Source organism: Clarias gariepinus, chromosome 7, assembly GCF_024256425.1.
Source record: "Clarias gariepinus isolate MV-2021 ecotype Netherlands chromosome 7, CGAR_prim_01v2, whole genome shotgun sequence".
Taxonomy (NCBI): domain Eukaryota; kingdom Metazoa; phylum Chordata; class Actinopteri; order Siluriformes; family Clariidae; genus Clarias; species Clarias gariepinus.
The window spans coordinates 23,483,683-23,547,500 of record NC_071106.1 but is presented as its reverse complement, the minus strand read 5'-3'; the positions used below and the strand labels follow the sequence as shown (position 1 = coordinate 23,547,500).

Here is a 63,818-nt window from a genome sequence, read left to right as displayed (position 1 = left end):
CGAATTACTTTTCTGGTATTTAAATTCGGCTTTGCAAAATGTACAGATTACTTTTGTTTTATCCACAGAACCATCCGGCAGAGTTTTATACTGAAACTTTCCGTCTAAAAGTCCTTCCTTGGTCTTATCCATACTTCTTTGCACGTTAAACACACGTCGGCCACAACAGGAAATAAAAAAAACTGCAACCGCGTTAATTGCGTTAATTTTTTTTAATGCGTTAAATATTTCAAATTAATCGCATGCGTTAACGCACTAATTTTGACAGCACTAATATATATATATATATATATATATATATATAATATAACTTAAGTAAACTTCAAGCATATTTTTCAATTATATTGTACGTAGTAAATATACCAATATCAAAGTACTTTTTGGAATACAAAATACTAATACGGTGTTTGACCCCCTTTCACCTTCAGAACTGCCTTAATTCTACATGGCATTGATTCAACAAGGTGCTAAAGCATTCTTTAGAAATGTTGGCCCATATTGATAGGATAGCATCTTGCAGTTGATGGAGATTTGTGGGATGCACATCTACAGCACAAAGCTCTCGTTCCACTACATCCCAAAGATGCTCTGTTGGGTTGAGATCTGGTGACTGTGGGGGCCATTTTAGTACAGTGAACTCATTGTGATGTTCAAGAAACCAATTTGAAATGATGATTTATAATTTAAAAGCGGGAAAAAGCACAAAAAATGAATAAGTGAATCACAGATTAAGGAAATGTAAACATACAAAAAAAGGGGGGGGTTACACACATGGCTACAATATACATAAAAACTAATCAAGTTGTCGATTCATTAACAAAGTCTATAGCAGCAGCCCAGGCATTAATTGTCCAAAGTGTAGCTTTATGAAATCTGGCTGTCGCACGTTCCAAAATTAAAATATTTAAAAAATAGGAATGCCATACAGCAGGCAAGTAAGTATCCACTTTAAACCAACTTTTCAAAATAGTCTTTTTCGCTGCGGTCAAAGCTGCCATTAATATTCTTTTTTTTGTTGCAAAGCAAGAGTAATATTAGAATCATCTACCAGCAATAGTAAACCCGGGCATAAAGGAACATTCACCTTAAAAAGTACGGAAAGAAAATTTATCACCTGGTGCCAAAAACTCAGGATAAATGGGCATACCCAAAACATATGCTTGTAATCCCCTATTGAGCTTGTATTGCATTTTTTTACACGTTTTTTCATCTGACAATTTCAGCAAATAAGCTCTGCATGGTGTTACATACACTCTATGAATAAAATTAAAGTGTATCAACTGATGGGCTAGACTTTTAGATAAAGTGGAAATATTATTCCAAATGGTCCCCTAGTCAAGATCAACACCAAAATCTCCAAACTCTCTGGACCAGACTAAAGGAGAACCGATGACAGGCTCTTTATGAGTGCTAAACAAATTATACAGATAAGAGACCAAACGCTGAGTTGGAGATTTCTATAGATGTTAGAGCGTATGGTGTTCCCTGGGATGCTCAGTTAGAAAACCACCCTCTGCTTTAAGTGCAGAACGCAACCTAAGATAGAAGAAATAGGAATTTCCGGGGATTAAAAAAGCGTGACAAAGATCCTGAAAAGAACGTAACCCGTCAGAGGTAAAAATGTCATTTAGAATGTGAACATTTTTAGCTGACAAGGAAGAGAAAACAAATGGTTTAGAGCCTGTCAAGAGGTAATTATTGTGCCATATAGGAGAGAATCTATAAAATTTACAATTATAGCCAAGCAATTTGCACGCCTGTTTCCAGACTTTAAGAGAGCAAGTTATGATGGGTCCAAAACGAAGCGTTAAGCTCCTGTGTGTGATGCCCACAAATGGTAAGTCTTGTAATCTATAAGGATAAACCAATTCTTGTTCAATAGCACGCCAAAATGCTTTAGTAGAATGTTCAAGCCACGCCTTCAAAGATCTTAATTGAAAAGAATTGAAAATTAGGAATAGCCAGACCACCAGAAAGTTTTGGGTATTGTAGTGTTAATAAGCGTATTTTAGGTCTTTTACCCTGCCATATAAAGTTTGTACATAATTTATCGATATCTTTAAAAAACGGTAGTGAAGGGGATAACAAAAAATTAACTCGAGGAAGAATATTCATTTTCAATATTGATATCCTACTACTGAGAGAGATCTGTAACGAAGACCACCTCTCCAAGTCCTTCTTAATTTTTTGTAAAATATCATTAAAGTTATGTTTACAGATTTTACTAAGAGAAGAAAAGATTTTAACACCCAAATAAGTAAAATTAGACGACTGAATCTGAATTGGAAAGGAGAGAGGAAGATCAGATATATTAAAGGTAGAATCCAGAGACATTAGAATGGATTTATTCCAGTTTATTTTATACCCTGAAAAAGAACCAAATCTCTCAAATAGAGTTAGGGCTTGAGGAACTGAATTCTTGATATCTGAAAGCAAAAGATTGATGTCATCAGCATAAAGTGAGATGTGATGTATGGAATTACCAATATGTATTGGAGAAATGAGGGAACTCTGTCTGACTGCTTGAGCCAAAGGTTCCAGTGATAAAGCAAATAAGATTGGCGATTGGGGGCAACCCTGCCAGGTGCCCCTCTGGAGAGAGAACTGTGAAGAAACTATATGGCCAGTAGAGACACCTGCTGTGGGGTTGGAATAAAGTGTTTGAATCATATAAATGAAAGACGGTCCAAACCCAAATCTCCTGATTACAGCCCACAGATAAGACCATTCCAGTCTATCAAAAGCCTTCATAGCATCCAAGCTAAAAACTGCACTAGAGTGTTTATTATTTCGACAGGCATCAATTATATGACGCCTGACATTGTCTGAGGCCAGTCGGCCTCTAATAAGGCCGGTCTGGTCCTCATGTATCAATTCAGCAACACAGGTGTTCAATCTGTTAGGAAGAACTTTTGTATATATCTTAATAGCAGAATTTAACAATGATAAGGGTCTGTAACTCCCACAATCCAATGGGTCCTTTCCAGATTTTAACAATAGTGAAATCAGTGCTGCCCTTTGATCTCTGTGACCAACGTCAAGCGAGTGCTAAATAGACTTAAGCAGTAAAGGACCAGCCAAATCCCAGATCTCTAAAAGGAACTCTGGAGGTATTCCATCTAACCCTGGCGATTTGTGTCTTGTCATAAAGGCAGCTGACAACTTTAACTCCTCCAAAGTGATTGGGGCATCCAATTGCTCTGCTTGTGCTGTTGAGAGTGATGAGAGATCTAAAGGGTCCATAAATGCATTCAAATCTGAGAGATCATCTGTTGTCTCTGTTTTATAAAGTTCAACAAAAAATTCTTTAAAGATGTTATTAACACAAGAAGGATGAGTGAAAACCTTGCCAGAAGTATCTCTAATAGCAGTCACTGTCGCAAGGCGCTTTGACTGTTTGGGTTTCAATGCAAGTAGTCGGCTTGGTCTCTGTGATTGCTCATAATATAACTGTCTTGTTCTAAATAATATGAACTCTGCTCTTGAACTGATGGCATCCTTATATTCTGCTTTTAAAGACTCAAATGTTTAAGCTGTAATCGTATCATAACACTGTTTCTGCATGAATTCCACTTGTATTGTTTTCTCAAGTAAGCTGATTTTCTGTCTCCGAATGGCCACTAATTTAGAAGAATATGAGATACAACTACCTCGAATTATGCATTTTGCTGCTTCCCACAGAGTATGAGGATTCACATCTGATGACATGTTTAACAGAATAAAGTCACTGAGATAATTCCTAATATGTTTTAAAAATTGTGCATCTTGAAGGAGGAAAACATTGAAGCGCCAACGTTTAAAATGAGATGATGAATGAGATTTATATATAGTGATTTTAACTGGACTATGATCAGAAATAAGCATAGGTAGGATATTAGTATCCAGAACAGAGTACAAAAGAGGAGCAGAAATCAATATGTAGCGAATTCTGGAAAATGTTTTATGTTGAGAAGAAAAAAAAAGTATAGTCCCTGACATTTGGATTCTTAACTCGCCAACTGTCCAAAATATTCAAATCCTTTATAAAGGTTTTTAGATAATTAGAAGCCATAAGTTGATTAGAAGTAGGCAGAGTAGTACTGGACCTGTCATAAGAATCAACTATTAAATTAAGGTCTGCTCCCAAAATTATTAGAATATTACTGTGGCAACCGTTATATCCCGAAAGGCGGGAATTTACAAAATTAATTTAATCCGACTACGCCACCCTGGTGGGGCGCCAGGGAAATACTCCCAATAAAGACACACAGGTAAGCTCCACCTATCAAAGGCAAGAATAATGAGTACTTGAGACGTGGGTAGCAGTACAAAAAGGATGGTTTATTCATTAAAAACAGACAACAAATATCTATTTGCTCCCAAGAGACACAGAAGCAATTAACAAATATTAATTTATAAAAAACACTCCTCAGGGAGGAAGAAAAAGGGAACAGAAACCTACAGGACAAAGCAGGCCGGCTGCAGCTCAGAAAATCATTTAAAAAAAAACCCAAATCCACATCAAATTAAGTGCCATGCACTCACTACAAGAAAGAATTATGTTGATACCCTTGCAATCGGTGAAGCACACACCACAAATGCATGCAGCCAGCTTCCTCCGTCCTGCACAGTGCCTGGCTCCTAATCACAACAATAAAGAAAGAGAAGAACACACACACACACACACACACACACAAAGCGAACACAATTGTGTAAAGTCCACACAATTCCCACTAAACAATAATCACATCATACATAAACAAAACAAAATAAACAATTTCACAGACTCAGTAGCATATGGAGGAGGGCACCAAGTCGTCTCCCAATCCTATATACGACCGAGACCGGTGCCTAAACGCACCAAATTAACATAACAGAAAAAAAGGACAACAACCACACAAACATTCGCGCCGTCACAACAGAATACACAAAGCAGACATGCAAAACAATCAGCCAAGAAAGACAATTCCATCCACACAAAACAAGAACAAAAACTAATCAAAAGTAAAAATAAGAAAACAAAAAGAAACTTAAACAGCATGCACACCGTAGCTACCAGCCCCACAGCCTACAAAGCAGCCGAGTCACAAGCAAACAATCTTCTTACACATAAGCAAAACAGCAATGGCGTCGCCGCTAGCATTATCAACTAGGAATAAGGCGAGGAGATTATAATAGTCCACCACACTCTCGGTTTAGACAACCGCCCGCGCGAAGCTGCATGAGTACTCACCGCCGATGCCGCAGCTCATCTACCGGCCGGCCTTCTCATCCCGCTAGCGCCGCTGATACTAAAAGCGCGCTCCGCAGAGAATAGCCCACACGTCCATGCCGTCACCTCCACTAGAATTAAACTTAACAGGGATCAGGAACAAAAAGGGACACGCCAGGTTGCAGAGGACCCAGACACCACAAACACAACACCACTAGTCAAAATAAGGGTCCTTAAATAGACTGCGTTCCCCGTATTAATCTGATAGCCACACCCCCCACCGAAGCACATTTCAAAACAAACATTTACCCTGCCACATTCTACCCCCTATTTTTTTATCGGCGTCCCGACGATGACTAAAGGACCCATACCCTTATATTACTCCGTATCCATGTCCCATGGCCTAAACCAAACAGAAATTTTATTTGAGACAGGGCTTGGTTTTAAAGCCGTCCTCATGCCTTTGGCTGCAGCACGGGGTAACCGGTGCAGATTTGAATGATGGCCTGCGGTAGTCCGCCCTGTTCTCCGCAGAGAAGTACTCGGACCACTTAACTGACTCACTGACAAATGCACAGGCCCCGGTAATACACTTACTGCAGAGTTAGGAGCCTCAGGGCCTCCAACAACTGTGGTCCCCACGTCAGCATTTGCAGGCCTACTAGGTGACCTAATAGTATCCCGGGAAACCTGTACCGGAGGAAATTCTGGCACCACCATAAACGAATTAATTTCTTCCTCTAAGGCTTCTGGTGTCGACACCTTGGTCTCCAAAGAGGGGAAACAGGGAGAGACTGAAACCGCACTATCCTTCCGGATCCGGGCCTTCAAGGCAGACCGATGGACACATCTAACCTTCCCCAGATCATCCACTGGTGCGATGGCATATACTGCCCCACCCTCCTTAGGGGCTCTAACCACCTGATACACCACAGGGCTCCACAGATCCTGAATTTTATGACGACCTCTAGCGCCATAATCACGCAATAAACCAACTGACCCTCCCCCAGTGGTGTATCATGGACATGAGCATCGTGTTGCGCTTTACGACGACCTGCTGCAGCTTCCAGTCTTCCCCGTGCCCCCTCAAATGCCACCCGAAGCCTAGCCTGGTGCTCCCTCATCCACTCATGCACACCACCAACTACACCCTCCTGGCCCCTACCCAGGAGGAAGTCCACAGGGAGTCTTGGTTCTTGCCCAAACATTAAAAAGAATGGGCACTCACCAGTCGTCTGATGAGGGGTAGTGTTATAGTAAAACAGCACTTGTGGAAGGCATGAGGCCCAGTCCCTTTTTCCAAAACCTGGGCCACTGTCTCTGCCCGTTGGTCTCGTGTAGGTACAGCCAAGGTATATTTTGTAAAAACATCCGTTATTACCAGCACGTTTTCCAATCCTGACCGGGTAGGTTCTAATACAGTGAAATCAAGGGCAAGTATTTCATTCGGCCTCGAGGCCAACAAATGACCCATAAAACTATTGGGAAGATGTCGCGTATCCTTTGAAGCCTGATACCTTTCGCACTCTCGACACCATTGTACCACATCGGCTGTCAGGCCTGGCCAAAAACAACGCTGTCGCACCAGCTCAGTGGTGCGTTCCACCCCCTGGTGCCCGTGCTCCTGGTGTAACTGTGTCAGTACCTCGTGACGCAATAGTGCTGGTAACACCACTTGCAACACCTCCTCTCCCCCATCAGAACGAAACACTCGGCAGTACAATACCCCGTCCTCCTCACACAGCCGACCCCATTGTCGCAAAAGAGTTACCACAGCCTTGGGTAGCTGTCAACGTTCCTCTGAATTAGGTGGGGCTCCTCGCCTCCAAAACCTTAACACTTCCCCTATAACAGGGTCCTCATCCTGTAATGACTGCATGTCCACAGCCAAACCAGGCAGCACCGTAACTGCTGCTTGAGAAGCCATCCCCACCTCACCAGCCTGCTGTACCGCAGTGGGAAGCGCTATACCAGGTAGTACCCCCGCCAAATCACCCTGACTAGAAGGACCCTGTCGCGAAAGGGCATCCGCATTCCGGTTGCTCCTCCCAGAACGATACCTTAGCTCAAAATCTAAAGAGGCCAACTGCGCCGCCCACCGCTGCTCTGTGGCCCCGAGCTTAGCCGTAGCCAGGTGGCTAAGGGGGTTATTATCAGTAAAGACGACACACCTCTGCCCCAGCAAATATTCTCTAAACTTCTCAGTCATGGCCCACTTGAGCGCCAAAAATTCCAACTTCATGGAACTATAGTTTGACATGTTGCGCTCAGTGGGCCGAAGACTGCGACTAGCATAGGCTATAGGCCGCACCTTCCCTCCCTGTTCCTGGGACAGAGCTGCTCCCAACCCTCCATGACTAGCGTCTACCTCCAAGATAAAGGGAAGGGAGAAATCAGCATACGCCAATACTGGGGCAGAAGTGAGCCTGCTCTTCAGTTCCTCAAAGTTCACCTGGCACTGCTCTGTCCAAGCCACCCCAAACCTCGACTCTGCTCGACCCCTGGACTTTCGACCCGCAAATTCAGCTACTAGACGATGTAGAGGAGCTGCCAACTTGGCAAAGCCTTCTACAAACCTCCGATAATAACTGGCAAACCCCAGAAACGACCGAAGCTCTGCCACCCCCGTAGGACGTTGCCATTGTTTCACCGCCTCTATCTTACTTGGGTCTGTCGACACCCCCTGGGCCGAAATTATGTGTCCCAAGTAACTTACCTCCTGTTGGAAAAACGCACACTTGGCTAGCTTTGCCTTTAGCCCCTCTCGCTCCAGTCGACTCAAAACCACCTCCAACCTATCCAGATGTTGTGCAACGGACGAAGAAAACACCACTATGTCATCCAAGTATAAAAGAAGGGACTGGCACTGCTGATCCCCAAACAACCTCTCCATCAGCCTCTGGAAGGTGCCTGGGGCATTGCAGAGCCCAAATGGCATACGATTCCATTCAAACAGACCGAAAAGTGTACAAAAGGCAGTCTTATGTCTATCCGCCTCGGTAACAGAAACCTGATTATAACCACTGGCGAGGTCCATGGTGGAGAACCACCGGGCCCCCGTCAGTGAATCCAAGGTTTCCTCTATCCGTGGCAAAGGAAAGGTGTCTTTTCGGGTTTTTGCATTCAGCTGGTGATAATCGACACACATGCGCATGGTCCCATCCTTCTTTTTGACCAACACAATAGGAGAGGCATATGGACTACAACTCTCTCTAATAATGTTATTTTCTAGTAGCTGGTTTATGTGCGTTTTCACCACATCATACTCTGATGGTGGTATCCGCCGATACCGTTGACGAACTGGGACCGAGTCCGTCAAGGGGATGTCATGAGAAATAAGCTGTGTACATCCCAAGTCACCTTCGTGCGCAGAGAAAACTGTATGAAATTTTAACAACAGGGATCTTACCTGGTTCTGTTCAGACTCTGACAACACAGACAGATCAAGACTCTTGATTTGTTCCACTACTGAAGGAAGAACAACAGAAGTCTGTAAATTTACGGACACAGCAACTGAACTACGTTCTGAAACACCACTAGGCAAGCTCACCATAAATGCCTGGTGCAGGGTGCCCAAAACGGAGTTCCGAAAAAGCATTATGTCAGTCTTACCTACGTTGACAACAGGTACATAAACTGTACCCCGAGTCACTCGTAGCAAGGCAGCAGATGCCAAAAGTCCGGCAGGCAGCCCTGTTTCTGGGGGTTCGAAAAGCACAGTTCCCCCAGCGAAGTGCTCAGAACAAGTAGCAGCCACCACTTTCATAGTGCCGCCTGGAATGCAACAGCCATGACGACCCCGCAATCGCACCTTTCCAATATGGCTTGCCTGAGGGGTGGCACCTACCTCATGACAATGTTGTAATGCTTGGACCACCAACTGGGAGGCCTCTGACACAGATAGCGCATCAAAAAGGGCAGCACCGGGCAACCCAAAGAGCTCCTGATAACACCGACTTAAAACATTCATCCCCAAGATCCCAGGGACTCGAGCACCAGTGCCCTTAGGGGGATCTCTAACAACCAATACGCCACACCCTGAAATTACCTGGCCACAAAGCTCCACGTCTAACTCAACATAACCAACGTACGGAATTAACGATCCATTGGCCGCCTGAAGCTGCAACCAATGACATGCCCGGAGACGATCCTGGCCCAATGGTACAAATAGTTCCACAAAACAACTTTCCGTAATCGTAGATACCATAGAGCCAGTATCGATCAAACAGGGTACTTGTACACCTCCCATACAAACGACAAGGTGTGGACATGATGCCATTAAATGTGGCAAAGAAGTTAACGTCATTGAGTCAGTGTCTTTCCCTACCGAACGGTGACTCAGCAGCTCGGTGGGACCTAGTTTTCCGACGGCTGAACAAAAGTTGGTCCAACCCTTGTCGAAGAAGGTGACTCACGGCGAGCTAAGGAGGGAGAACGAACACGTTCTGCATCACATTCACGGGCAACGTGACCTGGTTTTTGACACCGGTGACAAAGTAACACTTCGGCACAAGAGGGCCGGCGAGCCCGTTGAGGAAACCGCATATCTGCAACACTTCGAGTAAGCCGATCCAGCTGCTGCTGCTGCAATTGCAGCATCTCCCGCAACTCCCTCAGCTCTGAGTGAGAATGCCCTTGCACCCCGTACTGGATGCCATATGCCATTGGGACGGACTGACTTCTACCCCTCGCCCCTCTTGGCATCCCTTCTCGTTCCCACCTAATTGCTTCCCCCCGTACCTCCAATAATGTAACGGCGGGCTGACGACGGACTAACTGCTTCAATTCCCGGCAGAGGGCACTATCAGCAACATACTCTACAAACTGATCACGCAACACAATGTCGGAATTAGGAATAGCATTGGCCGACTGTTGTTTAACCCTCTCGAGGAGAGACATCAAGACCAGGGAAAACTCTAACAAAGATTCCCCATCTTGCTGTTTCCTGGAGAAAAAGGCTTCTTGGAGCGCTACATATGACTGGGAGCAACCATACAGCTCACGTAAAATCACGTAAAAACAATAATCTTGTCCGGATCTCCCCGTTCCCCACTGGGACGATGTCTAATCTCCTCCCGGGCTTCACCTTCCAAGTGGTCAAAGAGGAAAAATGCCTTATCAGCCTTAGACAAACAACGAACTCGCATACATGCTTCGGCCTCCTCCACCCACTCCTCAATGCCTATACCCGATTTACCACAAAATTTTGGACACCGCCGATCCCTAGGCACAAAAACGAATCGTTCCGGTGCCACTAAATCGACCTCCGCTGGCTGGGATGGGCCAGGTGTGGTTACAGCAGCAACAGGGACAGCATTGGAACCGGAAAACTCACGCTCACGGCGCAAACGGTCATTATCCGTCCTCAACTGGGCCACCAGTTCTCGCAACTCCTGCCTCTCATCCTCCATACTTGCCCACGAAATCTAAAGCACACTGCTGTTTTGCTTATGAAAAAAAACACAAAAAAAACAAATCACCAAATATAAATATACCCACCGACTCAAGAAAATTCCTTGCCTTACCAGGTGGATCCTGCCGATTACGCCAAAATGTGGCAACTGTTATATCCTGAAAGGCGGGAATTTACAAAATTAATTTAATCCGACTACGCCACCCTGGTGGGGCGCCAGGGAAATACTCCCAATAAAGACACACAGGTAAGCTCCACCTATCAAAGGCAAGAATAATGAGTACTTGAGACGTGGGTAGCAGTACAAAAAGGATGGTTTATTCATTAAAAACAGACAACAAATATCTATTTGCTCCCAAGAGACACAGAAGCAATTAACAAATATTAATTTATAAAAACACTCCTCAGGGAGGGAGAAAAAGGGAACAGAAACCTACAGGACAAAGCAGGCCGGCTGCAGCTCAGAAAATCATTCAAAACAACCCCAAATCCACATCAAATTAAGTGCCATGCACTCACTACAAGAAAGAATTATGTTGATACCCTTGCAATCGGTGAAGCACACACCACAAATGCATGCAGCCAGCTTCCTCCGTCCTGCACAGTGCCTGGCTCCTAATCACAACAATAAAGAAAGAGAAGAACACACACACACACACACACACACAAAGCGAACACAATTGTGTAAAGTCCACACAATTCCCACTAAACAATAATCACATCATACATAAACAAAACAAAATAAACAATTTCACAGACTCAGTAGCATATGGAGGAGGGCACCAAGTCGTCTCCCAATCCTATATACGACCGAGACCGGTGCCTAAACGCACCAAATTAACATAACAGAAAAAAAGGACAACAACCACACAAACATTCGCGCCGTCACAACAGAATACACAAAGCAGACATGCAAAACAATCAGCCAAGAAAGACAATTCCATCCACACAAAACAAGAACAAAAACTAATCAAAAGTAAAAATAAGAAAACAAAAAGAAACTTAAACAGCATGCACACCGTAGCTACCAGCCCCACGGCCTACAAAGCAGCCGAGTCACAAGCAAACAATCTTCTTACACATAAGCAAAACAGCAATGGCGTCGCCGCTAGCATTATCAACTAGGAATAAGGCGAGGAGATTATAATAGTCCACCACACTCTCGGTTTAGACAATCGCCCGCGCGAAGCTGCATGAGTACTCACCGCCGATGCCGCAGCTCAATCTACCGGCCGGCCTTCTCATCCCGCTAGCGCCGCTGATACTAAAAGTGCGCTCCGCCGAGAATAGCCCACACGTCCATGCCGTCACCTCCACTAGAATTAAACTTAACAGGGATCAGGAACGAAAAGGGACACGCCAGGTTGCAGAGGACCCAGACACCACAAACACAACACCACTAGTCAAAATAAGGGTCCTTAAATAGACTGCGTTCCCCGTATTAATCTGATAGCCACACCCCCCACCGAAGCACATTTCAAAACAAACATTTACCCTGCCACATTCCCCAAAGCTAAAATTCTACCTTTAACATCATCAAAGAAGGAGGAATCAAATGTGTTAGGAGCATAGACAGATACAAGACAGTATTTATGTGTATTTAAGGTGATCACAGCATAGCAAAAAGGCCATCAGAATCACTTCCCGATCCATCAACCTGCACATCCAACTTCCTGTCAGCTAATAGTAGTAAACCCTTTGTTTTAATAAGGGCACAAGAAAAAGAGAGTATTTTGTAATATTTATTTTGAAATCTATGTACATCTTGTTGCTTTAAATGAGTTTCTTGTATAAATGCAAAATGTATCTTTTCTCTATGTAACAAATCAAGGCACTTTACCCTCTTGACAGGCTCATTAAGCCCACGTGTATTCCAAGACATAAAATTATAATTATCCATCATGATGATCCAGCATCAAATATATAATGTACAACCATCATGAAAAATTTGAGGTGATACAATATACCCCGGAAACATGAACAAACCAAATGAGAACACAAGCAAACAATTGTGAAAGAAGAAAATAGCCATGTGGTGGAGCATAGATGCATATCCAAAAAGGGGGGGGGGGGGGGGGGGACAAATGTCATTGCCGCAAAGCAGCTTTACACAATCAAAAGAATTATTTAAGTTTGTATGAAATGTGAATGTGTATGAATCAAAATGGTCAGTTTGTCCCTGGTGAGCAAGCCGAGGGCGACCGTGGCAAGGAAAAACTCCCTGAGATGGTAATAGGAATAAAGCTTGAGAGAAACCAGACTCAACAATTCAATTTAATTCAATTCAATTTTATTTGTATAGCGCTTTTAGCAATTTTCATTGCCGCAAAGCAGCTTTACACAATCAAAAGAATTATTTAAGTTTGTATGAAATGTGAATTTGTATGAATCAAAATGGTCAGTTTGTCCCTGGTGAGCAAGGAAAAACTCCCTAAGATGGTAATAGGAAGAAACCTTGAGAGGAACCAGACTCAACAGGGAACCCTTCCTTATTTGGGTGAAACAGAAAGCAGTAAATAATCTGCATTTATACAGTGTGTAGGGTGGGAGGCAGTTCAGCTATAATAGCTGATGTTAACTGATGTTAATATGGAGTCCAGGTAGTTATTGAAGACCCAGGTAGACTTGTAAGAAATTCCAGTCCTGAACTATTGAACTGTCAAGTCCCCAGAGAAACAGTTGCCAACACCAGTTAAGGCCAGAAACATTTTCTAGGTAGAGAGAATCATCCCCAGACACCAGACGCATCCCAGAGAGACACCCACATCGGGAACGACATGTGTAGCTCAACAGAGAGAGAGAAAGAGTGAAAGGGGGAGAGAGGAGGAGAGAGGAAGGAGAAAGAGGGGGGGGAAGAGAAGAAGAGGAGAGATGGCAGTTATGCCAGGTATGGTCACAGTCACACAATGTATAATGTGAATGTATATTAACTGTAGAGTGCAAGCAGACTCTGGCAGAACTAACTATGACAGCATAACTAAAAGGGAGAGCCAGAAGGAAACACAAACATGAGGGCTTCCTGAAATGTAAAGCAAACAATCACCCCACCGTCAGCAAACCTGAGTGATCAATGAGAGTGAGGAAGACAGCATCCAAACATACCAGTTCACCATAATACTCTACGTCCATGAGTCCCCCAGATCTGCTCCTTTACCTATGGCAAATCTATTTATAAAAATGCTTGGCTAAATAAATATGTTTTTAGCCTGGACTTAAACACTGAGACTGTGTCTGAGTCCCGAACACTATTTGGAAGACTATTCCATAATTTTGGGGCTTTGTAAGAAAAAGCTCTGCCCCCAGCTGTATTTTTCATAATACGCGGTACTGACAAGCAGCCTGCATCCTTTGATTGAAGTAGGTGTGGCGGTTCGTAAGACACTAGCAGTTCACTCAGGTACTGCGGCGCGAGACCATTTAATGCTTTATATGTCAAGAGTAGTATTTTAAAATCAATGCGAAATTTCACAGGGAGCCAATGCAGTGAAGATAAGATAGGGGTGATGTGCTTATATCTTCTGGTTCTAGTGAGGACTCTCACTGCTGCATTTTGGACTAGCTGAAGGGAAAAAAGCAGTGGGCCTAAAACAGAACCCTGTGGAACACCAAACTCAACTTGAGAACATGAGGAATGGTCACCATCTAAATCTACAAACTGATAACGATCATTCAAATAGGATCTGAGCCATAAGAGGGCCGTTCCCTTAATTCCTACTACATTTTTTAATCTGTGAAGGAGAATACTATGATCAATAGTGTCAAAAGCTGCACTGAGGTCGAGTAACACAAGAATAGTGACACAACCCCGATCAGAGGCCACTAGGAGGTCATTTACTACTTTAACGAGTGCTGTCTCGGTGCTGTGATGAGGCCTAAATCCTGACTGATACAGTTCATGTATGCTATTCCTATGTAGATATGAACATAGCTGTTGTGATACTACCTTTTCAAAAAGGTTGCCCTTAATAGTTGCTAATTGTAATATTAGTTTGCTGTAAAAGGTTGGATCGTCATGGTTTGGTCCATAGATATTTACTAAAGTTATATATTCCCCATTTATCTTACACTCAACAATTATATATCTTCCAGAGTGGTCAGAATATTTGTTAATTAGGTTAAATTGATGCTTTTTCTGTATTACCACAGCTACACCCCTCCCGCTGGATGAAAATGAGTATGAGAGATGAGTAAAATACCTGACCCACCCACTCTCTCCTGAGTCTTTTATGTTCTTGATCAGTGAGATGTGTCTCCTGTATAAATGCTATATCAGTGTTAATCCTTTTCAAGTATGATAGTATTTTTCCACTCTTGATTGGATCATTTACACCCCTAACGTTCCATGATAAACAATTTAAAGAGTTAGTCATTTAATTTGGGCCCTGAGAAATGAGAGAGAGGATCCTAACTGCACACACAATAATTTACTGCTATTTTTACCCAGTGTAAAAGAAAAATTTGTTGCACAAAGGCAATACACAGTAGAAGACTTCGAATCCACCAATACGAGAGGGAAAGCAAAGGAGAGAGAGAGGGGAAAAAAACACAAACACACACATTCATACATAAATAGAAAGAAAAGAAAAAAAATCGAGAGAGAAAAAATATAAAGAAGGAAAAATACGTAACAAATAAAGATAAAAAAACCCTCTATGCTACTGAACTTGTAGCTATCGCTAACAAGCCATATATCAACCTGTAACACATCTTAATAACTTTGCCTTCAAAAGTGAGTGAGCAAACTGTAAGAACATATAAGTCACACAACAGTGTACACATTTAGGTACACAGTTTCAAAGAATAGTTAAGGTAACAAATAAAATGTCATTATTTAAATGAGTTTTAAGAGATCTATAGTGACTGAGTTTTCACTGCCTCAGTATCCTTACCAAAAGAGTCAATAAAGTCTTTCACCTCAGATGGTGTAGAGAAGATCTTGACTTTACCCTTGTGTGTAATCCGGAGTTTGGAGGGATACATGAATGAGTATTTCGTGCATTTTGGAGCTCCGCGCTAAAATCCGCAAAGAAATGGATGCGTTGATTGTTGAAGTAGATTTCCTTTCGCTCTCTCGCGAGTTGAAGGATTTTCTGTCTCTCTCTAAAGTTAAGGAGTTTCACCACAATCCCCCTCGGAGTCGCTCTGTTCGGCAAAATGTTTCCCGTTTTGTGCGCTCTCTCGATTGTAGGAGGAGAAGGGAAGTTTTCTGCGCCGAGGGTTTCAGGTATGATGCGCTCTAGAAACGAAACCATATCACCTCCTTCAGATTTTTCAGGTAGGTTAATGATACGGATATTAGATCTTCTGCTTTTGTTCTCAAGGTCTTGGACTTTGTCTTTTAAATAAGAAACATCTTTCTCCAAACGACTGATTGTTGAACGAGTGTCTTTAGGTCATCTTCTGTCGCGCTTACTCTGGTTTCAACCTCGACCATCTGTTCGGATAAAGTTGACATAGAAGTTTCAATGCGAGCCAACTTATTTTGTATGTCATTAGTCACCTTGTCGATTTGTTTACTAATTTCTTCTTTGCTGGCTTTAATTTCTTTCCACACCGTCTGTAGTGATATTTCACCTTCCACATCGTCGACCATGCTAGGTAACGTGTTGGGGTTGTTAGCCTCGAGACTGTTGACAGCAGGTCGAGATTTACTTCCCTTTCGGCGGAAATTGTATTCTGCCATAAACGATATTAACTTCACGCTTACTCAACCTACTCAATAGTCTATTAGGTTGGAAAATTAAATAAGGATTTGGATTAATAATATAGCTCGTTAGAGGACCTCACTGAAGCACGTCCTTCCTCATCGCCTGCATCACGTGACCCCCTTTTATGCACTTCTTGATTTCAACGTCACTTACTTCATATTTTTCGAGGTTAATGAGATTATCAGGCCACTCACTTTTAGAACAAAACAAAACATGGATATCTGGTCCTGCTTTTCTTCTATCAAGAATGATCTTACAGTTAATCCTCTCAGGGCAACATCAACAGGATTGCATGCGGAGCCTATGTATCTTCACTGTGAGGCTTGTGAGGCCTTGAGGATTTCTGTCACCCGGTTTGCTACAAATATTCGAAATCAAGAAGTCTCATTTTTAATATATTTGAGAACAGAAGCATGTTCGTCCAAAAGACAGAGTCTTGCAGCTCCAGATGCAACTCTCTATTCCACAACACATCCACACAACACACAAGGCTTGCCATGGTAGCGGCAATGAGCTCCATGTGAGGAATGATAATGGACTTCGCTGGGGCCACTCTTGATTTTCCCATAATAAAAGCACAGTGTGATTGTAAATGTGCATTATGTAACAACAAGTTTGTCACAGTTCTATATCCATCTTTGCTTGCATCTGAAAAATTATGCAACTGCACGGTAGTGACATCCCCAAAGTTCAGAGGTTTCAAACATCTTGCAAGTTCAAAGTTTTCCAGATGGTGTAGTTCTTGCAGCCAGATGATCCATTTTTGAGCCATAAATTCAGGGAAGACATCATCCCATTACAGATTTCTTTTACAGAGCTCTTGCAAGATTTTCTTAGCAAACAATACCACGGGACTTACAATTCCTAATGGATCATAGATGGAACTGATAATATTCCTCTTGTGGTCAGAGGTCTTTCCTTTATAACAATTCTTAAACTTGAAGGCAGCAGACTGAATACACCACTGCACCCCCAACACTCTCTCAATTGATTGAAAATCCCAATCCATGCTCAAGACTTTCATGGTCTTTGCTCTTTCATTTTCTGGTATTGCATCTAGCACTTGACATTTATTGCTCATCCATTTTGTGAGCTTTAGACCACCCTTGGCACATATGGAAACAAGCTCCTGATACAAAGCTTTTGCCTTTTCAGTAAAAGTAAGTAAAACAAGACAATCATCAATGTAGAAAGAATGTAAGATTGTATCACCTGTTTCTTTGCTGATCTGCTCTTTATGGTCTCCAGCACATTTTCTAAGAGCCAAATTTTTGCAACTAGGAGAAGTCGCTCCAAAGAGGTGTACTAACATCCTAAAGCCAACTGGATCTTGACTTAAGTCCCCTTCAGGCCACCAAAGAAACTGCAACAAATCAACATCATCAGCTGGCACCTTTACTTGATGAAACATTGATTTCACATCAGCCATAATTACAACTGGTTCCTTTCTGAACCTTGTCACTACGCCAACAAGTGAGCTTGTAAGGTCTGGTCCTTGCAAGAGTTTATCATTAAGTAATGTTCCTTAAAAATTCGCTCAACTATCAAATACCACACAGAATTTTTTTTTGTGTGGAATGGTAGACCGCGTGATTTGGAATATACCAGATCTTTCCATCATTACGTATCAAATCCTTTGCAGGCACTCTCTCTGCATAACCTCTGGAGATCATATCTTGCAGAAAGGCTTTATAATTAGCAAGAAAGACAGAAATTCTCTGAAGTCTCCCTTTTAGATGTAGAGCACACTGTTCCATAATTTTTCGATTTTTTGGCATATGAACTCTCTCTCTCAAAGGTAAACCAATTTCATAATGCCCATCTACAAGTTTGGCAGAATTTGTCACCATTTCCATAAATTGTTGGTCTTCCTTTGAATAACCAGTTTGTTTATCTCGACCACATTTTGGGAAATCCATTTTAAACTGCTGTTGCCACTCATCCTCCAATCTAATGGTTCCAATGTTTTAGGAACGTTTGTCCCGATGAGCAGCTCAGTCTTTAAATGAGGCCATCTTTGAAGATCTCTTTCTCTAGGTACATTTCCTTGTGAACAGGCATGCTTTTCTGAGTGTAAACTCAATGTAAATCACAAAATTCATTTCCACTCAAACTAGCCACTTCCAATCCGGACAGAACATAGCTACTCACCACCTTTTCGTGCCCCATGGTTCTTAAAGGTATTCGCACTTTGGTGCCAATAAGATTAAGTCTTCTAATGAAATTCTCAGCACAGAAGACAGCTGTACTCATTTGAACTAAAAAGGCATAAGTAGTAACAACTTTACTGCCTTTCTTGGCTTTGATCTGCACAGGAACAATTGGGAGTTTACAGTCATGATGCCCACCCCCAGTAAGACCACTAGACACCAAAACATCATCCACAGTCGGTTTGGATTTATTCTCAGTTGCATCTTTAGGAAAAATATACAACAAAGTAGGATGTTTAAGTCCACAAACGTCACAACAAAGGCGTTTTCTGCATTCCTTGCTAATTTGCCAATGTGCAAACAGCCAGAGTTCACAAACGACAGTTCTCCATTTATCTCTGAGTTTGTAGGGCAATTTTTTTTAATAATCGTCATCATATTCGTAGGCATATCCAAATCATAACGATATGGCACTTCCTCCATAACATCACTGCAGCCCCTTAGAAAGAGACTATATTTTTGTAAGGCATTAACATCTTCAGCCTAAATTTGTGGCAATGAAAGAGCTTTATTCATGTAAGCAGAGGCAACTGTCTGCTCATTGCCAAAATGATCTTGCAGCAAAGCTTTAGCTCTGACGTATCCCCTCATGGATCCATATGCTGACAACTCTGTATCGACGACCAATAGTATATTGCTAAAGGAAGTATAAGCAGTCACTGGAGTTGTTTGTCTTTTTTTCAACACTGTTTTCGAAGGCTCTCATAAATGCATGATATTGTAATGGATTACCTTTTGGGTAATGATAACAAACATTGCTGTTTTAACAATAAGGTTGTTATTTTATTTTGCTTTCTTATGATGCCCAGTATGGTACTTTGTTTTTCAGTGTTGGATTAAACATGTGAACTCAAAGCATTTCCACATGCCATAAGTTCCCCAGTTTGACCTATAGATGGCTGATGCATCCTGCACTAATCCCCTTCTTTTTTGTAGACATTTGAGGAACAAATAATTTAGCACTGGCATGAAGCCTTTGTATTTTCTTTTGTTTTGGCTCTGAATTAGAATGTCTTCCTTCTGCATAACTTGATTTATTGCTTGACACACTTTGAGATTTCTGAACAGTCAGTTTAGCCATTTGAAATTCGACTTCTCCTTGAAGTCATAGTACATTGTACTGTAGTACATTACAAGGAGAAGTCAAGTTGATTTTTTCTTCGCCGTAACCGTTCCTCTTGATCCTTAAGTGCATGTTTCTCCTTCAACAATTTTCGTCGTGCCCTTAATGCAGCCAATGATCTGCTCCCCATATTTGATACACTGTCATTGGGTTTGATGTCATCTTTCAAATTATCTGACATAACAATGGATGAAGCATGGACTGTGACTTGAGGAATGGTAAACTCTTTCTGTGTTGCACCAGCTTCAGATTAAACAGGAACACTATTCTCCAATTATTATGTGTTGCTGTATTTCATGATACTCAAAAACCATTCGTTTAGTTTTTCCTGTGCCTCTTCAATAAGTAAAGGAATAACCATATCATCTTGCTTGTTGGCACCGCGCGATGGCCCCCTACCAAAAGGCATAGCACACCATTCCCGAGCGAGCCGCATAAAACGGTGGAACAATCGCGAGGGTTGTCTCAAAACTGCGGGGCGGGAAACGGTCCAAAGTTTTAGGCAGAATAATAATAAATTGATTTATGGGGGAAGAATAATAAGTGCGCCTAGGCACACTTAACTAGAAAGCAGAGATTTCTGGAGAAATTTTAAGTGTGCCTATACGACGGCTGGGTCACTTCTAATGAGTGTGGCTACTATTCAATGCCTGGTGGCGCCTTCCGTTGCATCATGTCAGAAGTGGAAGGTGAGAAACGTCAGTGGAGAATACTGACTATGACATGGTGCTAATTGCTCTGTGTGGGTTTTTTTTTTTTTTGGCGGGGGTAGGGGTTCTTTAGACTTGTCTGTGCACAAATGTGTTTGTTGTAAAGCCAACGGAGAAATGCAGGAGTGCACACAGGCACCTCTCCATCCACAAATGCTTTAACTGTTGTCTTGTAAATCGTTGATTAAACAAGACATCACTATGTTAATAATTTACACAATGATAACATTGTTTATTTTGCTGAATAAGGTAATAAGCTATATTTAAAATAAAACAAACCGGGAAGTAAATGTTTCATACATTGATGTACTCTGTATAACAAAGTGCCCTAACAAACATAGCAACAGTGTACAGTACAGAAAAAGAGTGTGTGCGCTGGTGGGGATTGGAAGGTGAATGAGGATACTCATTTACAAGACAAAAGACGGTCAGAGGTGTAAATGCGCATCTCCGCTCTGCTCTTCAGTGTGTGTGTGTGGTTTAGGTTCCTAGGGGTGCATTGTTAAATTCAGTCTGTCTGAATCTTTATAAACACTGAGTTGGGAAATTCATGTTTGTGAAAAAACAACAACAATAAAACACTTGATTATTTGCGTCCGTGCTATTTTGTGCTTAAGTGACCCAAAATATTTTTTTCTTATTTTTCTTAGAACTTCATTAAAAGACAAACTTGTGGAATGTGGAAGGAGTGGAATGTGAGAGGTAAGTTAAGAAATCTCAGTGGAGAATGTACTGAATCTGCTACCCACTACTGTTAGATGGTGCTAAGATGGAGCACACACACACACACCGGTGGCACTTTAGCTGTTAGTGCTTCAACGTTGTCTTGTAAATAGGTGATTAAACCTACAAACACAGCTGTTTAAAAGAAATACTAAACAGACACATGGTCTATTTTGTCCGCAAGTGAAATACATCAATGCGTTAATAATATACACCACGATAACATTAGTGCAAAAGGATCTGAAGAGACTTGTCCCTATTACATCATGACTAAGACAGTCATAGTATATTCGAAACGTAGACAGTGTTTATTTTGCTGAACATTACAAAACCATGTCCAATAAAACAGTGCATCTTTAATAAGGCATATTGGTTTCGAGTCAAAGTTAAATTAACAAAAAACTGAGAAGCCCTTTCGCTGAAATGGAAGAAATGGAAATGTATCATAACATTTCTTGTATTGTTATTTATTTTTATTTCTTATAAAATATAAGAATATATAATATTTTATATTTTATAAAAATACCAAAGAAAATGATTGTGTATAGAGTGATAAAAAAACAATACAATTTATGTTATGATAAGGAAAATCTTCATTTCTTCCATTCCAGGAATTAAAAAAAGGCAACAATGTAAATTTTAGAATATAGAATCCAGAAGATTTTAAATTTACACAAATTTAAGAAGAGGTCTGAAGCACTGCAGGTCTTCAGAAAGGTCTCAGATCCAAGAGGGTCTTAAAGTAGGAAGGGGTGCATTTCAGTTTCTCTGAATGTACAGTATAGGTGAGAACAGCTAATTCACACCTGGGGAGGGGTAAATTATTTGCATTTGAATGTTCTCTGACATTGTAAAGCACACACAGAAACACTAAAACAACAACAACTTAGAATAAATAGAAATAATAGGCCCTGATTATAATGCATAAATATTATTTAGTACAACAAAAATCCTCCATGCTCTCAAAAACTTTGTGTACGATTGAAAGCTGATTAGACTTTGTAGCAAAATAAAGAGTAGGAATAAACAATAATAGCCCATGTTTAGCTTTTTTTTTTTTTTTGACTATAAAAAATAATACATCTATTTTTAGGTGTGCCAGCTGCCAGTTTTAGTTTTCAATACAAATATTATAATGCCCACATGACAGTGCATTCCCCTTCTTAATATTTTAACTATTTATTTTAACTATTTAAACAATTTATTTTACTATTTTAGCTATTACTGTTTTATTTACATCAAAATACGTAACATTAAAAACAAGAACAATTAAACTTTTTTAAATATTATTGATTAAATTTGAAATAAAAAAAACTGTTGTCCTCAAAAATTTAACAGATGAGGACTCCATCCATCCATCAATCTGATATACAGGATGCTGGAGAAACTCCCAGGTGGGAAGATGCCATTTTGTGTAGTTTAAAGACAAGAACACCTTTAAAACAAATATCAACAGCCTCCACCAAAGAGTCTGGAACACAGAGTGCAGGACGCGTCACATAGCTGTGATATACTATAACCATATTATCCCAAAACAAAATACCTCTGCTGTTTTAACAACTACAAATACATCACAGCCAGCAGCAGTTTTCAGAAATTCCTCACAAGATGAGGCTGCATTGGGCCGGTGTTATGTGTAAAAAACTATTGCGGCTTTGAGTGATTCAAATTTATTCAGTTGAGTTATAATGTTTTAGTCTGATTTGGATTTTTCCAGTTTTTTCTATATTTAAAGTTTGATGTCTTTAAATGTATTTTTAAAAGTAACAATACTCAATATAATGTCACACACAAGGTTATTAACCAGTTTTAAGCCAAGTTTAAAGTGCCACAATTATGCCATTTTAAAGGTTGCTAATATTGCTTAATGAGTCTCTTAAAACAGGTTTACATGTATGCAAAGTTAAAAAACACTTTAGTTTTTTCCAAAAATAGATTAAATTTTACTCCATTTTTAAATGATTCGTAAACGACTTGTGTGAAGCAGTTCGAAGATTCCCCCTCCTTTCTGTGAGCCCTCACTGCTGTGATTGGTCAGATGGCGCGGTGATTTATAACAGGTCAACCGCTACAGCATGTGTCGGAAAAAGAAACGCCTATTACTGTCATGCACACTCAGAACGCAACCGGCACTAGGACCCGGAAGTGAAGCGGTCGCGAACCAGGAAGTATAAAAGGAGTAAACAAACCATAGCATCTTGCTCAGTCATTGAGTTTGGCCCATGTCTCGTCGGAATCCTTTGGCGACTCGTGAGTACTCACTTTATTGGTCTTGCTTTCTGATTGAGTGTGCATTTGTAGGATGCGGGTTAGATTGTGTCTTCCCTTGCTCCCCATTTGTGAGAGTCCTTAGATTAAATAGCGCGATTATCCTGCCTACTCGTGTTCTTCCGCGTTTGGGTTGACCATTCACGCTACAAAGGGCTAACCGCTAAGCTAAGTCTTCTGGTCACCTCAGGTTAGTTCTTGACAATTACCATAACTGAAAAAACGGCTCAGGAGACCTGTCAATACATAGAAAAGATGGTGCCAGTTTTATCGTGTAACAACCATATCATTTTATATTAACCGTGGCTACAAAAATCCAGAGGTCTTTTATCCTTGTGTCGGTGTTGCGTTAAAAGGCCGGTGAGCAAAAAGGACAAACACAAACAAGTAGATATAGCAAACGTGTATTATACAAAACTAAATAAATTAAACGAAAAAGGTGCACAACAACCAAACAAAGATATAAACAATATTTACAAACTACATATAATAAACTTTATGTGTATGTGTGCAAGTGAGTGGAAAATGTCCGAGGTCCGTGTTTATTGTATGTGTGTACATACCAAAAAAAAGCAAAAAGGACAAACACAAATAAGTAGATAAAGCAAATGTGTATTATACAAAACTAAATAAAGTAAATGAAAAAGGTGCACCACAACCAAACAAAGATATAAACGACATTTACAAACTATATACACTCACCTGAAGGATTATTAGGAACACCATACTAATACGGTGTTTGACCCACTTTCGTCTTCAGAACTGCCTTAATTCTACGTGGCATTGATTTAACAAGGTGCTGAAAGCATTCTTTAGAAATGTTGGCCCATATTGATAGGATAGCATCTTGCATTTGATGGAGATTTGTGGGATGCACATCCAGGGCACGAAGCCCACCACATCCCAAAGATGCTCTATTGGGTTGAGATCTGGTGACTGTGGGGGCCATTTTAGTACAGTGAACTCATTGTCATGTACAAGAAACCAATTTGAAATGATTCGAGCTTTGTGACATGGTGCATAATCTTGCTGGAAGTAGCCATCAGAGGATGGGTACATGGTGGTCATAAAGGGATGGACATGGTCAGAAACAATGCTCAGATAGCCCGTGGCATTTAAACAATGCCCAATTGGCACTAAGGGCCTAAAGTGTGCCAAGAAAACATCCCCCACACCATTACACCACCAGCAGCAGCCTGCACAGTGGTAACAAGGCATAATGGATCCATGTTCTCATTCTGTTTAAGCCAAATTCTGACTCTACCATTTGAATGTCTCAACAGAAATCGAGACTCATCAGACAAGGCAACATTTTTCCAGTCTTCAACTGTCCAATTTTGGTAAGCTCGTGCAAATTGTAGCCTCTTTTTCCTATTTGTAGTGGAGATGAGTGATAGCCGGTGGGGTCCTCAGCTGTTGTAGCCCAACCGCCTCAAGGTTGTGTGTGTTGTGGCTTAACAAATGCTTTGCTGCATACCTCAGTTGTAACAAGTGGTTATTTCAGTCAAAGTTGCTCTTCTATCACCTTGAATCAGTCAGCCCATTCTCCTCTGACCTCTAGAATCGACAAGGCATTTTCGCCCACAGGTCTGCCGCATACTGGATGTTTTTCGCTTTTCACACCATTCTTTGTAAACCCTAGAAATTGTTGTGCGTGAAGATCCTAGTAACTGTGCAGATTGTAAAATACTCAGCCCGTCTGGCACCAACAACCATGCTACGCTCAAAATTGCTTAAATCACCTTTCATTCCCATTCTGACATTCAGTTTGGAGTTCAGGAGATTGTCTTGACCAGGACCACACCCCTAAATGCATTGAAGCAACTGCCATGTGATTGGTTGATTAGATAATTGCATTAATGAGAAATTGAACAGGTTCCTAATAATCCTTTAGGTCAGTGTACAGTATAATAACGGTATGTGTGCGAGTGAGTGGAGAATGTCCGAAGTCCGTGTTTATTGTATGTGTATTAGAGGAGTATAGTTCGGTCTTACCAGGGTTAATGAAGTCTGAAAGGCCGATGACGGAGAATATGTCCAGTCAAAGATAATCCGGTTAAAAAACTTCGAAAGAAAATGATCCACAACAATCTCTCCTTCTCTCATTCAAACAAATAATGGCAGCGCTGTTCCACCATTACTACTTCCCGGCAATCATATAAATTCCCTAGGAGGAGTATATCAAAATCCATCGTGTGTTTTGGCAAACAACACAAAATAACTAACTTCCTATTAAGTTGAGCCCATGATATGCAATGAGCTCTAAATGTGTACCGAGTTTTGTGTGTATACGCGCAAGTGTGTATGAGCTATGCAGCAAAATCTTGTGTAAGGGCCGCTGAGGCCCCATGCCACGCATTCTAATGGCAGGCTGTCTGGCAATTTTCATGAGTTTTTGAGCATGTTAAGAGCCCCAATAAGCCCAAAATGGTGGGGATAAAAAGAAAAAAAAACCTTGGGAAAGCAAGAGGGTCCTGTGCACCCTATAGTGTTTGGGCCCTAATTAAAAATAATAAAAAAAAAGATGTAGACAGTGACCTGTAAGGGACCACGACCAGAGGTCGCTGTTTTTCAGTTGTAGTTTTTGTTGGTTGACTCAGTTTCCCAGACAGCACCTCGGTCAGGTGATGCGAGTGCACACCTGAGCCAAGGTAGTCATTAATCCATCTATAAATAGCGGTTTAGTCTGGAAAACTGGGTTGAGCATTATAAGTTATACTACTGTCATTTGTGTGGGCATTTTTTGTTTAGTTCTTTTAGTTTATATTTTGATTTAAGTTCTGTTGACTTGGGCGCTTATATTGGCAATGTTTCTGTATATGTTCTGTGTGTCTGTGTTTGTGGAGCTGATGCAGTCAGGTCTTGTGTGGTGTGAGTATTGTGGTTTTGTCACCCTGTTTCTTTTGTGTTTGGCTAGAAGTGTGTTTGGCTAGAAGTGTTTGGCTGCTTCTAGCCATAGCCCCTTTGTGTCTCTAGCTGTGCTGTGTTTCCTGCCTCCCTAGTGTTCCAGTGAGCCTAGCCGTTGAGTGTCCCCTAGCCTAGCCACTGAGTGTCCCCTAGCCTAGCATGTTGGGGCTAAAGACATGTTTAGCTAAAAGCCATGCCTAGCTGATTGCCATGTCTTTAGCCCTAGTCCCGTCTCTCTCTTTGTCCCTAGTCTCTGTCGGGTGTCTCCCCTAGTCTCTGTCGGGTGTCTTGTCTTGTTGTGTCCAGTTTCAGCTCCACGTGTAGTTTGTGTGTCCTGTTATGTTAGTCGTCCTTCTGCCTGTGTTTCGCCACAGGACATGTTAGTCGTCTTTCTGCCTCTGTTTCGCCACAGGACGTGTGTTAGGCACCCTTTAGCCTGTGTTTCACTACCAATCTCAAGCCTAGTGTAACAGGTATTAGTGCCTGGTAGTGTCCCTTTGTCTGTGTCCTGCCAAAGAGCCCATGCTTAACCCCAATCTATTAAGTATTGTTTGAGTTTGTTCCTTTGTTTGTTTTGTCTTTATTATTATGACAACTCTCATTAAAAGACTCTTTGTTAAAATCCCCTCTGCCTTTATGCCTGCTCTCTCCACCCACGGCGATCAACATCCGCCAATACACCCCATTCGTGACATGACCTAGTGAAATTATATAGAGATGTAAGTAGATATTTACTGAAACACTTTAAACCACTTGTGTAAGTCACTCTGGATAATGTAAATATTAACAAAGTATGTGATAAATAACAGGTTTTGTTATGCAAAAAATATTTAGATTTACAATTCAGTGATGCTTTACTTTAAAGATTTAATAAAGGCAGGTAATTTTTACCCTTAAAATAAAGGAAGAATACAGAATATGATTAGCACACAGGGGATAAATGTAATTGTTTACATAAAACACAAATGCCAGAAACTAATAAGTAATTACCTTAAAATAATATCTATGTTAAACAAGTTTGCACTTTCTAAAATTAATATCCTCCTAAATGCAATTAGTTCCATTGTAAAGTTGGCAGCAGTTTGTGAAATAAATAATGGCTTCTTCCACCTTGCTCCAAGTTCCATTAAATTGAATTACTGTTTCATTTCTCCAAGCACTGTAACACACACAAAATATTTATAGCATTTAAGTAAATATATCTTTTAATATTTAAACATTATTTGGCATGAGTAATGTGTGCCTATTTGTGTGTTCAGATAACCTTTGACCTTACCTTTCAAAGAGGTCATAACAACAAGTTTGGATATTATTATTATTGAGGTTGAAAGTTTCATTTTTTAAGACATCTAAGCAATCTAGTGGAGGAACAAAAAGAAGGCCTGGAAGTGGACAAAGAATACAATAGTGATAAGTCATGAACATACTGTACATACAAAATCAAAAAGCTGATGCTTCACATCTAATTTCAAAAGATCTGCAGCAAATATCTACAATTTACTAGTGTAACCTAAATGATCAAAACTATGTTCTCAAGGTTGTAATTTTATAATGCATACATACACACACTTACAATGAAACCTCTGATTGCAAGTGTTCAGCAAGACGAGCACAGATTTTTAATAAATTTTGACTTGGAAAAAGTCTTGGTTTACAAATATCAGGTATCATGCATGCACTTCTTGTTTTGACTTGAGCAAAAAACTGAGCAAACGGTTTTTCTCTTAATTGCGCTGCAAAATTGTGGGTAATCGTCTCCCCTGCAGGGTCTTAGCGCGCGTCCCTTACTGGTATAATCAACCTCCGTGGACGCGTGTACTGTTTACTATAAAACTGTGACCGTGTGTGTGAAACATATTTTATTTTGTGTTTGTATGTGTGTGTGTGTACAGTGCATATTTAAAGCAAAAGCAAGTCTCATTAGAGAGGTTAAAGATCCATTTTTTTTTTCTCTGTATCAGCCTGCTCTTTGTGCCTGTGTGCACCCGAGTCTTTGGACACTGTGCCAGACACACACACTGTGTGTCTTTAACCTCTCTAATGATTCTTGCTTTTGCTTTAAACATGCACTGTACACACATGCATACAAACACAAAATAAAATATTTTTCACACAGCGCACACAGACCCCTCCTACTTTCGCCTTCAAAGACACACACAGACACACACACTTTCTCTCTGCTCTACACAGAAACACTGTTCTGTCGCAATTCTTTTTAAAGGTAAAGTGCAGGTAAATTTGTTTTATTTTTACTTTACAGCAGTGATTCCATTAGTGTGTCGCTTAATCAAGTGTCATTAGAGAGATTTCTTGTTTATTTTTCCGATTAAACAGTGTTTCCGTTGTGTCCCGGCGTATGTGTGAAAACAGTGGAGAAAGGGTAACTGTGTAAGTTACACACACACACACACACACAATGCCTGCGTGCAAAAATTGAAACACTTATCTGTCAGGATTTATTTTTAATTTAAAAAATAAAGTGCAGATTCATTTGTTTAATTTTTACTTGACATTTTGTGTTAATTGTTTTTATGTTTTTATTTTGGGGGGCTGTGGAATGAATTATTTAATTTTCCATTATTTCTTATGTTAAAAAATTTGATTTGGTTTCCAAGTGTTTTGAAATACAAGTATGCTTCCGGAACGAATTATGCTCATAATTCGAGGTTTCACTGTGTATGTATATATATATATATATATATATATATATATACATACAGTGGAACCTCGGATTACGAGCTTAATTCGTTCCGGAAGTGGGCTCGTATTCCAAAACACTCGTAAACCAAATTTAATTTTCCCATAGGAAATAATGGAAACTTTAATTATTCGTTCTACAGCCCCAAAAAATAAATACATAAATATAATTAATACAAAATATACAGTAAAAATAAACCAAATTAACCTGTACTTTACCTTAAAAAAATGTAAAATTAAACCCCGACAGATAAGGGTTTTCGTTTGTGCATGCAGAGTGTATGTGTGTAAAATGTGTGCGCGCGCACACACACACACACACACATTAACGGATAGACCGTTTTTAAAACCATTTAAAAATTAGCAAGGAACATTCCTTGTCACACTCACGTGAGCGCATACTAACAGGATCACTGCTGTAAGTAAAACAACAACAACAAAAAACAAATTAAACAGCTCCTCACCTTTGAAAACAATCGCGACAGAGAGAAGTTTGTGTGTTTATTTGGCAACCTGAGAGGAGGGGGGGTGAAGGGGGACTCGCTCGCGTTTACGGCCCCCTTCTCTCAGGTTGCCAAACAAACACACAAACTCTCTGCCTTACACAGACACACACACGCATACTCAAAAACACTGCAAGCACTAAGACCCAGCAGGGGAGACGATAGGTCTCGGCTTTACAGCTCCCCTTCTCTCAGGTTGCCAAATAAACACACAAACTCTTCTCTGTTTTCAAAGGTGAGGAGCTGTTTAATTTTTGTTTTTGTTGTTGTTTTACTTTACAGTAGTAATCCCGTTAGTATGCACTCACGCGAGTGTGACTAGCGATGTTCCTTGCTAATTTTTAAACGTTTTTAAAAACGGTCTCTCCGTTAATGTGTGTGTGCGTGTGCGCGCACACGCACATCTCACACACACACACACACACACACACAGCGCATGTGTGTATTCACCCAGCAGGAGAGACGATTACCTACAATTCTGCTGCAAGAGAGAGAAAAACCGTTGGCTCACTTGTGATGACGTAACGCTCGTTGTTAAAACAAGAAGCGCATGCGTGAAACATGATACTTGGTGCTCGTTAACTAAGACAATGCTCGTTTTTCAAGTAAAAATTTATTAAAAATTGTTGCTCGTCTTGCAAAACACTCGTAAACCACGTTACTCGTAATCCGAGGTTCCACTGCATATATATATATATATATATATATATATATACACTCAACAAAAATATAAACGCAACACCTTTGTTTCTGCTCCGATTTTTCATGAGATGGACTTAAAGATCTAAAATTCCTTCCAGATACACAATATTACCATTTCTCTCAAACATTGTTCACAAATCAGTCTAAATGTGTGATAGTGAGCACTTCTGCTTTGCTGAGATAATGGCCTTTTATTGTGGGTAGTATAAGGTACACCTGTGCACTACTCATGATGTCAGATCAGCATCTTGATGTGGCACACCTGTGAGGTGGGATGGTTTATCTCAGCAAAGCAGAAGTGCTCACTATCACACATTTAGACTGATTTGTGAACAATGTTTGAGAGAAATGGTAATATTGTGTATCTGGAATGAATGAACGATTTTTTTTATTCGTTTTCAAAAATTATGATTCTATGAACATTTTTATGTTTTGCACTTGTGTAAATGTTATTTTTACCCGTGATATTCATCCTAGCAATCTGGTGTATTCAGGCAATCTTCCCTGTCTAATAATTTGTTGTAAGCACAATGTTCTACCAGGAATTAATCTCCCCACAACGTAAACTGACCCAAAGTTTAAGTTTAAAAATTAGATCCTGCCTAAAGCACAACCATTTCAAAAACATTTTAAAAAATGTTTTTCTAAAACAGACAATCAAATCAAAAAACAACATTTAAAAACTGTTGTAAGGTTTTATAATATTGATGGTAACACCTCCTATATCCTGTATCCAGACGAATATACATCCAAATGGCTCTTGTCTGCTAGAACCCTTTTGTTTAATCAGGTGAATGCAAATGTATTTCCTCTCTCCTGTCTGTCTCCGGGTCCCTCCATGACTGAAATGTTAATGACTGGTTGTTTTGATGTTCAGGACGAAGCACCGTTTAAATGTGCTCTCTTTGCTAAGAATAAACAAAGATCTTCAGACATCATGCTTGCGTGTGTTTGTTTGTCTCTCCCGGTCGATCGGGCCCGGACCGGTAAGTGTAACAAAGTGCACCAGACACAACAAAAATTAACTCTCATTCTCTTAGCTTAAAACTTAGCTCGGACACATTTCTTTTTCATTTAAACCTAACAAAAGTCATCCACAAAACAGGCCAGAATATTCTGGTATACAGTGGAGTTTGATTTTGTCTCATTGACTGCTGATTCTTGGCAATAAACAAAAGCTCAAACCATCATCTCTCTTTCACCATGCTTAACGTTTGGTGATAATATGTTGTCCTTGGTTTTTTACCAATCATACTAAATAATAAAATATTTTGTGGGTTTTGGGGGTTTTCGAGCTTAATTGTCTGTTTATATACTATACACACAACATGGTAAACATACAACATTTTTGCATTATAACTTTGGATCAGTAGTGCAAATTCAATGAAAAATTTTTTGAAGATATTTCCAATAGATCATTTTAAAAAAGGCTTTTATACAGCATAATCATATTCTTGGCAAAAGTAGATAGAACAAATAGTTGTGCATATTATATGTAAAACATTCTGTAACGTTGGTGTATTCTTGAAAACATCTAAACTTCATACCAAGTCTTCTTGCCCAATAATCAATGTAATGATCAACCTCTTGTGACTAAATGGAAAAACATCATAGCCACATTATAAAATCTATTCTAAATATATATCCTCAAGTATTAACATTATCATGAAAATAGAGAATTGTGTTACCCACTACATACAGATCAATTACATCACATTAGAGATGACATAAATTAATTTCTACTACTACTACTACTATAACTACTAGGTTATATATATATATATATATATATATATATATATATATATATATATATATATATATTACATCATAATTAAGCCTGATTGTTAATTAAAATATTGTCCTAAAAATATAAAAAGAGATATTTTGAACATGATTTAAAGGGTTAGCAGGGGTTATATATAGCAGGCACAATGCAAATGCAGACATAGCATAATATTTTAGCCGACCAAGCTGGAAAATGTATTTTAGCAGTCCTGACTATCACATAAAACATCTTGTGTGTGTGTATTCTTTGCTTCAAGGTCACAACCTTTGTATTGTATTTGTTTAGAGATAGTGATGCACCATTATAAAATGAAACATAATTGCTTCAGATTGATGTGTCATTTATAGCCCACCAACCATATAATTACTAATAGTTAAATAGTAAAGTATTATTGATATTACTATATAATTATATCTAATTTATCTAATTATCTTTACTTATTATACATTATATATATATTTATTTTATCATATTATCATTTTATACTACTTACATTTGTAAGCAATGGATTTTATTTTTTATTGACAATTTATATTTTTAATTTATAATGTTACGGTGTAGAACTACTTTTTTTTAACAATAAGGAATTGGTAGCTCAAATAATCGTCAGAAGCCTATCCCAGGAGATTTAGGGCACGAATCGGGGTACACCCTGGACGGGGTGCCTATCCATCGCAAAGTAACAAACATACACACACTCTCACTCAAATGACGGGCAATCTTGGAAATGCCGATTAGCCTAACCTGTATGTCTTTGGCCTGTGGGAGAAAACCCACCAAGCATGGGGAGAACATGCAAAGTCCACGCATTTGAGGCAGGAATCAAACCTGGCCGGTAATCGAACCTGGCCCTGGAGGTGCAAGGTGACAGTGCTAACCACTAAAACACGGTGTTGCCTAAATAAATGAATAAAAAACAAACAAAAATATTTGTCATGTTTTTAACATACAGTGAAACCTCAGATTGTGAGTAACCAGGTTTGCGAGCGTTCTGCACGACGAGCAAAATTGTTTTATAAATTTTGCCTTGAAAAACGAGCGAGTTGATATACAGGTATCATGTAGCATGCATGCGCTTCTTGTTTTGATTCTGAGCATCAAGTAATCACAACTGAGCCAATGGTTCTTCTCTCTTTTGTGCTGCAGAATTGTGGGTAATCATCACCCATGCTCAGTCTCAGTGTGCGTCTCTCACTCGTATAGTCAACATCCGTGCACACGTGTACTGTTTACTATGACACTGTGACCATGTGGGTGCATGTAAAAATCTTTACTGTATATTTGTGTGTTTGTGTGTGTGAGAAAGTTGTCCTTTCATGTGCACATGAACTGCAAAAGCAAAGGTCATTAAAGCGGTTCCTTGTTAAAGATCCAGTTTCTCTCTCTCTCTTAAGCAGTGATTCCATTAATGTGTGTGCCCCCTCCCTTCTTCTCTCACCTTCACACACAAACAGAAACACTGCTCTGTCACCATTTATTTCAAAGTGCAGTGATTCCATTAGTGTGTGTCCACCCACGTTTTACATTATATTTTGTATTAATTATTTGTAAATACATAATTTATTTGGGGTTGTGGAATGAGTAATCTGAGTTTCCATTATGTGCTATAGGGGAAATTTTCTTTGATATACGGGTGTTTTGATATACAAGCACGTTTCCAGGATAAATTATACTTGCAATCCAATGTTCCACTATATTAAATTTATAATAATGTTGATACAAATATAACAACTATACATATACATTTACCAGCCCCTGCAGTCAGCCCCAGGCACAACTGCTCAAGTTCTCATTAACGCAGATATCTAATCATCAAATGACAGCAACTCAATGCATTTTGCATGTAGACATGGTCAAGAAAATCTGCTGAAGTTTAAATGCAGCATTTAAATAGGGAAGAAAGGTAATTTAACAGCCCGGAAAGTCACTGAGAGGATCACCAAGAAATGGTGGACAAATTTTAGATTAGTGATTAATTTTTGGCCATGCCCTTTCTGCTTTTTCACACTGATTGTGCCATGCCAACCTCCGCTGGAGCTTCTAAGAGGTGAATCTATGCCCAAGGCTCTGAGCCAACAACTGTAGCAATGAAGAATATAACCCAGCTCACAAGGATTGGGTTAACATCAGGGGAGTTCCACTGCCACAAAAGCAAAGTGCTGTCATATTAGCTCGCCCCTCTGTCATACTGGGCGGTGCATGCCATGCAGGCCTTGCTCAATCACATGTCAACATGGAGACCAGCGAGAGGTCCACTCTGCCAGTTAAAACATGGAGGATTTAGGGGAAAAACACTCTATTAACTGGTGTAGTGTCTAACTTGTTGTTCCTCTCCTCCTAGGGCGAGCTGTCCGGGAAAGCTGCAGAAGTGAAAAAATCCTAGAAACTATAAGCAACCGATAAGCGAATCCATAAAAAAACTTTTACTCACCCAACCTATGTCTCCCAGCGTCTTTGTTCAGTTTGCCCTGCTCTAGACTTTAACATGATGGACAATTATGTACAATTTGGCCCGTGTCAAAGTCACTTAAATCCTTATGATTGCCACCCCAGACCTGATTCCAACAGATCAACTTCAGGTTGCTGCCTAATATATCCCACCCACTTCCAGCAACCTTTGTAACAAGGTATTGAAAATGGAGCTACTGTGAGAAGGGACAAATTGTAATGTCTACACAGCTGGGTCAGTGCAAACTGCAGCTCATGTGGGATGTTTCCAGGCTGCAGTGGTATGGACATACCAAAAGTGATCCAAGGAAGGAAACTGGTGAACTGGCAATAGGTTTATGGAAAGCTAAGGCTCACTGATGCACATAGGTTCAACCCAATAGAAAAGCTACAGTAGCTCAAATTGAGGAAATTAAGTGAAAGGATAATGCTGGCTCCAACAGAATGGTGACAGATCACATAAGTCATTACTGGTTTGGTGGTACTTAATATTAGGTCGCAAGCGCAATGTTTTACAGTGCAATGCACGCAGCTAACTCTACAACCACTGTGTCTGTGTGTATGCGTGTGTGCTTGTGCATCTTCCTTGTATCCTACATTGTTTTGCAGTTATAAAAAGTATTTTAATTATAAAATATGACAAATTCTTAGTCTAATTGGAAGTATATCTTTGATCTATTGCAAAACATTTTACATACAAGGCATAGAGACCGGGCAAACAGCATGAAGTGCACAGAACAATCAACAACAGGGTGCATTTAACAAACACAGTATAAAGAGTTACTGTCATACTAGCTCTGTTTTTAAGAGGTGTGCTCATAATGACTAAAGTCCAGAATGACTCAATTTGGATTACTGTTAACCATATTATTATAACCAATAACATAATAAAAACTTAGATATGGCTTTGAAATTGCATGTGATTAGGACTTACAATGCTTGTGTGTATTACTTACCAGCAATAGAAGCATTAACCAGGGATACACAAGTGCCTGTTATTAAGGCTCTTAGCACTAGAGCAGAAATATCACTTTTTCTTGAAGGACAAATGGAAGCTATGACAAAAGATAGAGTTAAAATGGACATACTGTAAGTGCATAATTCTTAAAATTCGGCATTACTGCATTCTGGCATTCTGATACACACACCTATTACCTTCCACCATGCCCTGTCGATGTTTAAAATGTAATCTAGTCTTAAATACACTGTTATTTATTAAATATACTGCTATTAGCCATTCACTGTCATTTTAAGATTATGGTAAATGGCCCATTTAAAATTCTATATTTTAAAATATCTAACCTAAATTGAAGCAAGAGCTTGCACAGTAAATTTTATTGCCAGACTCTGTGTCCACTGTGCATACTGGGACCTGCAGGTCACTCTGTGTTTGTATTGGCACAATTACTTACTAGAAACTGTTTATCCATTGTCATTGTGCTGAACCACATTTTTTATGCTCTGGTCATTCTGCAGGTGCAGTATGTTTTAAAAGGACTGTTTAACTCACTCATTGTCTATACTATTTATCCTGTATAGGGTTGCAGGAGGCCTGAAGGAGACTCTGGAGACTAGAGACTTACACACTCACAGATCCACTCAACCTCTACAGGCAATAGTTGGGCTAATCTGCATGTTCTAGGAATGTCAGAGCAAATATAGGGACAACATGCAAACTCAGCGCACACAGATCTGAGGCAAGAATTGAACTCTTGTTGCTAAAGGTGTAAGGCCACAGTGCTTACCACAATGCCACCATGCTGGCAGCTAGCGTAATATATATATATATATATATATATATATATATATATATATATATATATATATATATATATATATATATGAAAAGTAGCTATTTGTTATCTGTCTTGGTTTATGCCTCTTAGGCTTAGTTCACACTGCAGGCTAAAGTGTCCCAAATGTGACCCATATCTGATTTTCTTATTAGTGCAGTCTGAAAAGTACAAATCCAATTTTTTCCAATCAGGCCCAGGCCATTTTCATATGTGGTCCTAAATCAGATGCATCTCCGATGTTTTGCAATTCAACTGTGAATTAAGCATGAATTTAATTTTATATTTAAGGTTTGACAGATGCTCTTATCAAGAGTGACTTACAAAAATGCTTTGAAATTTCCATTATTTCATAGATCCTTACTCTGGTTACTATTTACTAGGTACCATCAGTCAAACACTATTGGTAGGGTTTTTTTATTATTTATTTTTTTTATCTCACACTGGGTTGCTAGTTATAATATCAAAACAGCAATGGTCTCCCTGCTTAATATGTACTGATCCAATATATTTTTAGATAGTCTTATAAGAATAATATAAGAATAAAAAGTCTCAATAAGAAATAATAAGAATAAGTATGTTATAACAGTTTACAGCACAACAAGATATGGCTTTGTTACAGAACTATCGATATTGTTAAACCTGGTAAATCTTTGATACAGTTAGTTTTTTGAATATGCAAGTGGATACTTACCCATGCCTCCAATCACAATTCCAAGTGAACTGAAGTTGGCAAAGCCACACAAAGCATAGGTGCTGATTATTTCTGATCTGATCTTAAATAAAAAGGATTATATAATAAAAAATATTATAATCTGATAATTGATCTTCTCATTCAAACATAAAATATTTGTATTCATTGTAAGATCATTTTAATATATATAGTAAACTAAATTATACACCGGTTTTGTCCCACAGTCAAAAGACATGCAGATTAAATTAATTGCCATTCTCAAATTGCCTGTAGTGTGTGAATAAGTGTGTGTGTCTGTGGATGTGTGTGTGCCCTGCGATTAACTTGCAACCTGTCAAGGGTGAACCCCGCATTGTACCCAATTTTCCTGGCATAGCCTTCAGGCCCCCTGCCTCCCTGTATACATGATTAAACTTTAAAGACAATGAGTGAGTGATTGGGTATACCTGAACTCAGAATGTATTACAGCACTTTATATTTAGTTAAAACATACTGTTGTTAGATTATGATGCAATTAAAATACGGGACTTTAGAAAAATACAAAAAAGAAAAAAAAAACTCACTGAAATGTATTTCCCCGCTTCTGTAATGCCATCTAACCGATTCTGTTTCAGTTTTGACAGCTTTTCAAAAGCTATGAACTCATTGAGGAACAGTTTTGTGCCAATAAGTTCAGCCACAATGAAGCACTCATTAAATGGTATGCCCATGATGAAGGCCACCGGCAGGAATATATATGAGCAAATAATCTACAATGTTGAAAGCAAAAGTCACTTTAAGATACTTCTTAAGATTCTACTTTTTTTTGTTAAAGCAGTTGAAAACAAAAAAGGACATAGTTCATTTTTATGAAACTGGACCTCAAATGTGATGCCTGGATATCCCACCATTCCTCCCAGCCATCTTAAAGCTGCATTGATAAAATCCAAAATGGCAAGAAATCCAATCAAGTTGGCAGCTATGTTTGCTACAAGTCCAATAGATGCAGATGCTCCATTAGAAGCAGCCTCCAGAATATTCTGTTCACCACTAATCACAAACAGGATATACAGTATACAAACAAATAGCTGCAGCCTTTAAGCAAAGTATGGACATTGTTACTATTATTTGATGATGTCCAGTAGTGCTTTTATTTAGTGGGAACTCACCCGCCTTCTACTTTAATATTGTCTTCAGATTTAAACTTGCTCTCTTCTGTTTCAGGATATGAGAGTTTGGACATTGCCAGGGCACAAGGAGCAGCCATTACAGAGGCAGCAATCAAAGAGGATGGATCAATCTGTAGAAATTAAACTTTAAATCAGATGAATATAAAAACTACAAAATATGATGAATTAACAAAAGATACTTGATTTAAATTTAAGTAAAAAAATTGTTATCCACTTTTCTAAAATACAATTTTGAGTTGTTTCTATATACTGCCTTGCCAAAAAAAATTCCATAGCATTTGACCTGACTGCCTTTAGCTTTAATTATAGCATTGTGATGGTGGGTCTACAGCCAGCCCCATGATTAATCAAGGAAAAGAAAACGCCCAGCTCCCTAAAAAAAGGTCCATTTCATGCCAGACCGGTGAGTGAGATGTTCTGGGTCCATAAACTTAAAAGTGCTGTCTTTTTCTTCTCCCCTGACACTCTGGAGATTCATCTGGTTGTCTCTGTGTCTGTATTCTGGCCTCACCAAGTGTTTTTTACATATGCAGGAAATGCAGTGATTTACCACTCTGGGCAACATAATTTATAAGCATGGTATTAGTTTTCACTGTTGTGCTGATGACACACAATTATGTTTCAGCAAAGCCAGATGTGAAAAGCCAGCTTGATAAAGTTGAGCACTGAGTGAAGGACATAAGAAACAGGGTGTTAAGTAACTTCCTTCCTGACGAAAAAGAAAAAGTTCTGGTATTAGGACCACGTGCAGCTAGAAGTAAGCTTTCTGATCACACAGTACCTTTTAATGGCCTTTCTGTTTCATCAACTACAACAGTAAAAGAACTTGACGTGATTATAGATTCTTTAGATAGATCTACAGTATAGATCACAGATCTTTCTTTTTAAGCTCATGGAGATAATATTACCAGAATAGCATTCTTTCCATTCTTTATTGCCAGGATACAAAATATATTGTCACAATATTGTAAACAATGCAGAAATATTGGCTCATGCTTTTATCACCTCTAGGTTGGATTACTTTAATGCCTTCCAGTCTGGATGTTCTCACTAGAACCACTCTGCATTATACACCCATCTTATCCACCCTGCATTGGCTCACATGGAAATTTTGTACTGATTTTATACTACTAATACTACTACTGATCTATAAAACACTACCTATGCTTTAGTATCTGAGTGCACTGCTAGTGTCTCACGATTCGCCACAACTACTTTAATCAAAGGATGCAGGCTGCTTGTCAATACTGTATATTATAAAAACTACAGCAGGGGACAGAGCACTAAAGTTACAGAATAGCCTTACAATTAATCTTTGGGACAAAGACACAGTCTCAGTGTTTAAGTCTGGGCTAAAAAGCTATTTATTTAATTCAATTCAATTTAAATGTATTTTTATAGCACTTTTAACAGTTGTCATTGTCGCAAAGCAGCTTTACACAATCAAAAGAATTATTTAAGTTTGTATGGAATGTGAATGTGTATAAATCAAAATGGTCAGATAGTCCCTGATAAGCAAGCCAAGGGCGACAGTGGAAAGGAAAAACTCCCTAAGATGGCAATAGAAAGAAACCTTGAGAGGAAGAAACCTTGAGAGGAACCAGACTCAACAGGGTCTGGTTCCCAAACATCCTTATTTGGGTGAAACAGAGAGCAGGAATTGATCTGCATTCATACTGTGTGTTAGGTGGCAGGCAGTTCAGCTATAACAGTTGATGTTAATTGATGTTAATAGGGAGTCCAGGTAGTTATTGGAGGCTTAGGTAGACTTGTAGAAAATTCCAGTCCTGAGTCAAATCCTCACCGAAACCGTCTTCATGGTAGAGTGAAACCGTCCTCAGACACCGGACACATCCCAAAACGCTCACAATTGGGGCATCCATGTGACGAGATCTCCAACCAGAAGTGGGGCACCAGGATAAGTCAGACAGGTTCAGAGGGCAGAGGGAGTCTGGATAACTGACAGCTCATGTGTAGCATGACAGAGAGAGGGAGGAAGAGAGAACAGGAGGGGGAGAGCAAAAGAGGAGAGATAATAGTTAGGTATGGTCACAGTCACATAATGTATAATGTGAATGTATACTTAGTGTAGAGTGCAAGCAGAGACTCCGGCAGGACTAACTATAACAGCATAACTAAAAGGGAGAGCCAGAAGGAAACACAGACATGAGGTCTTTGTCATAGTCCTACTGGAGTCACCAATTGCACTCTGTACTAAATATCCATTCACCTTATACGACTTATACGAATGACTGTGACCATTCCTAACCGTTATTTCTCTTCTCTTCTGTTTACTTCTATTCACTTCTCTTCTCTTTCCCTCCCCCCTGACTCTCTCCATCAAGCTACACATGCTGCTCCTGATCTGACAATGATCCAGACCTCCTGTGCCCTCTGGACCTGTCTGACTAATCCTGGTGCCCCAATTTTAGGTTGAAGATCTGCCCTGTGTGGTCTGTTCGGGATGTATGTGGTGACTGGGGATGGTTATATTTTACCATTAGGATGGTTTTGCCTTTTGCTGCAGTACAGTACCTGAGCCTCGAATAACAAACTGAACTCCATAACAACTTAAACATTTTCTATACTTATTTCCATAATTTTCTTTTGATTCTATAAAGCTGCTTTGTAACAAGGACCATAGATATTGGAACAAGAAACAAGAATTGAACCTGGGCCTTCCGCATGGCAAGCAAAAAACCTACTAATGAGCCAAGTACTCTAATTTTAGTAGTAGTATTTAATTAATTAACATATACATCTATTCAATACATTGTTAATAAAAAGAAAAAGTTGATTAATAAAAGTGTCAGTATTTGGCATGACACCACATTGTCTCAAGTCCAGTTTGTTCAGTTGTATAAGTAAATTAGTGACTAAGTTTAATAAGAACTTCTTTTTTTCATGCAACCCTCGTGCAAAAAGCAACTTCCATTTTGTTTTTGTTTGAAATGTGGTTACTAATATCCTGCTTTCTTTTCTGGCATACAGGTATTTTATGTAACATTTAATTTTGTGTTGAAATGCAATAATGCAATAATAAAGTGCTGAAAATAAATGTTTGCACTTTGTTTCAGTACAAAACATTGTCTGAGGTTCTTACATTAACAGGGTAAGAAACAGAGGATGTGATGTCTGCATTGGTGACATTACAAGTTTTTTCTGTTGATGGACATTTCCTGCACAAGAAGTAGGCAGTACTGTTAAAAGTACACTGTGGAACAGGATGCAGCTACAGTAAAATTAATTACAACTGAATCGACATAGCTGTTCAAGAAATTCAACTCCTAACTGCATTAGTTATGTAAAAAAGTAATGGTTTTCATTTATTATGTAAAGCCCTTTGGTCAACCATTGGTTGTTTAAAATGTGCTATATAAATTAACTTAGTTAGAATCAAAAGACGTTTTGAAAGCTACAGTACTGTAAAACATATAAATCACTGCAGTAATAATCAAATCAAAGGCTTATTTAAATCCAAGAGTCTACTTAATGTATGTAATGTACCCTGCCTAATACAGTTCAAGTGATCTTGATGGGTTCCCGGTTGAGTCTGGTTCCTTTAAAGGTTTCTTCGTATTGCCATCTTAGGGAGGTTTTCCTCAGATTTCATACACATGTCCATAATTTTATTTGATTCTGTAAAGCTGTTTTGTTACAATGGCCATTGTTAAAAGTGCTATACAAATAAAATTTAATTGAGCCTGTATTTAAATGATACATAATTGTATGCATTTTGCTGCTCATATGATTGGTTGCTTACAGAATGGCATAAATAAGCAGGTGCACAGGTGTTCCCATTAAAGCTAATAGTTAGTATATTTTCTGTACTTTGGTATTGTTCAAAAGATGCCTGATTACAATCCAAAAATGATAATTGTGAATTTGCATATTTTAGAGTGACATTACTCACCCCAAATGAAATGAAAGCTCCCATCACACTGCCTGCAATTGTGGCAAAACCTCCAACAATGACAGCGTGGATCTCTGACTTGGTCATGTCTTTTAAATAGGGACGGATCAGCAGTGGTGCTTCTGTCTAAGATAAAAAGCAAATATGTTAACCTAACAGTTTGGACAAAGGTAAAAAAGCAATATATTTTATTTTTTATTTCTTCTGATGGCTTGAGAATAATAAATACTGCCTGCATATTTTGTACCACTTTTAGATTAGATTAGATTAGATTTAACTTTATTGTCATTACACATGTACAAGTACAAGGCAACGAAATGCAGTTTAGGTCTAACCAGAAGTGCAATTAGCAGAAAGTGCAGGATAAAGGTATAAGTTCTAAGTACACTATATCCAAAAGCACCTGTCGGGTGTAAGATGTAAAAGCACTACTGTTCTCCACAAACAGACCCGAGAAGAGCAAGTAAAATACCACAAAACTGCAGAATATGCTGAATATGCATTACACTTATGCTGAAGCTTAGTTTCATGGGAGGAAGATTTAATTTCAGTTAAAATTCAGCAAATTTAAGAAGTCACAGGAGATTATCCAGTTGCATAATAACATTTTTGTTTATATTATTAAGTTAAACGAGAAGATTACTGGATTAAAAATACAAAATAACATTACAAAACATGGAGGTCAGACTTTAGTATTTGCAACTGCAAAGAAGAGGATTTAACAGAATTTTATTCAATCTCACTCAATTGAGTTTTTAAATAATATAAACACACGTACGTTCTTAGAATGTAATATAACTAATACATGATCTTATAGGCTGCATTTTTACCCAGTACAATAAAATTATACCAATATTACCTGTCCAACAAATATATTCCCTGCAACACTCAGTGATTCTGTAGGCGAGGTTGCCATTGTTATCTGCATAATCCACGAAATCTGTAGAAAAAGACAAAGTGTTTACAAGTACACTCAATCCAAAAAAAATTAATACTTAATGATTATAGTCAGTCTGACCTTAATGATAATCCATTGCATCAAACCAAGGTAGTAGAGAACTGACATAATACTGCTGAAAAATATCACTATAGGCAAAGCCTATAGAAATTTAAACAGAATCAGGTCTAAGTTGCTTTATATGGAATTCAAAAGTAGTTCAGTAAATGTTCTGCAGAAATATGATCTTAACTAACCTGAAACGCAAAGATGTTGTTTACCAAATCGCCAAACACAAAGGATGACCCCTTGGTTGTGTAGTTTAAAAAAATCTTTAAAAAAAAAGTGGATCCATATTTATTTTCATACTCACATTCATATTTATATTCATATTATTATTCTTATTATTATTCTTCTTATTATTATTACAGTAACTGTAGCAGTGTATATTGTAAGAGAAAAAAAATATCTCCTACACTTTTATTTAAAACATTCAGTTTGAACTTGAACCTTTAAAACTTGTATGTCAACAGAAAAAAGCTAAGATTCACTGTCATGTTATTTTAATCAGTAACAATTAACAGCTACTGGTTCACTAAATCATCTAAGATAATATGTGTTAAACCTGGATTTGTTCTCCCAGCCATCTGAAAGCTATTAAACCAGGCGAAGTCCTTATGACAAACAGGCCCATGACAAATTGTAAACCAAGCCCCCAGAGGATTGTTCTCCAGCGAACCTGTGGAGAAAAACCCAGAATGTTTGTGCATTTTTAGGTGTGTCAGTCTATCAGCAGTTAAATAAAATCATAAAGCCAGTGCTTTTTGTTTTTTTTTATCTCTTTTTAGACTTTTAACCTTAGTGTGATAAGACTCCCAGGAAATCTCATGATAAGAAAAGAATCCCAAGATATGTATCCTCATGTAAAAAATAACTACCTCTTAAGACAATATCAAGGATAACACCTGCTTGAATTCCTGTACTTACATTTAATATTTTGCATCAACTTTTTAAAATTTGTGTTTTAAGTCATAGCCCTGACCACCATAAAACTTTCTTTAACCTAACATTAGTCTCTAGTCTTTCTGTTTTTGATTACTTTTTTAATTTTTTCTTTTTGGATAAAAGTATCATAACAGCATCAAATCACAAAAATGAAAAAGTGTAATGTGTAATGCAATTATTAACACCTTGATTTAATATTTAACAAGTCATTAATATGTTCACATTTAAATAAGATTCTGATATCAGTGCTTACTGCATATCTTTTTGCAGAAAAGATGAACAACCCAAGGATAAACAGACAGACACCACCAAATGAAATTAGCTTCTCTGGGTTTTGCCTTGTGTCAACTGCCAGCCAGGCCACCAACAGTCCTACCACTACTAATATGAAAACCCTGTAACATATCAAGAAAAGAAAACAATGTTTTTGCATTTTAATCTTATATATATATATATATATATATATATATATATATATGAACCAATATATTTGCCAATTTAGGAAAGGTTATGAATAATTGTCTAGTTCAAAGGTAAAGTAGCTGTCTCACTTTCAAAGTGTTAAGCAGAAATCATGTCTTAAGTGGACTATTTACCATTTTATCCACCTGATGTTGGCATTGAAGCATCTAACAATGGGTTTTAGTAAGTTTCTTATAGTCTCTCCCTTGAACTTCTTCACAAACTCATATAATGTGAAAAACACTGTCACACTGGTAAGGACAACAAGGGCAATGGCTTTCTGGAAGTTCAGCCAGCAGGCAGCAACAAAGTATGCCACAAATCCTGTGTTGTAAAGCAAAATACATTAAAAAAAAAAATTTGGATTACAGGTATACAGTGACATTACTGCAGTGACATGATTTCCATTTTCTACCTGCACCAAGTATCCCCAGGCCAATGTATTTGAAGATTTGAGAGTGAGTCTTCACAAAGTTTTCAGTAGCTATGATGGGTTTGAATATTTTGCTACAAAAACAAGAAACAATTGTTATGTCCTTCATGTAGGTATTATTTGTTATTTTATATTACTTTCAAATTGAAAATGTTGTGGCATTTTCAAAACTCTTCAATAATATGTTCCAATAGACTGTAACCTATTACATACAGACCTTACAAATGATTTGGACTCTCTTTCTGACTCCGTCACTGCTATCTCACTGTTGTGATTTGATATGATGTCCTCCTAGAGCCACAATAATGCTGACATATTATAATATTGTAAATGGGCAAAGTATACAATTAAAAAAACTGGCTATGTTGGCAAATGCAAATTTCTTCAAGCACCCACCTGAGCCTCAAATCCAAGGTTGTCCACTTCGTGTCTGTTACTTTGAATTCCATTTTTCAATTCCATGTCCTCAGTATTCACTGCAGAAGAAAATTTGATTATAAAATGACTTTGTGTCAACTCTAGTCTTCATAGATAATGACAACTTAAAAAAGTACACAGCAGACAAAGAAATAGTGGCTCACTTCTTCTGTTTCCTCTTCGAATGAGTGACAAATACTTATCTGTAAAACTTTTACTAGCAAGCTTTTAGTCAGATGTTATTACTAATTAACTACCTAGGTGTAAGGCCATGTTTTATCAATTCTCACTCACTCACTTATTTTCTATACCGCTTTATTCTGTATTCAGGGTGGCAGGGACGTGGAGCCTATCCCAGGAGGCTTAGGGCACTAGGCAGGGCACACCATGGACAGGATGCCAATCCATCGCAGGGCATGTATAAATTCTGTGTGTGTGTGTTTTTTTTTCAGTGCAGCCTGTATGCTTGTTAAAGTTAGCAGGCCACAGGACTCAGGGTCTTACCTAATAGGGAGGAGATAGGAATAGGTGGATTACATTTAAGTTGAAATGGGAAAACAACCAAACAAATAAGCAAATGTTTAAAACTTAAGCCAGCATGTAACTAGTATAAACAGTAAATCCTGAAGTTTATGTTTGTTTAAGTAGCGTGTGGGAAAGGTCCAAGTGAAAGTACATATCTATGGACATCTGGGGTTCACCCACCAGCAATAGTGTCCTTTCTGATGAGATGTGTGATTCTAGTGCAGGCTTTGATCAATCACCTGTCACTACAAAATAGAAAACACAGGCCAAAGGTCAGCAAGTGGACTTGGTCTGATGTCATTGTAAACATTAGCCCAGTGTAAGCCCAGCCCTGCTGAACTAAATCTCACAAGCAACTAGGCACTGACTAATATTTTATTGTTGTAAAGCAAGGCCAGGATTAACTCTAGATTCCTAGGTGTTTTTTTTAAACGACGGCTTCATAAAAAAATTATATTTAAAAAATTTACATAGTGTAACAAGACTAAGAAAATTATAAATATATTTAAATACGTTATGCGCCAAAATATACAGTACTGAAACTCGTGCATCATGGACATGCATTGGAGTTTGTTGATGGGGCAAAAAATGTAGACGGACTTTAAAATAAGTGGCAGAGCAATTCATTCCCATACCTGTCCCATTATCCCGATCTTATGCTTGCAATCCAAGATTACACTGTAATACAATACAATTGGTGTTTGATGTGCATGAAATTTGCATATGATTATGGCTGATTATACCTATTTGCCAGTTTCCTGTGTCAAAACTGCATATGCATATTTTTTGCATATGCAGGAAATGCAGTGATTTTGACACAAAAACACTTATTTCACAGCCTTTTATCTTTACTTTAATGTAAACTTTTTACAGTATTACAGTATTTGCTGTAATACTGCAGTAGTATTGCAATATAATGCAGTAATACTGCAATACTGTAGTTAATATTTAATGACTACTGCAGTTAAAATAGTAGTTGCGTCAGAGCCGGTGTTATGTGTTGAAATGCCCCCCTGCCATGGATTGCCCCCTAACATAATCACTATTAAATATTGTATTAGAACCTAAATTCATAGGTTAATGGTTTCCAAATTGCAAATTACAGGAGACAATAAAATAAAATAAGCAATATGAAAACAAATATGTTGTATATGAAAAAATATCAATATTAGTGTTATACATATACAACATGTATACTTTTATATTGTTTATTTTATAATAAAATTATTTTAGTCTAATTTTTCATCATAAAAATATAAATTTTATTATATATAAATGTTTATTTGCATATTTATGACAATGCCCTGAAAAATAAATGTGCCACAAAATAAACATTATACAAAATTTTGTATTAATAGTCTTGATGATTGTCACATGCCTAGGGTTTATTATAATAGTATTATCATATTTGATAATATTAAACCTATGAATTTATGTTCTAATCTAATATTTGATAGCGATTATGTGTGTGTGTGTGGGGGGGGGGGGGGGGGCAAACCATGGCAGGGGGCATTTTTGCACATAACACCGGCTGGGGAGAGCAGCATGAGCTCGATAAATCGTGGTCGTTTAACAGGCAAGAGTCGAAGTGTCAGGGTATTGTGTACTGGTTAACGTGATATATCATCCACCCGCTAGGGGGCCTCAGTAAGTTATATATATATCTGCAGGCACCAGCAAAGAAGAGTAGACACTGTGTGGTGTCTGTGCAGAAGAGCACATGGAATTGTGTACTGTTCCACTGTATTCTTAATAAATGAGAAATCAACAAACATGCTTTCTGGATGGGTAAAAAAGTACAGAACAGATGGAGAGAATTAGCGTAGTTGCCATTCAGGATAGATGTACTAAAGTATGAAGTTATGGGATCAGTTAAGCATATGCCAGATTAAAGAAATGCATCTTGAGTCTACTTTTAAACTAGGAAACTGTGTCTGGGCCCCGAACACTGTCTGAAAGGCTATTCCAAAGCATTGATCTGAGCTAAATATGAAAAAGCCCTACCCCCTTTTGTAGATTTTGAAATTCTGGGAATTACAAGAAGTCCAGAGTTTTGTGATCTTAAGAAGCGTGGTGGATTGTAGCGTATCAGAAGACTGGGAGCTAAACCATTTAAAGCCTTGTATGTAAGTAATACTATTTTGTAATTAATTCTAAACTGAACAGGTAGCCAGTGCAGGGATGATAATATTGGGGTTATATGATCATATTTTCTGGATCTAGTGAGAACCCTGGCGGCTGCATTTTAGACTAACTGAAGCTTGTTTATTAAGGATGCAGGACAACTACCTAGTAATGCATTACAATAGTCTAGTCTGGAGGTCATGAATGCATGAACTAGCTTTTCTGCATCAGACACGGATAAGATGCTCCTAAGTTTGGCAATATTTCTAAGATGGAAAAAGGCTGTTTTTGTGATATTAGAAATATGATTTTCAAAGGACAAGTTACTGTCTAATATTATGCCCAGGTCTTTTACTGTCGAGCTGGTAGTAACAGTACATCCTTCTAAACGCAGGCTGAAATCTTTTATGTCCTGGACACACTTGGTTAATCTAGACAATTATTCATCTGGTTTTGTTGATATATATAATTGGGTATCATCAGCATAACAATGGAAGCTAATTCTAATGTCTTCTAATGATGTTACCCAAGGGAAGAATGTATATTGAGAACAGCAGATGTCCTAAAACTGACCCTTGTGGGACACCATATTTCACTGGCATTACACCAGACGGTTCTCCATTTAGATCTACAAAATGGTATCGATCAGACAGGTATGATTTAAACCATTTTAATGCCTGTCCCTGAATACCTATGTGATTTTGTAAGCGATCTATGAGAATATTATGATATATAGTGTCTATAGTGTTTAATATCAAGCAAGACTAGTATTGAGATGCATCCTTGGTTCGAAGCTAAAAACAAGTCGTTTGCAATCTTAACTAGTGCAGTTTCTGTACTATGATGGGGCCTAAAACCTGACTGAAATTCTTTAAGGATGTTGTTTTCCTGTAAGAATTGTGCATATTTGAGCTGATACTACTTTTTCTAATATTAATTGATATAAAGGGAAGGTTTGAAATCGGTCTATAATTAGTTATTTCATTCGCGTCCAAATTAGATTTTTTAAGAAGCGGCTTAATAACTGCCAACTTGAAAGGTTTAGGGACGTGACCTTGATAAAATGAGGAATTAATAATGTTTAAAAGTGGCATTCCAACCGTATGCATCACTTCTTTTAAAAATCTGGTTGGGATTGGGTCTAACAGGCACATTGTTGATTTAGCTGAGGTGATAAGTTTATAAAGCGCTTCCTGTCCTATACCTGTAAAGCACTGAAAAACTAAATGTGAAACTTTAGGCTGAACTAGATCATGAGATGCTATTAGAGGTTGAAACTCCGTTATTTTCTTTCTGATGCTATCGATTTTCTCATTAAAGAAGTCCATAAAGTCTTCACTACTACCAGTTGAAAACAGCAGAAGTTGACAGAGATAAAGATAGAGACTCAAAAGGATGATCAGCTCCAAATGGTGGAGAAATTCGTAAAGGAAGGATGGACTGAATATGCTAAAAGCATCCCTAACAGCATACAAAGCTTTTACAAATGGAAGGATTTCTTGTGATTGAGTGACGGACTGTTAGTGCTGGGCAACCGCTTGGTAAATCCAAAAGCAATGCGATAGAAAATTCTTAGTAGAATCCACGAAGGACACCAAGGACTGTCCAAATGCAGAGCTCGAGCTAAAGAGCCTGTGTGGTGGCCTGGAATTTTTGAGAGTTTGAGACAAAAGATAGAAACTTTTGTATAGAAAACAAACACACACAGCATAAGGAGTCGCTACAGTCAACCCCATTACCAGAAAGGCAGTGGCAGCGAATAGCCATAGACTTATGCGTGCATCAGAGTAAACAGTATTTGGTGGTATCCGACTATTATTCGCAGTATTTGGAAATTCTTCAATTAAGTGTAACGACATCAGAGTGTGTTGTACATAAGCTCAAAGCTACCTTCGCAAGATTTGGCATACCCAAACAAGTTGTCAGTGACAATGGACCACAATTCATCAGCAAGGTCTGGACGAACTTCTGTGCCACATATGACATTCAACACCTTACCTCGAGTCCACACAATCCACAAGGTAACGGGCATGCAGAACGGGCTGTTGCAAAACGGATACTAAAGCAGAAGGATCCATTTTTAGCACTAATGAGTTTTCGAGCTACTCATAACTCATCTACAGGTGTAAGTCCAGCAGAATTGTTAATGGGAAGGAAAATCCACACTACACTACCCACTCTGCAGAAAAACCTCAGACCAAAGTGGCCAAACAGAGCAAGGATAAAGCAGCAAAGGAACAACAGGCATAGTACTTTAACAGGCGACATGGCGTGAAGGACTTACCTGTTCTCAGACCAGGGGATTCGGTCATGTTGAAGCTGGATGGTCAATCACAGTGGAAAGGACCGGCTAAGGTGCTAACAGAGAGTACCACTCCAAGGTCATACAGTGTTTCCCAGGAAAAGAAGGGAGATAAAAGGAGAAACAGAAGGCATATCCAGCTACTACCTGAAGAAGTTCAAGAAGAGACTTTTAAAACAACGAGTCCTGATCAGCCTACACAGAAAGTCCAGCACTGTATGGACCCTGATATACCGGTTGAGGCAGTTACAATAACACCTACTATCACATTTACATTTACATTTAGGCATTTAGCAGACGCTCTTATCCAGAGCGACTTACATTTTTATCTCATTATACATCTGAGCAGGTGAGGGTTAAGGGCCTTGCTTAAGGGCCAAACAGTGGCAACTTGGTGGTTGTGGGGTTTGAACCTGGGATCTTCCGAACCGTAGTCCAATGCCTTAACCACCGAGCTACCCCTGGCCCACAAAGTCAGGCAGAGTTAGTAAGCCTGCGGTTTGATTGGACTTGTAAAAAAGATTACAGTATTACTGTAAAATGTAACAGATACCAAACTTAGAATGTTTTTATGTGGGTGTTATGTTAATTTGGTTATAACACAATATAGTAATGCATGTCTGAATAGTGGATGTTGAACAGTTGAGTCAGTAACATGCAAAGTTGGGGCAATATTAAGGTGTATAGGTTATTGTTTGGTGGCAAGCAAGTTCTAAATAATGGTTTACAGTTTTTGCAGTTCCTGTATAATGAAAAAAAAAAAGAAGTTGTTGTGAGTGATATTGGATTCACATGTTAAGGTATTAGAAATGCTACCCTTAGGAAATGACTTTAAAGGGGGAGGTGTCAGGGAATTGTGTACTGGTTAATGTGTTATATCATCCACCCGCTAGGGGGCCTCAGTGAGTTTTATATATCTGCAGGCACCAGCACAGAAGAGTAGACACTTTTTTTTTTTTTATTCAACAATTGCACAATTTACAAGAATATTAATCTCCATTATGAAAATAATAAATTTTTTTCATACATTTTTCAACATTTCGAGTTTTTTAACATAAACAAAACAAACATAAATAAGACTCACATCACATTTTGCCAGGGGAAGTAGGCCTACTAGTTAACAAAAATATATCAAAGATTCACAGTTTTTTTTGCCTTTTGATTAAGAGAATGCTTAATCGAGGTGACATATTGCTTGATCTCATTGTTAAACGCAATAAAAGATGTTTTTGAATGCGTAAACTTACATTTATGAATGTGATATTTTGCCAACAGAATAATGAGATTAATAATAAAAGTTTCATTAGGCATAGTCCTAGTTCTATTGAAGTCATAAATGCCAAAAAGAACATCCTTCCAATATAACTTAAAATCTTTCTCTATTTTTTTAGCAATAAAATTACAAATGTCAGACTAGAACCTTTGGACAAAGGGGCAGTGCCAAAACAGATGGGTAACTGTTTCAATATTCACAGAACAAAAAGTGCACATTATATCAATATCTTTTTTAATTTTTTTAACAATATGATCATTAGACGGGTAAAATTTATGAATTATTTTAAATGATATTTCTCTAATTTTATTGGTCAGCAGGTATCGGCTGGGTAAGAGCCAGACCTTCTTCCAGTCAATGTTTTGCACAAATTTATTCCAGTATGGAACCACATATGGGACTGTCACAATATCTGTTTTAAATAAGGATCTAATTAGTTTATTGTTCTTTCCATTGTTACAGGAAAGACAAATCTTACCAACTGAAGTGTGAGTCAGTGATTACAACGTTAGTTGTTGTTTGTCCAATCTTGGTTGAGCTCTAAATAACATGCAGACTCCAGAGGAAATTGCTCCAAAGACTTTGGCATAATCTCCAGGAGACACAGGAATTCTGTATTCTTCTAGAAACTCACTATAAGAGTAAAGACAACCAGTTCTGTTAAATAATTGGTCAACAAAAATAATGTTATTATTAAACCAGTAATCAATAAATAAAGATTTGTGTTTAAACAGAATGTCTTTGTTGTTCCATATATAATATTTGTTGGGCGAAAAGTTATGCTTGAAAATAAGAGACCAAGAAAGGAAGGCCTGGTGATGAAAGGATGACATTTTTATCGGGACTTTATCAATATTTTAATTACATGTTAAGAAAAAGCTCAACCCACCCAGTTTTGACATAATATGACAGGGTATGACATTCCAAATAGAGTTAGGGTTTTTAAAGAAGTGTTTTAACCAATTTACTTTAAAAGTATTATTAAGAGTACAGAAATCAATAAAGTTTAATCCACCCTTTCCATAGTCATTTGTAAGAACAGATTTCTTCACATGATGAGTTCTATTTCCCCATAAAAAGTTAAAGAGTAGCTTGTCAATCTCAGTAATATGTTTTTTGTCCACAAATAGAGATAGTGCTGGATAAGTTAACTGTGATAAACCTTCTGCCTTAGACAGGAGAGATCCCGTAACAACCATTGATTCAGTTTTTCTTTTGTTCTTTGAATAATAGGGTCGAAGTTATATGAAGTCCTTTTTTGTTGGTCCTTGGTAATTGTGATACCTAAATGAACAAGTTCATTTTTAACTGGAATACTACAAATGGAAGATTTCGTGCAGTCCTTTAAATGGATATGATTTCACACTTATTGATATTCAGCCTTAAGCCAGAAGCCATGGAAAATTTTTCTATAGTATTTATTGCTACAGAGACTTGATTTTCATCTCTAAGAAAGAGAGTGGTATCGTCCGCTAGTTGAGATATAATAAGCTCTCAACCCAATATATTGATGCCGTTTATTTCACTTGATTTAATATGATCAGACAAAAGCTGGGCTACCAGTAGAAAGAGGTAAGGTAAAGCCGGGCAACCTTGTCGGATGCCTCTAGAGACATTGAATCTGGGAGACATACCACCTATTAGTCTAATTGAGCTATTACTATTGTTATATAGACTTTTAATAGCTGAGGGGAAAAAAACACCAAATCCGAATTTTTTAAGAGACTGTAAAATGAATGGATGTTCAACGGTGTCAAATGCTTTGTAGAAATCTACAAACAGCATGAGCCCATCCTCCTCTACCATTTCTGGATAATCTAAAATATCTAAAATGAGCCTAATGTTATTTCCTATATGCCTTTTGTTTATAAAGCCTGATTGTGTTTCGTCTATGATGGAGTCCAAAACAGACCGTAATCTTCTGGCCAATAAGAGAGCTAAGATTTTATAATCGTTGTTAAGTAAGCAAATTGGGCGCCAATTATCTAAAAATAATTTGTCCTTGTTTGGTTTAGGAATTAAGATTATTATTATATTATTAATAGTTATTCCTTGGGTCATAGAGGTGGGGAGGCATTCATTTTCAATGGATTCTATAAAGACTTTTAATAAAAAAGGGGAAAGATCAGCAATAAATGATTTATAAAATTCGGAGGAAAGCCCATCACACCCAGGCGATTTGTTGTTTTTTAGTTAATTTATCTTCACTGAGAGGGAGTTTAAGAAATCATCAGACGCAGTTGGACTAAATTGAGAGCTATACAATTCTTTATAGAATTTTGAACAAAACTCTGATATTTTATAATGATCTTCAGTGATAGCTCCATTAATATTCAACTTACTATTACTGTTGTTGGTGGAACGAGATTTCTCTAGACTGAAAAAATAATGAGAGTTCTGTTCGCCTTCCTCCAACCACTTAGAGCGGGACCTGATGAAGGCTCCCTTTGCTTTTTGCGATACATTTCATCAAGTTTAATTTGTGAGTAAGATAACACTTCTTTTTCCTCCTTTATTAGAGAGTCAGAATCTCTGCAAGATAATTTTGTTATATTAGAAACAATATTTAACTCCTCCGCTTTCCTGGCTTTGACTGTTTCAGCACCAAACTTTCTCAAATATTTTCCTATCTCATATTTAAGCAATTCCCAGTTGAGCCCAAAGCAGTTTTCTTTTTTTGCTTTAGACCAATAAAATGAAAAAAATCCTTAATCTTATGTTGGACTACGTCATTTTGCAGCACAGAACAGTTGAGCTTCCAATAGCTTGAGCGTGTGGCAGGTGTAGAGCCAGCTGAGATATTAAGAGATATGCATATGGCTTTATGATCTGTTAAGGGAGTGGGGTAGATACTAACACCAACATAATCCTGGTTTAAACTGTCCGATATAAGCCAATAGTCCAGTCGTGACTGCCTAGAGCCTGATTTATTGCTCCAGGTATATAGTCTGCTATTAGGATTCTTCTCTCTCCATATATCTACCAGTTTAAATCTTTTTATAAAGTCAGTCAAGTATGTGTCTGAACTGTTATGCTGGGAGGGTGGACTTTTATCTATAGAACCGTCTAAAATAGTATTAAAATCACCTCCTAACAATATGAACGCATTTGGGAATCTAACCAGCCAACCTGTAAAAATGTTTTCAATTGACAATAGAAGGTTTACATTTTCTGTCTTGGTATTGTACCCATAAATATTACAAACTAAGTAGGTTGAGTCATTGTGTTCAATAATTTGCCATATAAAGTGACCATCTGGGTCACATTTTGTGGTCAAGACATTTCCATTAAACCTGTTATTTAAAGAGGCTACCCCAGCTGAACGCTCTGTTCCATGGGAGAACCATAAAGTATTTCCCCCTTGAGACCTCCAAAAGTTAAAATCATCCTCATTAGAGTGAGATTCTTGAAAATAAACAAGGTCTAATTTAAATTGTTTTGCGAACAAAAATAATGCTTTTCTCTTAACACTATTACGGAGACCCCTGGCATTTAGTGAAACAATTGACAACATTACTAATAATAAAAACTATTAAAGACAAAGAATCCAACTTAAATAAGACTTTGTTAAATACTACTAGTGTTGAAAAATACAGTGGGCTATCGAGATCAGCATCATATTTAGCATTATAACTCAGCAGTCAGCACCATAGTATAACCTTGACATTACTCATGTAAATGAAGAATAATGTGCTATATCACATAACCGTATAAATAAGAAATCTACAGTATAAACAATATTACTTTCTCTTTTTCCTTATATATATATGACCCAACAGGCCCATCACCTGCTAAGAAACACAAACTTTAACCCTGACAAAAAACAAAACAGAGTAATTCTCCTGAAATAACCTGAACATGAGGCATTTCTTAACCAAAACCTACTAATCTTAGAATGACAGATCACAGAAGAATTTCCGAACTGTTCACGAATCCTTTCCCTCCCACGAAGTAGGCCGTTTTTCCTTCATCCCGAGCTTTTTTTATGTGCGGCCACAGTTTTTGTCTGTTCTCTCTGTCCTCTTGGGTTAAGTCCTCTGAGAAGCGAAGACCGTTGTTTTGGAGATAAGAGTTGTTTTTTGCTGCTTTCCACACTGCATCCCTGTGTCTTCGAGAAATGAATCTTATGATAACGCCTCTAGGTTTCGTCTGATCTTGTCGAAGTTTTCCTGCCCGGTGCGCGACGTCTATAGCAGCAGGGAGCCTTTTCTTTTCCTCCGGTAGAATCGACTGACAAACGCTGATCACTCGAGCCCGCACATCCTCCTCCCTGTCCTCTGTCAGCCCTTGGAGCCGCAGGTTCCACCGGCGGCTGTATCGTTCCAGCTCACTAACCCGATTTCTGTTTTTCAAAGCAGAATCCTCGTTCCTTTGCACATTTAAGACTTTAATGTCGCCACGTACAGATTCCACCATTTTTTCAAGGGTGTCGCTCCTGTTGTTAATGAGATCGGCCAAGGAGCGCACTGCATCATCTGAGCCGATCCCGGCTTCTCTAGTGAAAGTTGGTTTCTTAGGGAGCGGAGGCTTACTTGGCGTTATAGGCAAGGGCGGGAATTCTTCTTCGAAACTTGTTTGCTGGTTACAGTCTATTCCGTTGTTGGTATATTCGTGGTCGCTAGCTAAGCAGCTAGCTCCCTCCTCGTTGGACATGGAGTCGTTAGGACGTTTCTGTCCGGACTTTCTAGGCATTATAGTCGTGTTCGTTTAGTCTTTCCCTGAGCGTTTGTGTTAAACTTTTTCTTGTAAATTATTTCAACTTCATTTGCAGAGGCCAGCGGCCAATTTGTGCTTTAAATCCAATTTGATGCCGAGAGCTCGTAAAGTTGCGGCTATTCACTCCGCCATCTTGCCGGAACCCCCGAAGAGTAGACACTGTTGTGTGGTGTGTGTGCAAAGAGCACATGGAATTGTGTACTGTTCCACTGTATTCTTAATAAACGAGAAACCGACAAACAAATGCCTCCTTGTAAATAAATACAAGACAGAGAGTTGTTTAGCTCTGGTCACACACTGATGAGTGATGTGGTAAAAAAAAAAAAAAACTGCTGAATACTAAACCGAGCATGCGGATTACCAAACCTGACTTAAGTTCCACTTTCAATTAAAAACTGCTGCAATTGCAACTGTTTTGCACAATGTCCATTTGCGCCAACTGGCGATCATTTCAGGAATGACTTTGAAATGCAACGGATTTATTTTGGTCGTTTTGCAGCAGCTTTAAACATGGTCTGGTTGACTACCTACTGTGCACTCTTAGAAATAAAGGTAGATTTTTGTACTAATGAAGGTACAAGCCATTGTCAATGGGGCAGTACCTTGCAAGGGCACAGAATTGTACTTTAATATAGAGAAACAAATTTGTACCAATTCTGTTTGTACCATCAAGGACATTATTTGGCAGACATCTCATACTGGATGGCTGCTCATCAGCTGAAGCTCAATCTGAGTAAAACTAACCTTACTCACTCTTGTAGATTTCTTCTTTACAATATCAGAAGAATTCACCCATTTCTTTTTTCACAGGCTACTCAGGTGCTTGTTCAGGCCCTTTGTTATTTCAAGATTGGACTACTGCAACTCACTCCTGGCAGGCCTGCCATTGTCCACGATTCGCCCTCTGCAACTGATCCAGAATGCAGCAGCACGTCTCATTTTTAACCTTCCCAAGTTCTCCCACACCACACCATTCCTCCGCTCCCTGCACTGGCTTTCTGTAGCTGCCCTAATAATTCAAAACGCTGATGCTTGCCTACAAAGCTTAAAATGGCCCAGTACCCACTTACCTCTCTGGGCTAATAACACCACATACTGCACCACGTTCCCTCCGATCCTCCAGCACTGCTCGCCTCATCCCACCATCTCTCAGGGTTCGAGGGCAGCATTCATCCAGGCTTTTTTCTGTTCTGGCACCTAGGTGGTGGAATTAACTTCTTCTAGATGTCAGTACAGCAGAGACTTTGACCCCCCCCCAACACACACACACACACAAAAAAAAAAATTTCCCAGTTGTATTGGACTTATGGGACTAAGTTATTAACCTAGTTAACCCAGTGTAAGTATGTATCCAGTGATGTAAACTTTGAAGCACTTTTTGTAAGTCACTCTGGATAAGAGCGTCTGCCGAATGCCTAAATGTAAATGTATTTGCACAATGGGCAACCAAAATGTACCTTTTGTTTTATAAACTTGCTGGTACATTATTATACCTTAATCAAAAGGTACAAATCTTGTCCTTGAAGGTGAAAAGCTAAATAAGGTAATTATAAATAAGGTATTATTAAGGTTTGCAGGTGTTTTGAGGCCCTGAAGAAGCTCTGACATGTCCTGACATTTGTGTATTTTTGAGTTGAGAATCATATAAATGGCTAAAGTCTGATAATACTGATAATAATATTCAGCACAAACTGGGCTACAGTAATATGTAAGCAACATGTATGTACAAGTTTGTGTTTTGGAAAAAATGACAATTCTATGTGTTATTGAAAACAGCAAAAAAGAAGTCACTGAAATAAGGCCCACATTCATACCATTTGTGTACAATACTTTTGTTAATTGGTGATGTAGCCTAGAGTTTTTGCTGCAAAATGATGTGACATTTAACCTGCTTACTTATTCACAGAAAATGTAATCTATATTTAAATTTACTGAAGACTCTTTTTGTTTAGAAAGGCCATATGCAAGGAGGTGTGAATTAACATAAACAAAGACCTGCATAATGTGCTGCATAATCTGTCAGGTAAGTGACAGAGAGAGAAGTGCTACAAGAAAATTATTTAAGGACAAAATGTATATTATTTTTCTTAATAATATTTTATTGAGAAAATAATTAACTGACAGGCAAAATAACTCTGATAAAAAAGCTTACTCGTATACCTTATGCATAACCTACTCACTCACAATGAAAATGTCCAGGATTGAGTGGAGAGGGACACAGACGATCACACAGAAGGCACATTTACAGCATAAATATGGCTATACAAAAATACACATTCAGGATAAAACAGTGTAAACAGGAACAGTGCACAATAAAAAAGGGTGTTATGTTTGTAAAAGCTCACTCTTACACCCTATACACAGTTACACATCTTTTTGCCACTCTCGAAAAGCAGTTCTTTTTTGACTGAAGACATGTACGTTGCAACATTGCCTTTGCATTTCCATATTGTTTTTTGGTGCTTGAATTTACTCTAAACTATGCAAGTGACATTGAAAGACAATGTTTCATATAAGCTGGCAAATGCTATCCAAAATGAGGAAAGAGAAAGTAATAGTTTTATATTATAAGAATAAGGATTAAGGAATAACTCACCCATGGTAACAGCTTGCTGGCTTCTTTTCTTCCATTCTCTGTTGGAGACTTAAGTGTTGTTCTGAGGAAAAGCTAAACTCCTCCCACTGTCCAGAACATTCTGTACCCTTTATGTTAGAACAATTATGTAGCTTCAATTTAGCTGTACCTTAAAAGGTGAAAAAAAAAATATCATCAGAGGTCTTTTCTGTGCCATTGGTGGTACATTTATTGAAAAGGTAGAAAACTGTTCTTCAAGGAATGTTATTTGCACCAATGTGTACCTTTTTTTTCTGAGAGTGTAGAAATAACACATTGACATCACCAGTATTACTTTTTAAAGTAACTAATTACATTACAAAATTACTGGCTTTAAAAAGTAATAAGTTACATTACAGTGTTACTTTCTGATGCCAGTAACTAGTTAGAGTACTTTTCTATTGCAGAAAATGAAAACTCCTTTGTAATTCCTCATGCATGTTGTTTTAGTCAAGACCTTTACAATTATTCTACCATCATCACCCAGTGAAGTTTGGCCCATAATCTGTTAACTACTAATACCCCCATCTCACCTACGCAGTTTCGCGTGTGGCTGTAAGTATGGTTTACCATAATTCACCAAGTTTTGGCACTGTGTTTCAATCTTTCCGCGGGTCGGCCCTCACATAGTCAACCCGCATAGGTGAGATAGGGGTGTTTCACACACTAACGGATTGGAAATGACTGCTTACGAATTACATAAATAATTTGAATAATGGATTACATTTTTGAAAAAAATGTAAATAATTGTAAATGTAAATAATTGAGTACTTAAATGACGCAACGCATTCGATTACTCGTTACATCAAAAACGTAATCCAAGTGGCCTCCGAGTGGCGCAGTGGTAAAGCGCTCGCCCTATCATCTGCTGGTTTAAACCCCAGGTGATGCTGTTTTTCTGTCACAGCCGGAGGCACAGAGAGAGCTGATTGGCCGAGCTCTCTCAGAGGGGAGGGATTAGAGGTACTTTGTGCTCCCACATTACACTACGTTCCAAATTATTATGCAAATGATATCTTTCTCTGATTTTCATAATTAGTCAATGCAAATGACAGTCAGTATATTTTCTAGTTATCAACCATAAGTGTATAATTAAAATTTTATTGAACAAATGTCCTATTGATAATATTTATTTAAAAAATAAAAAACTGAAAATGCATTACAATAATTTGTTACAAACTATTATGCACAACAGAGTTAACACATTTTATAGGCTGTAAAGAACTGAAAATGGGCTTTTGTTGAATTTGCAGCTTTAGGGGGTCATATTTACTAAAATTAAAAGCTATTTTAATCAAAAACATCCTAACAGGGCATGGCATATTGACATAGGACCCCTTCTTTAATATCACCTTCACAATTCTTGCATCCATTTAACTTGTGAGTTTTTGGACAGTTTCTGCTTAAATTTCTTTGCATTATGTCAGAATAGCCTCCCAGAGCTGCTGTTTTGATGCGGAGGATGGTGGCCACACCATGATCTTTTATGCCCATAGCAGCCAATGACACAGAGGTATTCTTTGCAGCATTAGATGGTGCATTGTCGTGCATGAAGATGATTTTGTTACGGAAGGCACGGTTATTCTTTTATTACCATGGAAAAAAGTGGTCAGTCAATATACTTTGCAGAGGTCATTTTCACACCTTCAGGGACCCTAATGGGGCCTACCAGCTCTCTTCCCATGGATCCGGACCAAAACATGACTCTGGCACCTCCTTGCTGATGTCGCAGCCTTGTTGGGACATGGTGGCCAGCCACCAACCATCCACTACTCCATCCATCTAAACCATCAAGGGTTGCACAACACTCATCAGTAACCAAGACTGTTTTAAAAATTAGTCTTCATGTATGCCTGGGCCCACTGCAACCGTTTCTGCTTGTGAGCATTGGTTAGGGGTGGGCGAATAGTAGGTTTATGCACACCTGCAAGCCGGAAGGATCCTACACCTTGAGTTTTGTGGGACTTCAGAGGCACCAGTAGCTTCAAATACCTGTTTGATGCTTTGTAATGGCATTTTAGCAGTTGCTCTCTTAATCTGATGAATTTGTCTGGTAGAAACCTTTCTCATTCTGCCTTTATCTGCACAAACCTGTCTGTGCTCTGAATCAGCCACAAATGTCTTTACAGTATGATAATCACGCTTAAGTTTTCTTGAAATATCTAATGTTTTCATACCTTGTCCAAGGCATTGCACTATTTGACGCTTTTCGGCAGCATAGCGATCCTTTTTCTTTCCCATATTGCTTGAAACCTGTGGCCTGCTTAATAATGTGGAACAACCTTCTTCAGTACTTTTCCTTTGATTGGGTTTATCCGGCAAACTAATTATCACACACGTCTGAGATTCATTTCAGTGATCCAAACAGCCCCGAGACACAACACCATCCATGTGTTTAATTTAAAAACTAAACATTTAATGTTTGACACTTACATCCAATTTGCATAATAATTTGGAACACAGTGTAATCACAGCTCTACAGCCAATCGGGGCGTCTGTGTGCTCACGCACGCGGAAGGAGCGGCTAGCACTTTCCTTCGAGTGTGTTACTCCGCCCCTAATAGTGCATGAACAAGCAGTTCGAAAAGGTCGGCTGACGTCACGCAGTTCGGAGGAAACACGGGATAGTCTTCGCCCTCCCGACTGAGTGGTAGTATCCTTAATGTGGGAGCCCCCCTAGCGACGGGGAGGAATTGGCTACGACTAATATTGGGGAGAAAATTGGAAAAAAAAAAAGAAATAAAAATAAAAACATAATCCAAGTACTATAACGTGTTACTTTGTAACGCGTTACACTCAACATTGGACATCACATTGACAACTCAGAATAGTTTTTTTGTCCTGTCTGCAAATGCTTGTAGTACATTGATTAAGTCTCTAAGAGATGTTAGCTACGCTGTTACCTGGTCAATGCCATTTTTTTTGTTACCTGTTACTATGCTACATACTGTAATTTGTATTTGTTGTACTAGTTCGTACTGTATTCATGCAATTTATTGAGGACATAGTTGGAACATGGTTCAGTGTGACAGCCCCCTTAATTTAAAAGCAGTACATTAATGGCACATTTTAATAAACTTTTGGTAAGAATAAAGTAGATGGTTAAAATTGAATCACTGAAATTCTGATATGAATATGCAAGGGCATTAATGCATGGCTTAAATGGGCAACAAAATAGATGCCCCAATAACTTGCCTAAAATATTCAGAATCCAAATCACTTTATTCACCAAATGTACATGTATACCGAAATTGAACTTGGCAGATCAGCACAAAAACATTAAATGTGCAACAGCTGTGTAAACATTCAAGGGAAAAGACAAACAAGAATGCAAGCATAATAAGCAATAAGAAACAATAAGCAATTCATCCTCACAAAAAAGAATTCACAGACATAATAGCAAATATATAAGGAGCATTCATGTCAAACTGGGACCTCTGATGAAAAGTTCTCATTAATGAAGGGTTAAACTGGTTGACATTTACAAAATACTTCAAGCACTTCAAACTATGTAAATGGTGCAAACATTTTTATTGATTTTGGTCAATGTGGCGTTGAGCTTAGTGCAGATGTTCCCATGAACATTCAGTGTCTGATCCTTAAAAATCAATAGATACTTGTCGCCAACTAGTGGAAGAGACACATCTGTCTCTGTTAGAGGACCACCACCTGAAGTTATTTCAACATGTCACATATTTGATCAAAGTGATTTCCACATGCCTGTGTCATTAAAGTTTTCTAGAAAGCCAGCATTTTAGACGTGAAGCATGCAGTCTGATTACTGAGAAAACTTGATGGGATTCATGATAGTATTGACTACCTTGATGGTATCCAAGCACTAGTGAAACGCTAGGACCGTGCATTAGTGTAGCAGGGGATTACTTATTTTTACTCATAAAAACCATGTTCTTATTCTGCACAAAAGTCCTGATTTTAACTAGAACATTCCTAAATAATCCCAAAATAAATAAATACATCATTATATCCATCTTTAAGGAGATATTAGTTTACAGTTAACATTTTACTTAATATATATATATATATATATATATATATATATATATATATATATATATATATATATATACAGTCAGTTTTTTTTTGGGTTAAAACATAATTTAAAAAATCATGAATATTTAGCCAGGTGCTGCTAACCATCAGCCCTTGATTCACAAAAATCAATCAAACAAACAAACAAACAAACAAACAAAAAAACATGGGCAATACTAAGTACCAAGTACCCCCATTATTCAATAGCTTGTTTTACAGAGGTGTTTCTGTAAAATGCTTTTTGAGGCTGGTGTAAGACAAGAGAGGAGAGGAGGAGAGGTGCTACACACACTAACGGAATCACTGAGAGTCTTTGTTGGCAAAATAGAATCTTTAACAAGTAACCCCTCTAATGACACTTGCTTTTGCCTCCTTTTGTGCTCTGACGTCGAGCCAACATTGACCTAACATTATTTTGCCTGTTGGCCCCAACGTTGGTTCAGTAGATAATTGCAAGATTGGCCTAACATTGGTTCAGTAGATAATCACAAGGTTGGCCCAATGCTGGTTCAATAGATAATGGCAAGGTTGGAAATCTGAAATTAAATTATGTTGCTTTCATTTTTTTTCTTCTAATTTTATTTTATTTGTATAGCGCTTTCAACAATTGACATTGTCGCAAAGCAGCTTTACACAATCAAAAGAATTATTTAAGTTTGTATGAAATGTAAATGTGTATAAATCAAAATGATAAGATTTTTTCTGATGAGCAAGCCGCGGTGACAGTGGCAAGGGAAAAAAGCTTTATAGTTGTGCACCAGGTTCTCTGAATGATTCCATTACATAAGGAGGTTATATGAGGGTTGGTTACCAATCAAGTACATAAATAACATTAAAAGAACTATATCCAACTCAGTGGATACTACCGTTCGCCCAACATTGGTCCATAGGTGGCGACACTTCTCTGCGTTCGCTCTACTGGCTGGCCAATGCTGTGATTGTGTGCGCATGTCAGGAAGTATCACTACAGTGATTAAATAATTTGTAAGAAAATTCAAT

General features: G+C 38.5%; 1 protein-coding gene and 1 pseudogene across 3 annotated transcripts; both read right to left on the bottom strand.

Annotated features, from left to right (window-relative positions):
* Positions 1-5,646: 5,646 nt before the first annotated feature.
* LOC128527653 (uncharacterized) lies at positions 5,647-10,602 on the bottom strand (annotated as a pseudogene).
* Positions 10,603-27,109: 16,507 nt separating this feature from the next.
* On the bottom strand, positions 27,110-45,532 carry slc28a1 (solute carrier family 28 member 1). 3 transcript variants are annotated; one of them, XM_053501175.1, is made up of 18 exons: positions 45,514-45,532; positions 45,195-45,274; positions 45,016-45,089; positions 44,781-44,872; positions 44,500-44,689; positions 44,157-44,298; positions 43,524-43,637; positions 43,156-43,230; positions 42,980-43,060; positions 42,821-42,901; positions 41,962-42,087; positions 38,028-38,158; positions 37,740-37,908; positions 37,443-37,628; positions 36,880-36,961; positions 35,349-35,447; positions 27,530-27,635; positions 27,110-27,412 (listed from the first exon to the last, which is right to left on the bottom strand). In XM_053501175.1, coding segments are annotated over exons 1-18 (1,944 nt in total). In that variant the 5' UTR covers positions 45,515-45,532; the 3' UTR covers positions 27,110-27,297. The 3 variants fall into 3 exon arrangements, 2 of the variants coding, with proteins under 2 accessions (XP_053357150.1, XP_053357149.1); XM_053501174.1 differs by lacking the exon at positions 45,514-45,532 and adding an exon at positions 45,380-45,457; XR_008360931.1 differs by lacking the exons at positions 27,110-27,412; positions 36,880-36,961; positions 45,514-45,532 and adding an exon at positions 45,380-45,460 and having other exon boundaries at positions 27,545-27,635.
* Between the last annotated feature and the right edge of the window lie 18,286 nt (positions 45,533-63,818).

Bases quoted from the DNA above. Each gene is read 5' to 3' on its own strand.
- slc28a1 (XM_053501175.1), bottom strand. The intron at 42,902-42,979 runs GTCAGACTGACT...CTTTTTCTACAG, and splicing joins TGCAATGGATTATCATTAAG to ATTTCGTGGATTATGCAGAT. The intron at 38,159-41,961 runs GTGAGTAATGTC...TAATTTCTACAG, and splicing joins GAGCTTTCATTTCATTTGGG to ATTGATCCATCCTCTTTGAT.